The sequence below is a fragment of the Amblyomma mixtum genome, chromosome 8 (genome assembly GCF_055824585.1).
Source record: "Amblyomma mixtum isolate Tamu chromosome 8, ASM5582458v1, whole genome shotgun sequence".
Taxonomy (NCBI): Eukaryota; Metazoa; Arthropoda; class Arachnida; order Ixodida; family Ixodidae; genus Amblyomma; species Amblyomma mixtum.
In genome coordinates, this window is record NC_143019.1 from 118,483,468 (window position 1) to 118,555,556 (window position 72,089).

The following is a 72,089-nucleotide window of genomic DNA, read 5'->3' on the forward strand; positions in this document are numbered from 1 at the left end:
TGCGCCCATTTAAAAGGATGTTCTGTTTTTCTTTAAACAATGTTGTCTGCTGCATGGTTGGTCTCTGCCTATCAGATATAAACTTTCCTTTTCTATGAACCTTTTAAAATTAGAAAGTAGCAACAGAAAAGCCCAGAGGCTCTGAAAAAAACGCAATGATTTTCTTGCTTTGTACATCGATGACTTGTACACCGTCGATGCCAAAGAAAAGACAGTTATTTCGACGCAATCTGTTTTCACCATCGCCACATCTTGAGTAAATGGAAGGAAGCTGGGAAGAAATGTCTTGCCGTTCTCAGCTACAAAAGAATCAGGCCTATCAAGTGATAATGTTGTTTACAGGGCAGCCGCACTCAACGCCAGTTTTTATCTCATTACTAGCTGTAGCTTGACCAGCTTGAAATCTATAGCTAGCCCCCTTCAGGTTCATTCAAAGGCTAAAAATTTCTTTCATTGTCACGCGACAGTGATAGTAAAATGGCATAATAAAATAAGTGAATTTGAGATTGCAAAGAGAGTACACACTTCCGTGCCTCAAAACAATATTCAGGACACGACATCGTAAATAGGCAATAATCGCTGCAGTTCATCCATTTAGAGTATACTAAATAACTAACCTGCAAAATCCGCAGCACTTTCAATTCCGAGACAGTCACAATGCCGTGTCCCGCAATGTTTCTAGCCGTCGGGAGTTACCAAGCAGCTCGCTTATTCCTTTTACCCGAGAAAAGTTTTGTCTTAAAGGGATGCTGAAAGGTTTCCCAGAAAAATTGAGTGGAGAGATGCAGTGTACAGTTTCCCACCCTCGGAATTCGAATTTCTTGTCGAAATTAAGCAAAGGAAAGCGCGAACCTATTTTATTTTGGCGAGAAGTGCAGAAGCAGCCTCGGGCGAGCTCGCGCGCCTCGTTGCCGTCTGTGATTGGTTGGGCGCCTCGTGACGTCAACAATGGCGCTGGCTCGGTCGGCTCGGCCGCCGCCGCTGCACATGAACCGCGGCGCTCGGCGGTTCGAGGTTGTTATTCTGCTTATACGACGATGGAACACATCAATGATTACCCGGAGTATCTTGGCGTCATCCCCTACATGTTCGAACTGATTGCAAAGAGCAAACCTCTCCAAGAAAGAAACGATGCTGGCGCAAGCCGTGATTTTGACTCGAACGAAAGCGAAGTGTCAGCATCTCCACGTGTTGGAAATAACTTTGGTAAGCATACTTTTCTTGCCAGACTACATTCAGAAATACAATGGATGAATTTTGAGGCGAGCAAATGCAGTATAGCACTGCCCGACGTAATTTTCCTAATACAATGCAAGCGGGATGCGATCGTCGGCATTTTTGTCTTGCCGCTTGTCAGTGCTGCCGCAAATCTGCTTGTAATCCACAAAGATCATTGGCATGAGCAAGAAGTTATCACGCTCTTTTTGCACGCAAATTTTATGCTTGCACCACTTCATAGTAGCTGCATGCCGGCTCGATTCATAACATACAAGTTCGCAGCGCTTTGCGACAAAACTCGTCTAGGTGACAAACGTGCGCCTTCCGTTTTGCGTGCCAAGATGTGAGCTAGCAGTAAATTAAAACCCTTGTTTAGGCGAGTTGGTTCATGCTACAAGTCTTTATAAGAATACTTTCATCCGTTTGCGCCGCCTTTATCGTGCTTGTTCTCAGATCTTGCGGCAAGGGATTTTTTCAATAACTACATGGACTCGTGCTGCAACCGAGCAGGACGAATCGCAAGGCTGGCTGTAGCACACTTGGCGCACAATTATATAATATTATTATTAATGTATGAAGCCATGCGGCAGTCGGCAATTCTTTACGACTACATGCGTTATTAGAAATGTATTCCTGGCAGTTGAGTGATGTCATTGTAAACACTCTACTTCCAAAACAGGTGTTCCTCCGTCCGCTGCATTCCAGAGAGGAATGAAGAAGAGTGCTGGTGCTGCCAAGAAATTAATGAAATTATCAGAAAACAGACGGTATTGCACCGGGTTTCAGTCGAGCTGACTGTTGACAGGCCCAGTGAATGCATTGTCGACAGGCTCTGGTTATAGTTCTAATCACGAAAATGGCCAGAGCAGGCACTGTTGCCTTTGACGGCTTGAAATCCCTTCGCTTCACAGCAGCGACTCACTTCGCGGAGAGCTTCTTTTTTTGAGGGAAATAATGAAAGACCACATCGTCGCGGCCGCGGATGTTCGTGCAGCCGAGGGCTGCGCACAACGCCGGCATGATGGGTCCACCGCTTCATTCGATGCTGCACACCTTTCTGTACCTCACCACAAACATAAAAACGCACAAATAAAGAAACACACGACAACTCGAAGCAGCTTACGCACGGAGAAACAAGCACGGCCGCGCAGGCTGTGGAGCGACGGATCGCCAGTGTTTACGTCACCACTCCGCGGTTTCCGGTTTTGGCTCGCATCGTCAGGGTCATCAGCAGCGCTCGGCGGACCGCGGGGGGCGGAGCTACCGCCTAATTTTAAACGGCGATTACGTCGCTCCTAAGTTATGAATCTGAGAAAAAATTTCACCCGCATGATTTATAAAGTTCCCACATCCACACGTGAGCATTTTAATGAATTCGAAAAACTCTTCAGCTTCCCTTTAACAACGGAAGATAAGCGCTCCATATATAAAAGTTGACTCATGCAACAGCCTTGACACAACTGTGCTCTGAAAACCCTGGTGTTGTTATCTTGCGCTGCAGTGGCCATCAGCGCTTGCGCTTTTTCAAGCGTGGCTTTAGAGGCCAGAACCCTTGAAATTTGGGCGCGACTTGGTTCCACCGGTCGGTGCGGCTTCATTTCGTTTCGTTTGTTTTCCCAGACTGCCAAGCGCCACTGAGAACGTCTGCTGCAGCCGAGTGGATTCTTAGCAATTTGTCCGGACGGCGATTGAAGCCGTGGTGGGGCTCCACCGTTGTGGAATCCAGATCAGCGAGTAACAATGCTGTGGACTTCACTACTCACTCTTGCTGCCGCCGTCGATCTGGTAAGTCGAAAATTATTTCGAGGACGTGCGACGCAATGGTGACGCATGTTTGTTCCGCACACGGGTGGAAGTCTTAGAGCAAACTTCCTTCTCCATTCAGTAGGCCGTCCGAGAGCCGCTCTGTCGAGAGTGAATTTCATAGTGGCATTGCAAAACGATCGTACTTCCAACGCGTATCGTCATAGCCAACACGCTGCGCATCAAGCAGAATATTTTAGCGAGGTATTGGTGGTTTGTGCGATATCGCAGATCGCAAACTCAAAATTGAAATCGCAGACTAGTCCGAAAACAATCGAGGCACGTGAAACCATATTCTTTGCTGCTTTGCCTGACTGCTTCGCCAGCACATTCCGACGTGGTTCCCACAGTTTTGATGCGGAAATGTTTTCTTGGAACACGTTCTACACGGTTGCTACACGTGCTTTGCGGTTTAACGAGACAGAAAGGTCGCGGAGCCTCACTGTGTGAATTTTCTGGTGCCAGCAATGCAGAAAAAGCGTAGGAAAAAGGATTTTTTTTTCCAAACTGCAATGGAACGCTTCAAAGGCCATGGCTGCGCAGTTCATTTAAGGCACTGAGCGCATTCTTCAAAAAAAAAGGCGATTTACCACATGGCTAAAGGTAAAATTTCAAGCGCAAAGAGCTTCATGCATAACTTGGTAATTGCATGCCCTTTTTTGCAGCATGAGCGCATGGCGATACAGTGCTCTATTATCCACGCAGAGAAAAGGCAGCGGGATGCTAGGGAAGAGAGGGGGGGGGAGGGGGCGTAGGCGACACAACGATTTCTTTCGGTCTCATTCGATTGTGATTTTTTTCTCGTTTACCCATGCGATCGCTATTTCTAGATCATGTCAGATTGGCAGCCGGATGGCAGGGATCAAGTACGATCTGAAGAAAAGAATTCTATATTCGCGGCTTTATATTCATTGCCGGCTTTCCATCCCCTGGTTTAGCTAATGGGGCTTCAACGTCCCAAAGCGACTCAGTCTATGAGTGCCGCCGTAGTGAAGCTTCGTTGGGGCACGCTGTGTTTAGTATCTCATGTGCCGCCGCGGTTGCTCAGTGGTTGCGGTGCTCGGCTGATGACCCGAAAGACGCGGGTACGATCCCGGCCTCGGCTGTCGAATTTTGATTGAGGTGAAATTCTAAAGGTCCGTCTACTGTGCGATGTCAGTGCGATTTTAAGAACCCCAGGTGGTCGAAATTTCCGGAGCGCTTCACTACGGCCTGTCTCATAGCCTGGGTCGCTTTGGGACATTAAACCCCACAAACCAACCAATTTCTAATGTATTGGAGTGCAGCCATCTACAACAACGTACTGAAAGCGAGCGTTGAAAAAATAGAGTAAGCATAAATGCGCACTGAAGAGGAATCTGAACCAGTACTTTTACCGCTCTAACTCGAGCGTTCATGGAAACCTCGAATTATTCCCCTATGCGGATGACTTTCTTAATTTAAATCGGATTAACGACGGGTTCCCGCCTTTTTTTTTAATTCAGGCTCCCCGGAGAGGTTTTCTTAAACAGGTTCACTTAATTTTGCTGTTATCAAACATAAACGCGCAAAAGCACCTGCCAGACGCGAGCGCGGCGCTAGCCAAGGAAACCACTGCAAGCTTTTTTTTTCCCTGGCAAAATGGCCACAACCGGATTCACCCGTTCGCTATGGCGTTCATGTAGAATTGGTACTTTAGTTGGCCGTCATCCACATGCGTGCGTTGCCCTACGTCCTGGCGTAAAATGCCCTGGCCTTGCCTCCCTCTTCGTCTTCTGGTGAGAAGAGCTGCGGTAGGCGAATTCGCGGACTACGCGGCACCGGTAGCCTTTGTAATGCATTGTTGCACGGAAGCGCTGCTCAGATTTTTCCTACTGTCATGGTAGTGTGAGCGCAGGTAACCCCTTAACGGAGGCGCCACGTGCACTAATGCACAAAGACCACGTTATTCCAATATGTGGGCCGCTCATATCAAGTCCGTTTGCTGCTGACCTAATAATGCCACCAACAGTGCCTAACAGGACGCTTCATCGCCGGCAAGCTACACGAACTTACGAACTATCTGAAATGTCCACTAAGTTGCCTTTTACCGGACCGGTATTAAGAAAGATATTCGACATTAAATCACCCCTCTCCTATGTGAGGACTCTCAGCAGTCCCGGTGGGCTGTTTAGCCTCCGGTCCCAGCAAGCACGTTATTGAAGTCACCTTATCGATGTGTTTGGTATGTATTTCCCGTATCCTGCGCTGGTCACGTGTATTATGTCTTACAGACAGCAAATGGTAGAGTTCAGCCCTGTGTGAAACGAGACAGTATACGCGAAGCAGGTCAAGCAGATTGCTTGCCCTGAGGCCGATACACAAAAGAAAAACAAGAAAACACAGAACGCCGTTGTCGCCTCTTGCCTCTAAATAGCCGTTTCAGACGCACTAACCTGAAAGCTAAAATTATTTGTGCAATAATTGGTTATTGAGGTCCTTAAGACATAGATGTAGCATGGAAAATGATGAAGTAAGTTCTTAAGTGCTAGACTCCGTCTACAAAAAAATTTGAGCCGGGCTTTTATTGTTGAATGTTCCACTAAGAAGAGATCGAAGAAACATCTAAATAGAGGAGACTTTGAAACGAAAAAATGTAGGCCAGTTTGATACGCGCTGTCAGATAGAAGCTGTCACACTTATTGCAACGAACAAAGTATTCGGACGCCATCCGGTAATACGTCAAGTGTTTGTCCACACCTGACCTCATTTTGATGTCTTGCCGAACCAGCGGAGCATAATTTTCTCACAAACATATAGCCTGCTCTGGAACACATGTTTTTTTTTTATTTCGCTCCAAAGCATTTTTATCTGAACGATGTCTGTGGGCAGAGTAGGAGATGGTTGCGCTGTCATATACTACTGTCTGAGAGAAGAAACAGACATTAAAATAAAAAGAAGCTCAACCTGGCTTTCGCTGCTCTTCCAGGCACATGCCGCGGACGACTACCGTCGGCCCGTGTACGTGTTCGGACACATGGCCAACAGCCTTGAGGAGTTCGACGACTTCTTGGCGCAGGGAGCGAATGCCATAGAAGCGGACGTGACTTTCGCCCCCAACGGCACGGCACTCAAGTTCTACCATGGCCCTGGCTGCGACTACGGCCGAGACTGTCAGCGCCAGACGAGCATAGATGAGTACCTCTCCTATGTGAAGGAGGCAGTCAGCGCAGGTACGGGAGACACTTCACCCTCTTTTACTCTATTTGCAGACATCGCCCAAGGCACTGGACATCTGTATCATAGGCAACTTCTAGAACAAACGCAAATAGTGTACGAACTCTCGGAGAAATAGGACATGTACAATGCTAACAACCTTTTTATTGAACCTACATCGCACGAAAGGCGTCCTTAGTCAACACGAATTAGTCAACACGGTGCACTGAAAATACTGCGGCTGTTCCCGCTTCTCAGCGGTACAGTTCTTTTAGACCCCAGAAAAGACCAGCTTGAAAGAGAAATTTTTGAAGCAGAACTCGTTCTTCGTGCGGGGACAAACACACGAGTTAACAATCCATCTGTGACGCTGCTCAAGAAAGAATTAGAATTCCGATCAAAATGATTAGATTTGGTGCAAGGCGATGTTCACTTGTGTCACACGTGCCTTGTTTGCTAATCATTTTGTGCCCAGTGCTCTCTTCACTGTATTTTATCTTTTCTGTCGTTGCTAAGCGCAAAGCATATCTTCATTGACGCAGGTTTCAATATTTTCAGTTGTTAGTTGGTGCTCTGTGGTGTGTTTTCTACGTCTTGTCCTTGTCTGCCGCGCCGAAGCATTTCTTGAAGTGCGAAATCATGTCTCTACAACAGGTTTACGACGACTACTTATTTTCTGAACATATATATTTTAGCTAATATATTTAAAGAGCTCTTGTTGGGGCTCTTAGGCATAACGAAACAAACCTGGAAGTCTCACCGCCATGGTTGATCTAGATCCAGATCTTTTTTTCACCGACTTCTTTCCTTTATCGTCTTTCTCCTCCATCTACAGAAAAAGCTGCGCATATCCCGATTTATGCTGTAATTTCACGTCAAAAATTTCAAGAATTCTCTTGCGCAAAAGACCGCCGCGGAGGCTCTGTGGTTATGGCACTCGGCTGCTGGCCCGAAAGGCGCGGGTTCGATCCCTGCCGCAGCGGTCGAATTTCGATGCAGGCGAAATTCCAGAGGCCCGTGTACTATGCGACATCAGTGCACGTTAAAGAGCACCAGCTTGTCGAAATTTCTGGAGTCCTTCACTACGGCGTCCCTCATAGCCAGAGTTGCTTTGGGACGTTAAACCCCATAACCCAAACCTCTTGCAATGGTGCTTTGGAAAAATGAGATGGAATTCGCTCACCTTAGGTGTGCTTGTTTATAGAACTGTAATTAAAGTTCAGTCAAGTAAGCATTTTGTGAGACATTATTAGATTCTGCCGGGCATGTGTGATGACCTCAGGAGATATTTTGTGACAATGTTTGATATTGTCACCGACAAACGGGTGAAGAAATAGCCCAGGTTCTAATTAGACGAGGTGGGCGTGCCAGCCAGCAGGCAGCTCGAGCGAGGAAGACGACGATCTTCGATCACCTCCAATGCCCAAGGCTTGACAAGTCCCTGCTTAAACAGTTCGGCCGCGGTAGGGCGCCACTGATTGGTCGGACGGTGGCATTGCTCCCCCTCTCTGAAGGGCACCGACTCGGTGCCGCAGCAATGGGCAGCACGAAGAGAAGGGACGCTGCATGTGTCCGGCGGCAGGTGTAGACATGCCTGTAGCGCTAGCGGGCGTGGTATGGCTTCATCCGTGCGACATGGACAACTTCGGAGGTCGGCCGTCTGGAGGAGCGAACTGTTCCTTGGGGAAGGACCTCATAGTTCACCTCACTTACTTGGCGGAGTACTTCGTAGGGGCCGAAATATCGGCGCAGAAGCTTTTCGGAGCGTCCACGCATGCGGATTGGGCTCCAAACCCAGACTTGTTCGCCGGGCTGGTAACTAACAGCTCTGTGGCGGAGGTTATAGCGGCGAGCGTCGTGGGCTTGCTGGTGCCGGATGCGCTGTCGAACGAGTTGGCGGGCGGCCTCGGCGTGACGAACGAAGTGGTCAGCACCCACAACAGTTGAGGCAGTACTAGTTGGAAGCAACATTGCATCCAGCATGGTGGTGGCTTCGCGACCATGCAGTAAACGAAACGGGGTGAAACGTGTCGTTTCCTGTAGTGCAGTGTTATAGGCGAAAGTGACGTAAGGGAGTATGGCATCCCAGTTCCGGTGGTCTGCGTCAACATACATGGAGATCATGTCGGCGATCGTCTTGTTGAGCCGTTCGGTGAGTCCGTTCGTTTGAGGGTGGTAAGCGGTTGTTTTTCGGTGACTCGTGCCGCTAAGGCGCATAACCTCCTGTGTGAGGGCCGAGGTGAACGCCGTTCCCCTGTCAGTTATAACGACGAGGGGGGCACCATGACGAAGCACAATGTTTTGAACGAAAAAGTTCGCAATTTCGTCAGCGGTACCACGGGGAAGAGCTTTAGTTTCACAGTACCGGCTGAGGTAGTCGGTGGCCACGACAATGTAGCGGTTACCCAGCGAGGACTGCGGAAAGGGGCCGAGTAAGTCCATGCCGACTTGGTGGAAGGGGACTTGTGGCGGATCAATGGGCTGTAGTAGTCCGGCAGGCTTAGTCGGTGGCGTCTTGCGACGTTGGCACTCGCGGCAAGTTCGGACGTAACGCTGTACAACTGCCGCAACCCTGGGCCAGTAGTACTTTTGGCGTATCCGCGCCAAAGTGCGAGAAAAACCCAGGTGACCAGAAGATGGGTCATCATGGCACGCCTGCAGGACTTCTTCGCGCAAAGCCGCAGGTACGACGAGCAGATAGACAGCTTCCGTCGGGCGGTAGTTTTTCTTATACAGAACGCCATCGCGCAAGCAGAATGACGACAGACCACGTGAGAAGAGTCGCGGGGGCGACTCTGCGCTTCCTTCAAGATACTCAATGAGAGGCCGGAGTTCACTGTCGTCTCTTTGGTGTTGAGTGAGGAGGGACGTGGAGATGGCGCCGAGAAACACAGAATCGTCTTCGGGATCAGCTCGGTTGTCCTCGACAGGGGCACGAGACAGACAGTCGGCATCACTGTGCTTCCTACCGGACTTATAAACAATGGTGACATCGAACTCTTGAAGACGAAGGCTCCAGCGTGCAAGCCGCCCCGAGGGATCTTTCAGGTTCGCTAGCCAACACAGCGAATGGTGATCACTGACAACTCGAAACGGGCGGCCGTATAAATATGGACGAAATTTGGTCACTGCCCACACAATTGCCAGGCATTCTTTTTCAGTAGTGGAATAGTTCGCCTCCGAGCGTGACAAGGTGCGGCTTGCGTATGCGATTACGCGTTCGAGACCATCCTGCCACTGCACAAGGACCGCACCGAGGCCGATGTTGCTGGCGTCTGTGTGCAGTTCAGTGTCGGCTGACTCGTCGAAGTGGCCAAGGATGGGCGTACTTTGCAGACGACTGCGGAGGTCTTCGAAGGCCTGTTGTTGCTCCTGGCCCCAGAAGAACGGTTCGGCATCTTTTGTGAGGCGGATGAGGGGCTCAGCAATCTGGGAGAAGTTCCGCACAAAACGCCGATAATAGGCGCAGAGGCCCAGAAAGCGGCGCACACTTCGCTTATCGGTTGGCATGGGAAAAGCAGCGACGGTGGCTGTCTTATCGGGATCAGGGCTTACTCCCTTAGCGCTCACGATGTGGCCCAGAAACTTCAACTCCTGGAAAGCGAAGTGACACTTTTCGGGCTTGAGGGAAAGACCGGCTGAACGAATGGCGGCGAACACGGTGCGCAGGCGCCTCAGGTGCTCTTCGAACGTAGCGGAGAAGATGACAACGTCATCCAGGTAGACGAGGCAGGACTGCCATTTTAGGTCGGCAAGCACGGTGTCCATCATTCTCTGGAAGGTGGCAGGAGCCGAGCACAGTCCGAAAGGGAGCACCCGGAATTCGTACAGACCATCCGGTGTAATAAAGGCGGTCTTTTCCCGGTCGCGCTCGTCCACCTCGATCTGCCAATAGCCACTACGTAAATCTAGTGACGAGAAATACGTGGCGTGGCGTAGCCTGTCCAGGGAGTCATCAATCCGCGGCAGAGGATAAACGTCCTTTTTGGTGACTTTGTTGAGACGCCTGTAATCAACACAGAACCGTAGGGTGCCATCCTTTTTCGCCACAAGAACAACAGGCGATGCCCACGGGCTCGTCGACGGCTGTATCACGTCGTTCTGTAGCATTTCTTGAACTTGTCGGCGAATAGCGCCACGTTCCTTCGAAGAGACCCGATAAGGCGGCTGGTATAACGGTCGCTGGTTTGCGTCAACAATAATGCGATGCTTTGTGAGCGGAGTCTGCCTAACTTTTGAGGTCGAGGCAAAACAGTCGCGGAAAGAGTCGATAATGCTTTCCAGGCAGCGTTTCTGATGAGACGGGAGGTTCGGGTTGACGTCGGTCTTTATGGGAGTGGTCGGTGCCTCCACTGATGCCGGGATTTCGGACAACGCGTGCTGTCCAGCGAATTCACAAAGTTCTTCGAAATACGCAATAGCTGTTCTGCCAGGCAAACACTGAGGTTCAGAACCAAAATTGGTCACCAGAAGTTCGGTTCGCCCACTGTTCAATTCAATAATTCCGCGAGCAACACAGACTTGCCGACCAAGGAGCAGCGAGATGTTGGTTTCAGCGATGCCACGAGTGCTGGGGCTGTTATCGCACTCTACGGTAACAAACATGCTGGCTCTTGACGGGATTACTACCTGGTCGGCACAGACGCATAGCTTAGCCCTGCGTGGCTCGGTATCGTCGTCGACAAGGGCCTTGGGTGGAAAACGACACGATGAGCTCCTGTAGATTGATAACGGCACCGTACTCTTGAAGAAAATCCAAACCGAGTATGAGGTCCTTGGAGCAATCGGGTAACACAGCAAAGCAACCAGGGAAAGTAACTCCGCGGATCTGGATTCGCGAAGTGCAGACACCGATCGGAGTTACGACGTGGCCACCAGCTGTCCGGATCTGCGGCCCAGACCAAGGGGTCAGTACCTTCCTCAGGGCCGTGGCTAACCGACTGCTCATCACAGAAAAATCGGCGCCGGTATCCACCAGTGCAGTAACGTCGTGGTTGTCAGCGGATACCGGAATTTCGGCAGAAACCAGTCGGTCGCAGCGCGTCGTTGAGGTTGTCGGGTCAGGTCGTCGTCGGTCGGAGCGTCGCGGCGAATCTTCGAATGGAGGCTCTTGACACGGTCCAGTAGCGGCGGCCCTACCCCCGGAGGACGCCGTCTTCAGTTTTCCCGACGAGGGGACGCACCTCTGAACTGGCCAGAGGTCGATGGGCGGCCGGGCGAAGAGAACCGCCTTGGAGATGGCGATCTGGACTGAAGCCGCTGCGGGGTGGAGGACTGCACGTTATCAGCCAGGTACAGCTCGATATCCCGTGGCCTTTCACCGTAGCGCGGTCGAGGTGCGCCAGGTGAAAACCCTCTTAAACCCATTCTGCGGTAGGGGCAGTGGCGGAGGATGTGCCCGGGCTCCCCGCAGTGGTAACAGAGTGGCCGATTGTTTGGCGTACGCCACACGTGCGCTTTGCTCATGCGGGGCCTGTACTCCTGCGGCACAGATGGTACTGCTGCGCTCGGGTACTGCAGTGATGGCACTGGCATGGGAACGACGGGGGAAAAGGCTTGCATCGCTGGCCCAGGACTTCGTAGTGCCTCGCTGTACGTCATAACAGAGGGCGCCGGGTGTGGAGCTGGGGGCGGCTGCACAGCTCGTCGGATTTCGTCACGGACTACGTCCGTTACGGCAGCGACACTGGCCTGTGGAGCTTCCAAGCGAAGTTTCGCCAATTCCTCGCGCACAACGCTTCTTACAAGCTCCCGAAGCTCCTCGGCGGGCAGCGACGTGTACTGGGAAGCGGCTGCTACAGTAGCCTCACGTCCGTAGTGCGCGCCCCGTTCCTGCAGAGAGCGCTCAATACTCGTTGCCTCCCTTGTGAAGTCGGCCACTGTTCTTGGCGGGTCACGGACAAGTCCGGCAAATAGCTGTTCTTTTACACCGCGCATTAAGTGGCGCACCTTCTTCGCCTCTGGCATAGCAGGGTCGGCCCGATTGAATAGACGCGTCATGTCCTCGACGAACATCGCGACGCTCTCGTTGGACTGCTGGGACCTCGAGTGCAGAGCGCGTTCAGCCTTTTCTTTTCGTTCGCTGGTGGTAAACGTCGCTAGGAGTTCTCGACGAAATACTTCCCAGGTGGCAAAGGAGGCTTCGTGATTTTCATACCATGTTTTGGCTGAGTCCTGCAGCGCAAAGTAGACATTGCGCAATTTGCGCTCGCCGTCCCATTCGTTGAAGCCCGCCACTCGGTCAAAGCTGGCCAACCAGTCTTCTACGTCCTCGAACCTGTCCCCGTGGAACGGCGGCGGCGTCCGAGGTGCGTGAAGGACGAATGGCGGCGCATTCCCGGAATGCTGAGTCGTCTGGCTAGCCACGGTTGAGGTCATTGCTCTTACCGCCCTTACCGGTGCGGTCAGTTGGCTGAACTCCGGTTGTAGGCCTCGCAGACGGCGGCTCGCTTTGTGGACGGGTGTTGTGTCCACGCGTAGAGAACAGGTGTCGAGAGTGTCCTCGCAATCCGAGTACATGGGACGTTACCCAGCACCTCCACCAAATATGTCACCGACAAACGGGTGAAGAAATAGCCCAGGTTCTAATTAGACGAGGTGGGCGTGCCAGCCAGCAGGCAGCTCGAGCGAGGAAGACGACGATCTTCGATCACCTCCAATGCCCAAGGCTTGACAAGTCCCTGCTTAAACAGTTCGGCCGCGGTACGGCGCCACTGATTGGTCGGACGGTGGCAATATATATTTCGAAAGTCGTGACATGGTTGTAGTTCAGGTGTTAATCCAGTGCTGATAAGTTTATGCCGTTGTGCCCATTTTAAGTTTTTATACTATCGTGAAGAATCTTTGTCTACTTATTTCCGGCAATGCCTGCCACCTGTCAGTGGCCTCATTTCTTTCCAGGTCGCCTACTAAGTGGGACACCAACACTTGCGTCGCACCAAATTAGCAGGCCTCTACGCAGACGTATGCGGAAACGAACTTCTGTTAAAGAATCATGTCTACAAATTTCACTGTCGCCTCTCCGTACCAGCACACTAACTCGCACATTTAGCTTTTGTCGGATAGCCCCGAATTCCCATGCACTGCGTTTTATCGTGATTGAGAATCTTGTTGGAACCCCGGTTGTGTGTTAGGGAATAGTCTTGAATCTCTTAGTATGCCCAATGCGTGTACGTGGTTTTTAGGGGAAAAAAATAAATTACCGGCTGTACAAAGGTACACGAAAAAAACCTGGTTCTTGCGCTAGAACAAGTGATGGCTATAAACAGAATAAAAAAATTAGCTTAAAAAAAACCAAAACTCTAGCGACACATCCATGTTGGAAATTACTAGTAACAAGTAAAAGTCGCGAAACCTCAATACGCTGGGCCTACTCAAACGTGGAACCATGGTGCTGACCCTTCATTTTGCCCCCGATTACCGTACCCAGGCGACATTCCAACCTAATTGGTTCGCCGCCATGATTATGAAACATGAACGGCTGCGTGAGCGATTCCGGCAATCGCTAGCTCCAAGATCACCGTGTCAGGTCCTCTGTGTCAATTGGACACAGGACTTGTTCCCTGAATGCTACAGGGCGAGCTGATGTACGAGGCTAGCAGGCCGAACGCTGGGTTTTAGTCGTACTTTATTCCACACGGAGCCTGACGCCAAAAGCCAGTGCCGCCAAGGGCGATTTGGCAGCGCTGCAGCCCCCCCCCCCCCCCCCCCCACACACACACACGCAGTGGCATGAAATAAAAAGAGTGAGAACAAAGCTATGCAGTAATGCTGTCCGGGTGACGTTGCGCACGATAAGCGGAAATGTGTCCCTGGGGAATTCAGGTGGTGTCCAGGCAGGCAAGGAGCCTGACGTTTAGCCTGACGTTCAGACTACCAAGCTTTACACTCAAGGAAGCTTCGTCGCTCAGGGCCGAGTGCGCATCCCAGGTTGTATTAAGGTGACACTGAAGGTATCACGAGAAAGCCCGGTGATGCCAGTGGTGAGACTTTTTGGCGGCAATGAGCCAACGAATTTTGCGAAAACGCGAAGCACGGTGCGTAGTTCCCACATTAAAAATTGCCGCCGCGCTGCTATGGAGCAGATGGGCTGTGCAGCGTAGCATACGCCCGCACACTCAGAGCAGCCGCTGCTTACAACGCGGAAGGCAGTAGTGGCGATGAAGAAGCGTCATGCATAGGAGATGGCAACTGAAAAGCCTACGTTGCGAATGTAGAGCAGATGGCCGAATACGCACATGACGGTGCACGAAGGAACGTCGAATACTATGGGCGTGAGTGTCTTGAGTAGCCGGGGAGTTCTTGGAGGAAAATGATGGGTGATGCACTTTGGAAGCGGCAAAACAGCAGAAAGGGGGGCATATGCACGGCAGGGATCATTTCAATTTTCTCTTTCTGCTTTGGCGCCTCACTGCCTTTTCGCCATTCTCCCAGACATTTGTACCTGTCTAAATAAACTTCTTATCTCTCTCTCTTAAAAAACGACGTGTTCTATAAGCTGCATCGAGTGCCCACCTCCTGTGCCGCAATCGGTATCTCGTATCTCGCATTCACGATGTGAGCAGTTCACTCTCCCGAGACATCTGTGGCAGAGATGGCAGAGGCAGCGCTCAGTGGCCAGGAGGTGGCGGGGTGTATTGTGGAAGTGAAACTTGCAGTCAATACTTCAGCTGATGCACCTGTATTAGTGGGGCTTCTGTCAGGTGGTGAAAAAAGTCGGCAGACACTAAAGAATGCTTACATGTGAGAAGGCGTAAGCCTGCCCACTCACTATCTGAACGCAGTCGCCGCGCGCTCCCGCGTGATATAACCCGATACCACACAGCTGGCAATTCTGCTTCTGCATGGCTCTACTTATGATCTGCGCGCTAACTCTGTGAATGCAGTCACCGACGTACCGCAGCCCGCGTTCGGCATTAAGGAATGTGACGCGATCGCCAATGGGTAAATGCCCGTATGTGGAGAATTTGTCTTTCTCTACTTAATACTCGTAGATAACTGGGCATCCTCATACCGCTACTAGCGCAGTGGTAAGTGGTTAAGTGTTTCGCCACTGCCCTGCAATTGCAGGTGCTCCCATCGGTAGAATTTGGGCGTCCAGGTTGGAATTCCTAAGCAAACTCTCTTGAAAACTCGTTAATTTAACCACCACCTGCTAGGTTGCATGAGGGCGCCGTATTTTATGGGTGCCGTCGAATGTACACGCACACACGCACACGCACGCGCGCACACACGCACAGCTTTTCGCTCCATGGGGCTATTAAAGGTGCACTGAAGGGGTATCTAAACTCCTCCTTTTTGCCGCGGGAACTCTATCTATCTACACGTTCCCAGCATTCTTAAAAACTTCAATTTATGGCCCTGTGTTGCTGATTTTCCCAATTAAATCAGATTAAAGTCCAGCTTCCGCCCTTTTTTTTTAATACCCCTCATGTATGGTAGGAGGGGTCAACCAAATCATGGAGTGCCCTTCAGTCAGTAGCGTGGCGACTTTGCTTTTGCTTTTATATTGTTTCTCTTAGGTTTCCGTAAATAAATAGGTCTAGTCAGAGACTACATACCTGCAAATTAAGCCCACGGAAACAAAAGTACGCATGGACTGTTCGCTTTCGTCGATCTCTACGTAACACTCCTCCGATGGCAGAGCCGTAAGCCCCACGGGACTGGCTGTGGCTGAAATGTTGGTCGACTCCTCCCACCGTTTGCGGGGAATTTAGAAAAAAAAAGGCGGGACCCTGATGCTAATCTGATTTAAGTTAGGGAAATCGAATTTGATGTTTCCAAGAACGCTGATAACGTGTAGATCGAGTTCCAGCGGTAAAAATACTACTTCAGATTCCTCTTCAGTGCACCTTTAAGGCTTACGGCATAAAATAAATCTGGGAATCTAGAGAATGTCAGTACCTCCTTCACATGCTCTGCAAGCGCGTAGAGGGTGAAATCTAAAACTTTTATCAAGATGAAAATGGCACACAAACAAGTTTGTTCTTCCAGCATGAACAAGTCGTATAACGCGGTCAGACAAGCACTGGTTTGGGCGAGCCCAAATGCTGCAGTAAAAACTGCCGTGTGCTTTGGGGGATTGCATGTGCATCTCACCTTGACAAATAAGGCTTCGGAATTGTTCAGGTAGAGTACTAGTAGTGGCGATAAAGGCAGTATACTGACAGAACGGTTTCTGAAGGGGTCTTCGCACAGCCCTCATCACTATAGGAGTTGAGTGAAGAAACACTACTAATTCAGCGGCGGGAGTGAGCGCAAGCGTGTGCTCACAATAGCGGTTCTTATTGGAAAGGAGCATCGCAGCGTGCAGGTGATATTGTATACCATTCATAAGAAACGTGTGCTGTCTCCTATGCATGCACTGCTTTCCAACTAGATTTTACACCTTCATTCCACCGTTTTTTCTTACGTCCTGTTCTTTTATTTAGTCTTTTTTTCCTTCTGCTCAGCAAAATATCAGGACTGAGTTATGCCACCTCGTCTCATTTTCATTTTTTCTAACGGTTAGAGGTAATAGCGTTCTCACTTACTTTTACTGTGCCAGTCAGCTACCGTTCACAAAAAGTAATCTTTTCCAGTCGATCCACACGTTCATTCTTCTTTCTTGTGTTTATTTTTTCTACAGAAGGAGGAAAGCACAGCGGCAAAATGCTCATCTTTTACGTTGACATCAAAACAGAAAACCTCCGCGGAGGAAAAGCGAAATACGATGCCGGCAGGAGTCTCGCTGCAAAGCTCATGCAGCACTTGTGGAGTCAAGGCAAGTCAACCTCACTCAGTCTCAGGTGGTCGCAAAGCCCTCCCGCTACCTGTTTGACACACTTGATGCTCCTTTAAGAAACCTTCCTCACCCTCTGAGATGGTCCCGAGGGTATCGCCACTTGATAATCAGCTATATAATGAAAACAATCTCTACACTGCGTAACGGTCTCCATCCTGATAGGCTGACGAACTCCTTGTACTTAGAAATTGATGGCAGTGTGGGCTGAAACCACCTCGATTCTAGGGCGGTCCGTTTTCGGGTAAAACCCGGCTCTCCCAATTCATGCATCACGATCTAAATTTTGAGTGTAGTGTAGTTTTCTGTGTACAAAGGTGAACGTTTCATAAAGAAACTAGTGCACCTCGTGTACATATTTGTATAATGGCCATTTCAGTTAGCTGATGTTGAATTTATCCGGCCACTGTAGCTTTTTCTCCACGCATAGTTTAATACGCGGAACACTTTAAAATCTTGAAGGAAGAAGCAAGAACACAGGCAAAAAACGAAAGACTAGTGCAATAATTGGGGGACACATTCGCAATGGCTCGTATATGGCTTGTTTGTTTCCATCCCTACGTGCCTTTTCTGGCATTATTGCATCAGTCAAATACCCACGTAACGCTATCCTGTTCGAAAGGTATTGGTTGTTGTAAATGGCTGCCGCGATTAAGAATGTGCGCCCTCTCCTAGGTACCGAGGCAGGAATGTCAAATAGAAGCATGCAAGTGCTACGCAAAGATTGTAATGTACGCGAAGAAACAGTCACAGTGACCAAACAAGAAATCACAGTGAAAAAAAACAGCGCAAACTAAGACAGAAAACACAGAAAAGAGGGGAGACACTACAAGCGCTGACTCGCAACTAAGGTTTATTAGAAAGAACAGAACACAATATATACAAAAACCACCCACGACTGCGTACGTCATAACAGATTACGTGCAAGCGTGCAAGATAATCTAAACAGAAGCATCGCGCGTGTGCAACCGGTTATTTAAGTACCTAAATTCCAATTCTGACAAGGCCACTGAAGGATCACTCACGCACCGTTTGCCGGTTTTTCGGATAAAGAACACTTCCATCAGCTTCCGGGTCACCTTATCTTGGTGGAAAAAAAGCACGTCAGTTCTCGGGAAAAGGGGTGTGCATTTGCAAACCCGGCAGTGTGCGGGAAGGTTGTCTCGCGAGTCACTGTCGAGTAGGTTGCGGTGCTCAAAGAGCCTTACATTTACACAGCGCTCCGTTTGCCCGATGTACTCTTTACCGCACGACAGCGGCAACCGATATACAACACCCTTTTTGCAAGGAATGAAAGGCGCCACATGTTTTGTTGTACAGGCCTTGCGATTCATGTGGACACCAGCCGCCAGTTTTTTGTCCACTTGTGGGCAAATTGGAGCGAGCTTCTTAGGAGCCGAGAACACCACCCTAACATCTCTGTTTTTTTCCACTATGAATTCACACCAACTAGCCCAAATGTCTGCTTTGCAAACAAGAAATACCTTACGTCGAGCACCACGCTACATAGACCTTATTTATTTATTAGGAAAAATGACCTTATTTGAAAATAACAGATCAATGAGATTTAGAGAGAAGCCTGAGTGTGCAGGCCAAAGTTTCCACGAGAGGAGTTATCAGTGAATCGACAAGTGCGGTATAGGCCCTTCACTGCGAGGATGAGGAACCAGGTTGGAGGAGGAGCTTTCGTCCGCGCATGTTCGCTGCGACTCCTGGTATCGAGGACAGGAAGCAGGGTTGAACTAAAAAACGTGGAGTACAAAAGCAGCAACAGCAGCAACGGATGCGACCCAAGCTTTAAAAGCCATAGCGCAAGAAAGTGCAACGGGACAGAAAAACGTGCTTCATGAGGTAAAGCCATAAGATTGCGGGAAATGGAGTGGAAAACATCAAAGAGAAACCAGAAAATAATAGCAGCTCAGAAAAAGGCGCCATATATTTGTTTAATTAACTAAGCAGCAATGGGCCTTAGGCGAAGTCAGGGACCGCCGCTGCGAGCGGGTAAAGAAGGGAAGCAAAGGAGGGAGTGCTCTTGCGAAATGGCGCGCACCATGGTTCATGCAACCGCCGCAGAGTGCGTTCAGCGATGGACGAATGTAGTCGCCGCTCCCTTTAACTAACGAGCGGGGACCGAAGGGTGCGTACACCCATTGTTCCAGGATCACGGCTGTGACGGCATCGAAGATTCCGCCTTTCATTTTAACAGCTTTCCACTGCAGACTCTAATGTAGTAAATTTGTGTATTGAAGTGTATTTTCTACCTGTTCGAGATTTGAAGTCCCATTCGATAATGATTACATAATCATAGTTATGATCGGCTTAACTAAAATGTTCGAAATTTGCGTTTCAGAGATGTTTAATTGTGTCAAAGCGCTGACCACTTGCTTTCTTGATGATGGATTATCTGTGTCACCAATGTATTAACTCCGGAAAAGAACGTTTTGTAATAGGTAGCAGACATTCTGTAATAGGTAGCTGACTTGCAATTAAAGCTAGTGTTTACATTGAAATTAAATTTAGTTGCCGATCTTCTACGTTTTGCATTATCAGACGACTTCAAGCGATCTTGGTTTCCTTTTGCAGTTCCCCCAAGTCGAATGGTAAACGTGTTATTGTCGCTCTTGAACGTGGATAACAAGGACGTCTTCAGAGGGGCACTCGATGCGCTGTGGACGCACGATAGCCACTCTCACTTTCTCGACCACGTGGGTAAGATTAGTCATTTCTACCTCACTGCATAACTAATCTTTCCCCATCTTCATAATGAGAAGACTGAGACTTGGAAGGAAGGAAGGGAAAACTTTATTTACACTAATGGTTTTTTCTGCGGTTTGGGGGCATCTTCAGAGACGTCTTGGTTCTACCCCCAGGAGCCTTCTCTGTCGAAGTCGTCCGCCTCTAATCAGTGGTCGGTTGCCCTCAGTCCAGGGCTCCGCTGGCCACTGCTGCCCGTTGAGCTCGCTGTACCAGACCTTGTTGGTCTTCGCAGCGGTCGCTGGACAGCAGAGTCTCCCACTGCTCCGCACTCGGGTTTTGTATTTTGGGGACCACGTCTATGTTTTGGCAGGCCCATGTGATGTGGTATAGTGTAGGTTTTTCGTCGCACCAGGGACATTTGTTCGTGTAGACTTGGAGAAAGATACCGAGACAAGGAAGTTATCGCGTGTTGCTATGTTCACCAGGTGTTCACACTGTAAATTAAAAAAAATACTTCAGTGCGGGGGTACCACTGAGCAAAAGTCGATCAGCGTTTCGTAGGAGGAACAACGGATCGGGCAGATTTTAGGCGTTAGATGGACCGGGATGTAAGAAACTGTGTTGTACGGCAGAAGGCGTTTACTGTTCCTAACAAAAGGGGCACGTGATTGAGACAGCAATGAAGCATCTAACACTCCTTCGGCTGTATCTGCGATTTTTCTGCTATGCTCGATGCATTTAGGAAGTGACGGTGCCGTGTGTGCGTTTATTCTCTCAGCAAGCTCTTCCACTTCCACAAAAAAAAGCTCTTCCACAAACAAAACAAACAAGCTCTTCCACTTACATTTTACTGAGAAAGGTGTGATAACTTGTTCTGGTGAGATGTTTTTTCATATGCTTGACCTTGCTGCCAATCAACGGCCGTAGATATTCTGTGCAGTACAGATCAACATTAGCACCGGGGTATTTCCTTGAAACTGAAATTTTCTCTTCCCTGAATAACAACGGGAACTGTAGATTGTTGCTAGTATATATGGTTTTGAGACATGCAGGCCTTGGTCGCATGACGGCATGACATAGAGATAGCTTTCCTGCAATGGCAAAGAAATTTCTTTTGTGGATACAAGGAACAAAAAATACTTGAGTCCTGAATAGCAATGACTAAACCATGAGCCGACATTCGCCTTCCGTGACTATGGTTTGTAGTTTTGCTACTTGGTGCGAAGTCACATTGAGATAACACTGCGGAGATGGGAAAGACGGAAAGGCTTACATTATGCTCAACTTGCATATCTCTTTTTTACTTTCTGCGTCAGCACCCTTCTCCTCTTCAGCTCACTCAATAAGCAGCTTAAGGTGTACGCAACCCAGGAACCTCGGCAAAAACAGGCATACGCCAGACTTGAGAAATGGTATACTACAAGCGAAGTTAATGTGAAGCGTTCCTCCATAGTACGCAGTCAATAGTAATAGCGAGGACATAATCCCGGTTCTAAGTCAATGAATTCAAGCAAAAAGTTCACGAAACAATTGATCGTCTTGGTTCCCCCGGTCTCCCTCCCAGAACTTTTATTGAGACAGAGCATCAGAAGCGTTAAAGCGACGAATATATTTATCTATAATGCATCAAAGTTGATGACAGAACAAGAGAGCTGGCAGCCACTACTAATCCAAGCACAGGTGATATTAGTGGCATGCACAACACTACACCTTATTTTCCGCATATCGCCTGACGATAGATCTCGGACCATAATCCGGAGATAGGAAACTCATGGCCAGTACGGACGGAGGGCCGTTTTTACCGTATTTTGCATGCACTTAACGGGAATACTTAGCGAGTTAAAAAGAAAACACGGATTGCATCATGCTCTGCGCCTAATAACGCAACCTAGCCTATTAACCGCCACGCGCTCACCTTTTTACTTGTTGCTGCTTCGACTTAAGCCAAGTTAAGTGCTCTCTGAAAAGGGCACTACTGGAGGAAATGCGCGCACATTTTAAAGCACGCATCACTCCTTCGCCTCACACAGCCTACTCAATAATAAGGCGAATGCCTTTAATGTCTCATACTGTCGTGACCAACTCGTGTTAGCAAATGTGTACGCGTTTCGGATGCATGGCTTATATGAGCATATTCCAATCAATAGCCAATCGATACTTAATCGGGTGCAATCGAAAGACATCAGAACATGACGTGAACTGATTTTGTGACTATATCATTATATGATTATATTATATCCCTAGCCATACATTAACTAGTATCACTAAATGTGCAAGTCATGCTCAAATATCATTAGCCATCATTAATAGACGTTTCATAGACATTGTGTCGAACATTCTAGAGAGTAGCATTACTTGACAGGTGAGCGACAGGACACGATGGATGGCATCAGAACAGGGGTACAGACCAATTAGACTAATTAAACTTTCTAGTCCGACCACATTATTAAATAAAACCGAGTACGAAATTGGTCGAGTTGGGGAATCGAACCAGGGCCTCCGGAGTGCGAGACAAGCACGCTAACCACTCCGCCATGCCAACTCGATGGTTTGGAATGAACAAAGGTGCGTCTAGCTAATACGGCGTCTTCGTTCACTCCCATCTTCCTCCCTTCCCTTATTGCGAGGTTCAGGCGTTTACCGAGATATGCGAGGGAGATACATTTCCTTTCCTCAAATAAAATTTTCCCGCCGCGGTTGCTCAGTGGTTACGGCGCTCGGCTGCTGACGCGAAAGTCGCGGGTTAGATCCTGGCCGCGGCGGCTAAATTTCGATGAAGGCGAAATTCTAGAGGCCCGTGTACTGTGCGATGTCGGTGCACGTTAAGGAACCCCAGGTGGTCGAAATTTCCGGAGCCCTTCTCTACGGCCTCCCTCATAGTCTTAGTTCCTTTGGGACGTTAAATCCCAATAAACCAAACCTAAACCAATCAAAAAACAATTTACCGTCGAGCAAGGCGTAGAGCCGAACGCGCGATGCCGTTCTCTGGTCTCCCTGGCAGCGTTGCAAGGCGCTGTCGCGTTCCACTCTTAGAGGCGAAGCTTAACCTCTTAACCACACATCAGAGACACAAGCAGCAAAACTGCGCTTAAGGCTTTCGCCTCACCGCACTTTAGGTCAACAAAGTGCCACTCTGAATTTTTTGGTTCGTTCGGATGTTTAGTTTACAAAGAAAGCACTTCAATGTGGTGGGCTTGTTGCATATCCGCTGATGCGCTGAACTTAGTTAACCGAGAAAAAATGGCCCCTTAAAGCAAATATCTTCTCCACAGTCTACGACAGCGCACATTATACTACCACAGGTTTCGACGTCAGCGGAAACAATTTCCTGTCTACCATTGCGAAGACATACGAGGAGCTCGGAGTGACTCGCCACCGCTGGCAAGGGGACGGCACCAACAACCGCTTCATTGACGTCTACCAGACGTTCCGGATGTCCTCCGTCACGGATCGGCGGTCGCGCGACACTTCGGCTTATAATTACGTGGACAAGGCGTACGTCTGGACGGCCGACAACACCTACACGATTCGGAGATTTTTCAGGTTAGAATTCTTGCCTACCATTCGACTTCGCTGTTCGTAAGCGGCTCTAAGGCCGCTACTAGAATATCCTCAGCTCAACACGAGATGAGGGACCCTTACTGAAGGTTGCGTTCGTTTGAAAGCGATGGAAAGAAATAAAAATCAACCTTGTCGCTAGATACTGGCTCATCGCAAGTAAAATTATATGGCGAAATGAATAGCAAACCTTTGCGCCACCTTTCCTTGCGCAACACGAAGAACTAGGGCCTAGAAGATATATTTCATATTGGCAGTGGCCTTTGTTAATCTCTCCGTCTGTACTAGAGCAGTCGCTTAAACATCTACAGCAAATGGCCACTTGTGTCATAGTTCTGAAAGGCATTCTTAGTGCATATTTTCAACAGGGCTCTCTCAAGCGGCAGGTTTAAGAGCAATTCAGTTAACGAATTTAGTTGGCGGCCTAAAGTATTTCCAACTTAATTTATTATTTCTTGCACTGCTTGTTTTACCCGTATTAATAACCGGGGAAAAAGTCCCCCCCCCCAAAAAAAAAAAAAATTTATTCGCAGCTAAAGAAAGCTAAACAAGTGCTAATATGCTAGCGCATCATTTCAAATGCATTCAGCTTAACCAGTTAAATCCGTAGCAGGAAATGCCCACAAACAGCTTTTTCACATATGAAGATTCATAGCAAGTAAATGATTTCGCAAGAACGCATTTTCAAACTGAGCTTGAGATTTACCTAGCCAGTGCGACAAGAAAAGGAATAAACCATTTTTCTGTATTTCGGAGAGGATATATAAGTCGGTATATTTCCCGTGCCGTAAGTTAATTCTAGAACCTTTCGAATTTCATATTGCAGGGATTTTTTGTACCTCATTGGCGAGAAACATTCATGCAACCTATGGACTGGTATAATCTGGTAGTGTAAAAATTGTCGATCGGCCTGGTAATAGTAATCAACAATGTCTATATAAAACACCTTTTTCTCTTTGAAGTACATAGATCTTGCGTACATCAGTTTCTGTTACAGTGCCCCAAACAACAATAAAAAACAGGAGTTCGTCGGTTTCTTTGCTCAGCCGTATAAGACATTTTTTTTTTAAATGGTAGGCCACCAAAACAAAACACTTTCTCATCTCTCAATTCAGTCTAGCGATGAAATAGTGGAATGTACCTGAAATTCACCGGCTTGCAGAAAGCACGATGTTGCCGAGCCACTCAGCTTGCGAACCCAAAAAAGAAACACGCCTTGATATCTTCACAATTTCATTCTGAAAGCCGTCACTTCGAGCCATACCACGACTTTGAGTTTTCCTTTTTATTTAGGGTACAAACCGTCACTTCGAGCCATACCACGACTTTGAGTTTTCCTCTTTATTTAGGGTACAAACCCTACACTGTAAAAAAAAATGCTCCTCAGTACAGAGAAACCCGCTGGTAATGCGTTGCCGGAGGGTTTACCGCAACATGAATACAGCGACTCCGTCCGACGGTTGTCACATTCTTGGTAACGGAAAGTTACGCTATGCTATGAATGACAATGAAATCGTTTCTTTGCAACGAATGCTTCTGTTGTGTTCTTATTAAAGGTCCCGTAATGTGTATGCATACTTCCTCCGTTCACTTGGAAGTCATCTGATCTAGAACGGAAATAATCTGCATTGTAATTATGTACTATCGAGAGCAAAAATAATAGACCCCTGCCAGCGCGTGCCGATCCGCGCCAAACTGCATGCGAGCACCGCTTGACAAAGCGCTCCTAGTGCCGAGACCAGCGCAGTGGCGTGCGCCCATCTCGAGGGGCGCTACGCATTGCGTGCCACTGCGCTCGTCTCAGCATCTGGAGGGCTTCGTCAAGCGGCGCTTGCATGCAGTTTGGCACAGATCGGCACGCGCTGGCAGGGGTCTGTTATTTTTGCTCTCGATAATACTTTCAGTAGTACATGCACATGCATCTGTGTATAGCTTCAGCCCAGAACGTTCACTCAAGATATAGCAGTCCAGAGGCCGAGGAAATAAGTATTATGTACAACACTTTCATGCATTTTATGTATTGCACACGTACAAAGAATGCAACTTAGAATGAAAGAGTGGCAAGTGTTTGGTTGAGTACAAGTACATACGTTTTATTTTCATGACAAATTGCACACATTGTATCTCTAAACATTGCTGTCAGATCCACCTGAAAAGATAAAAAAATCCTCATTTAGTAGCCACACAACACCTATTATAAATTTCACAAATACATTTGAATCATCCGCTATTGAACAATCGGCTTTCGTAGAAGCTTGTAAAAGCCATTTACTGAGAACCAAACCAATATGATTCATTGCCTAAAATTCATTTCTTATAACAGTAAACAGCAAAAACCACAGGGCCAGGAAGAAGCAGACAAAATGTGCTTACTCGGACACCACTGTGTGCATGAAAGTCTTTACGGTTGTCTACAATTTTGTGCAAATAGAAAGTAGCTAAGGATGGGTGCCAAATACAATTCAATGCAGATGCCTTTCATTACATAGTACTCAATGCACAACTTAGTGAGCAAGGAACATTGGTAACATCTGAAAAAGGCCAGACACTTGTCCACAAGCATGATGATGATTGTGATTTTTGATGGCGCGAGGGAATCTGAGGACAAAGAGCACCATGGCACAAGGTATTTTCTTCATCTCAAGGTGGGGCAATGAACCATTTGGCAGGCATTTCACCCTAAAGAAGACGAGCACCAGGTGAGGAGAAAGCTTGTACCCATTGGATTGGTGGTTACACAGCACTTGCCCACAAGCAATCAGGAAGCATACTTCCCCGAAACGTTATGCTTTCAGTCATAGTTTCCATTATCTCAGCATCTGCACGAAAATGTACTAATCTATGATGTCAGTGAAAATGCAGCCACAGGTGCTGGTTGCAGCTCACTAAGGTATTCAAATATCTCTGCAGTGCGCCTCACGAGGAACAGATGCTTAAGTTTCCACAAAGGGCTCCTTGCAGAAATTTAACCGAAGGCCGCTGCCATGTTAACCTTTTCAAAATGATGGCCCAGAAAGACAAAGTGTAGTCATGTGTCTGATGTAGAAAAAGGATGAAGGCATGAATCTTTCAGCTTCTTCAACAGCTCTGATGTGTTTGTAACTGGTATCGCTTGGTTTGGTTATTAGGGTTTAACGTCCCAAAGCAACTCAGCCTATGAGGGACGCCGTGTTGAAGGGCTCCGGAAATTTCGACCACCTGGGGTTTTTTAACGTGCACTGACATCGCACAGCCCACGGGCCCCTAGAATTTTTCCTCCATCGAAACTTGGCCGCCGCGGCCGGGATCGAACCCGCGCCTTTCGGGTCAGCAGCCGAGCGCCATAACCACTGAGCCACCACGGCAGGGCTGTTGCTGGTATTGCTTCGCACAGCTTCAGTCTTCACTTTGACATTTCTTGAAATCATTCCATATCTGTGAAAGATCTCGCTCGCAAACATTTTGGTTCTAATGAAGGAGCAAAAACGACCCATGTCCTAGGCCTTTTTTTGTGACACTAAAGGAAGGCTCGCTTTTAGGGTCATTATTACGAAGAGGTCCATGTGGCAACAAACTTTGAAACAATTCCTGCAAGGGCTGAGTGCTCTGAAGCCTAAGAATTTCTCATGAGGCGCCCTGTAGATTGAGTGCTCTGAAGCCTAAGAATTTCTCATAAGGTGCCCTGTAGATGCATCAGAACACCTAAGTAAGCTGTTACTGAGTCCTGTAAGTGCTATGTCATTTGACATTAAGGGTATGTACTTTTCCTCGACACATGCAGTGATGATGTATATGTCGAGCGAAAGCATAAAAGACTTTGAAGAGTTGCGCTTCCAGATTGCTTGCGGAGGAAAGCACAAGAGTCTGGCCATGCTCAGCTGTTACCTTTGCTTCTTTTTTGTTGAGTTCTGCAGTGAGTACTACGTAATGACAGAAGGTATCTGCACCGACTCATGTTTAACATCTGTCTGTGCGACCTCCATCTTGCACAACACGACAGGCAACTCCATAATGCCCTTCATGCACCGAGTGTCAGTGTGTTCTATCAGCTTCCTGGTCCTGTGTTTTCTATTCTTAAAGTTATTACTGCCTTCATTCTCCACTCCATGAAGCCTGAATGTGCTACACTGGGTTGCTCCACGCGTCATGCAGTAACCTGGCCATTTTTGTTCATACATCAGAGGCACTCAGGTCGCAAGCCATGCTTACTATATTCAGCAGACAAGCGTACATCTGAGACATATCATTTATAACCAATTTTAACAGTGGTATTTCGTGCAAGAATATCTAAATGCTACTCAATTTTTGCTCAAATTTTCAGATACACACTCTTATTCAGATTAAAGACATAATTTGGCTACTGTGCTCTCGTGATGCCACCTCTTGAGTTTGCATCAGTAGCTTAGAATAGTGCCTCTGTTGCCTCTGGCGATGAAATCGAAAATGTTCAGCAGAAGATTGTATGCATCCTTTGTGATAGATATATTGAGCGCTGTCGTTTCTAAGACTACGACTTTCTTCTAGCAGACATTGGTATGTCTACCCTTTATGACATGGATTTTCTCCATAAAGTTGTGCTCGGCTCTATTGACTGTGAGCCGTTATTGATGTCACTGCGATTTCGTGTGCCTCAGAGAAAAACCACCAAATGCTATGATAGATTTTATCCTGACATGCATGCCATTTCACCAATGACTCATTTGCAAATAATACAATTCAACTTTTTATGACACAGAAATATTTGCCTAATTTGCTGTTTTCATTGTTTACTCATTATGCTTGTTTTTCTTTACTATTATTATCATCGTATTTGTGACAATTTTTCTGTATTATGTCTGCTCACGTCATGGTGTTTGTATTGACTTAGTGTGCACTCGTTTAGGCCAATTGGCTGTTCAGGCACATTTAAAATCAAATATTTACGTATCTAAGCAGAAGCACAGCACCAAGGTACTCACCAACTGTTTGAAGCACTGTGCGCAAGTTCTCGTGCCGACATGAATACAGGTACTTTGGAATGCACACTGTCCAAGTCTTCATCATGCCATGCCGCTCCGACTCCCTGGTAGCAAAATTTTCCACTGAAAAAATAGCAATTTTGTTTATGTTAGACTAGTAATATTAAATTTTACTATATACTAGGTACTTCTCATCATTCTACCCCAGACTAAACCATACACCGGTGATCATGTTTTAATTTTGCTGTATATGATCACAAAATGTGGTGTAATTAACATGTTAGAAATTCTGGTCAAAATAAATCTGACAAAGTATTGTTTAAAAAAATCTGGGCACAAGGAAGAAGGAAGCTAGCCAGATAGCCTGGGCGAATGTTTTCAGTTTCATGCAAGCATCAGTACCCTTGCACACAAAATGTACAATTTAGTGGGTTTACCCTTCCAGAATGGAATTTCATGCTGCAACCATCTAGCTACGTGAAAAAAAATTTTAACTTCTATTCCAGACAAAGGAAAGAAAATTCCTCTGGTTTTTCTTCACAAGCCTCTGCAAGTATACAATTCAGTGAATCTACTCTGCAAGTAAGTGAACATACCAGCACGAGACAATGACAAGAAAGGAGACAAAGCAGGCGCTGACTCGCAACTGAAGTTTATTGAAGTAAACAGGGAGTACATAGAAAAGCCAAATAACACCACAAACCACACAGTTACAGATATGCTATACCACAACATGAGTAAAAGATCGCTCTTAACTTTCCTCTCATCTAGATAGTCCAACTCGTTGCATATTAACACGATGGACAGCACACTCACAGATTTGTCACCGAGTCATGTGTCTAGCCTCGATAATTTTCCGGTTAATCTGCTCCGAATGTATCGCCAAAATGAGTGTTGCCAAAAGGAATGGCTAGCAGCCTTCACATTCCTTGCGATGTACAGATAAGTTAGAACCCCTACCAATATCCAAATATCTCTTGTGCTCCCGTAGTCTTACATTCACACACTTTCGAGTTTGACCAACATAAACCCAACCCCAAGACAACAGTATCCGATGCACCACATACATTTTACAAGGCACATATGCCTTTCCAGGACCAAATTCACAAAATTATTCTTAACAATTTTACAGTTTGTAGAGAACTTATTAGGGGCCAAGAGCACCATTTCTGCGTCATACCTTCTGACCACATTTTTCAAATTGTGCGACAATCTACGTATGTACAGTAACACAGTCGATCTTTTGGTATCTCGATGGCTGGCCCCGGCCGTATCCTGCCAATCCCTGTGAAGGGGTTTTAGCTTTAACATGCTAAAGGGAAGAATGGCGCAGCATCAAGTAATAAGGACAGCAGGACAACAAGCACACGCACAAGTGCCAACCTTGGAGTGTGTACAGAATCCAAGAGCACGAGCTTGACAATCAGCACTGACAGTCAAGGAAATGAGAAAACACTGATTTGAACATTCAAGATTGAATGAGCCCGATCCTTGACTGCCAACGCTGAATGTCAAGCACACGCTCTTGGATTCTGTATCTGCTCCAAGGTTGGCACTAATGCGTGTGTGCTCTCCTGCTGTCCTCGTTACGTGATGCTATGCCATTCTTACCTTTAGCATGTCTGACCAACTTGATCAATCTTATATGCTCAGCTTTAACAATTTATCACACACTCCTGCATGGTTGGGGAATAATGCTTTCATAAGCCTTAAAATCTGCTCATGGAGACCACTTGTCATGCTGTGAAAGCATCACTTCATCAATACCGAGCCTAGCCTAGATGACGCAATGCTATATTTCACTAGCTTAGAATGATTCGGCCAATAGTCAAGTAGCTGCTTGACCCTCCTGGGTGAATATCGGCAGCATGCATGGCATGTGCAGAACATCAAGGTGAAGCCCAGAAACCGCAGCTCTTTTTGATGGGACATTTCCTCTAAGGAAATGCTAAGTGAAAGAAAGGCCTTGCTCCTTAAGCAACTTGGCAATATGCACCGGTCCCACACTATCGCAACCTTTTGTAAAAGACCAGAAAATCAGACGCAGTGAAAGATTTTCCCCCAGCCCATGCAAGTTCTTGGCAATCACTCCATCCACCCTGCTTAAGAGAATATTACTTAGCACAGAGGCATTCAATCGATACATATACTAGACTTTTGAACATATGCCGCACAGCCATACTCCAGAAACATGCTCTTCAAATAAAAGGAGGTAAGTCCAAAAAAAAGACTATTACGCACCTGTTCCTAAACACACGCTCATCATTGTGCTCCGATATACACATTCACAAGCTTTTCATAAGGTCCTCACACGGGATGGAATAAAATAGTTCTACATCGACACTAAGAATCATCATTACGGACTCCCGAAAAGCATGTGATCATTACTTGGCAGGGGAGATCTCCCCCTTAGCTGCTTGCATTCTAAGACGGACTGCCACTGATCCAACACCCAAAGAATCATTTGGGCTCCTGGTCACCAGGGCTTGCGAGGTAATGAGGCCACTGACGCGGCTGCCCGAGCGCTTACTCACCGGGCTCCTCATCCCAGCTCTTCTGGCTCGGAGACTAACCAGCCGCTGCTGCGATTCAAGGAAATTATAACGCATTATAGCGACATCCACCGCCTTTTCCCGGCCCCTGCAAAGGGGCTGAGTAAGACGGAGGAGCGAACTTTAAGGCGCCTGCAGACAGGTACTCTACTCTGTCCTGCAATCTTAAAGCATTACGATCCTAACACGGATGGGCGATGCCCACACTGTGGGGAGACCTGTGATATCTTCCACATGGTGTGGGCATGTACTCAAAATCCCCACCTCCCCCCTTCCCCTACCCCTTCCAGAGAGGCATGGGAGACTGCCCTTCTCAACTGCTCCTCGCTTGAGTCCCAAAGGGCTCTGGTGAAACGGGCTAGAGACGGGGCATTGTCATGCGGTGTCCCGGACTAGGGACGCCGACCATGTAGCGTGGCCACTCTGTGGCTCCCAAACTCTATTTCAGAAATTAAAAGTTTTCACCACCACCACCAGACAATCTGCTGGATTGCCATTCTTCAGATACTCAACCACGCTGCGAATTGAGTACAAGAAACGGATCTTCAAGATGCGAAGTAGACAAATGCTTTTGCAAATAACCAGACAAAATTTTGCACGAACCCTTTTCTGAAATTCATCTGAAGAACATGCTAGTGAATAGCATTTATTTTAAGAGCATGGCTGTAGAGTACTGTAGTGTGGTATGTGTTCAAAAATCTGGTATATGTAGTGGTTCGAAGATGGGCCTTGTGCTAAGAGATATTTTAAGTAGGGTGTATAGAATGATTGTCAAGGACTTGCATGGACTGGGGGAAAAAATCTTTTGCTATGTTGATGATTTTCTGGTCTTTTACAAAGGTTCTGATAGTTTGGCATGTGAACATATTCTTAGGTTTACCTTGGAGCAAATGTCGCCACAAAAAGAGCTGCGGTTTCTGGACCTTACCTTGATGATCTGCACTCACCATGTGCGCTAGTGATATTCACCCAGGAGCGTTAAGCTGCTACTTGGATACAGGTTGGCTATTACAAGCTAGTGAAAGATAGCATTGGACTGTCAAGCCTGGGCTCAGAATTGATGAAGTCATGCTTTCTTAGCATGACGACTAGTTTCCAAGAGCACATTTTAGGATTTCCTAACCATGTTATTGCAAAGCATACAATAAATTGTTAAAGAAGCCGAAAGCTTTTCACGGCGACCGGCGCAATCAGGCCGGGGCCAGCCAGCGAGATGCCAAAAGACCGGTTGTGTTACCGTACGCACATAGATTGTCGTACAAATTGAAAAATGCGGTCAGAAGGTATGATGGAAAAGCGATTTTCTTGGCCCCTAATAAGTTGTTTAAAATATGTAAAATTGTTAAGAATAATTCTGTGAATGTGGCTAGAGAAAAGTACACATGTGGTGTGAAATGTATATGTACCTTGTAAAATGAACATGGTATCAGACACTCTATCTTGTGGTCGGGTCTATATAGGTCAAACTGGAAGGTGTATCAATGTAAGATTACAGGAGCACAAGAGGGTAGGGGTTCTAACTTTTCTGTATATTGCAAGGAATGTGAAGGCTGCTACCCTTTCCTTTTGGCAGCACACATTTTGGCAGTAAATTCAGAGAAGATTAAATGGTAGATTATTGAGGCTAGACACACCTTACGACTCGGTGACTAATGTGCAAGTGTGTTGTCTATCGCACTAACACGCAATGAGCTGGACTATCTCGATCAGGGGAATGTTCAGGGCCATTGACTCATGTTGTCATGTATGCTTATCTGTAATTGTGTGGTTTGTGGTGTTGCTTGGCTTCTTCATGTATTCCCTATTCACTTCAATAAACTATGGCCGCGACTCAGCGACTGTCTTGTCTCTTGTCTAGTCTTTCGCACTGGTAGATTCACCATGATGTCTCACCTCTGCAGAAATCCAACACGACATTTTCCTCTTCACACTTGAGGTTCAGTGCATAATAAAGCCAACACCAGTCATCCGCAAGAAAAGTTCATAGCTCCATTAACACCGCCTCCTGCTTACAAGACACAGCGCGGCATTCATTGTAGATTCTACCTGCAACACAGAAAGCAAAGTTTTAGTTTGAGTGGACTAGACTAGGAAAGCAGCACAAAATATCTACAGCCAAACTGCCGAGCTGAAAGAAATAGAGGGTAGCATAATAGTGAATATACTGATATAGTTTTGTGTAACATCTTCTATTCATATAAAATGTACACTTTTTTCTTTCTTATGCTGACGCCTGGGCACACTATTTTGTGCACTTATTGCATGGGCCCGAACTAGCAGCTTGCTAAGGGCCCAGATGCTTTTATCACCCTGTTTAAATAACCTTCATCCAAAGTGAATAAACTGATACTGATATTGCATGCAAGATATCTGCATGATATATTGTGATATTCAACACTGCTACCATTGGCTTAGCCAACTATTTATGCATAACAAAAAATGCAGTATCACATAAATACTGATACAGTACTATTAGTGTTAATATTAGCAGTGCAGGTTCAATGAAAAAAAAAGGGGCCTAGTGTTAGCTGCCATTCCCACAGCAGGCTTGTGACCAATCGCCAGTTTAAAGGAAAAAGGAATGACTGAAAAGGGAGAGAGCCAGTAGGAAGGAAGACAGGCATAAAAAAACATAAAAGGACATAGGATACAATAGGCAGGCAAAGTTATTTAGACAGCAACCACGAAAGAAACATTAACACCCAAGTAATGATGTACAAGACCAACCAGACCATTGTGCACAGTGGATAACTTGTTAACCTCATTTAGCCCAAAATATATTTTCATATATACTTGTGCTATAAAGTGATTACATTCATTAATAGCATAACTGACCGACTGAAACCAAAACAGGGATGAAGGACGGTGAATGAGCCCTAGGCGTGATGCTTTTGCCTTCCTAGTGCGACACAAAAGGATCATTCAGTCGAACATCGGGTCTCTGAGATTAATATGTAGTTTAATATTAGCGGAAAAATAGAAGTAGTAACAACAAAGCAAGCAATGTAGCTGAACATTGTTCTATGCACATGAGAAAAAAAAGCATTATGAATAACCAAGTATGCAATGTTTGTAGCTGCACATTTCTTCATACACGTGTCTAAAACATATGCGCATGATTTGCCACAAGATAGTTTCCGTTTAGATAGGGTACCTGCTATGGCAGTAGTGCACAATCACGCTGGAATGAAATGCAAACAGCGCCTATGAACAAGACAAAATATTTCACCTGTGTGATTTCAGCTTGAGTATGCAGCTAGCCTGATTCCTGTTTCTGGTTAAGAGATCTACCTAATACACATATATGAACCCTTTCTAAATGTATACCTCGCTGCAAAGTAGAAAAGGCTGTCACTTCCAACACCAAGCAGATATGTGAAACCTGTAAGAACTCCTTGAAGGCAAGAGTCTGGAGACAAGCTTCTAGACCCACTCTGAAGGATGTAGATTTGGTGTTTAGTGTGGCATATAATTACTTCTGCATTAATAGCGAGCATGTAAGGCCAATACAAGGTGCTTCTGAATTTGGTCGCCTAAAATTTGCTTGGGAGAACGCAAAATAATGCTAAAGAGCAATCTATAGACACAATATTGCATGCTGAATAAACAACAAAAAAAAAAGAAGGCAATGCTCTGAAAGCACCTTCAGTCATTCAAGACAAAAATGATGAGGCATGCTGATGCTGCTGCTTGAACAATAGAAAAAAGCGACTACTGCTTACTTACAATAAACGCTTTCTCTGAGCAAGCAATGAAAGAGAGCTGTAACTCATGAAACCTCACGTCATTCTTTTTACAAAAAAGGAATTTAAAAGGTTGCAATGCAAGAATCCCTGCCATAATAGTATTCTCCTCACACTTGGGTTACACAAGCCAAGGCTTTTAACTGCATGGGTTTTTGCACGTGTTCATTCTGAAGCATTACCCAGTTGAAGCGACACAAAATATTTACTTCCCCATGAACCTGTGCGTGTAGCATAATCACAGAAAATATTTTTTACACTGGACAGAAATACAACAGCAAAGCGGCGTAGCTGTCACACAACAGGCTTCGGGGACAGTGCAAGACAATGATCTGAAATCCTACACAACAGACCTGCGACATTACAATGGCTAAATCCTTGATAGTAGTATTTAACAGCCATCTAAATGCTCGTGCGCAACAGGTGGGAGCACTATACTGCGAAGCAACAGTAAACCTTTGCACTAGTCTAAACAAAAGTGCGCCTCATGGCGACTTCCACTAAACTTTTTTACTCCCAGTGCAACAAAGCAAGTACACAGGGGGCTCGAATGGCAACGATACGATGTGTTAGGCTATCATGTCATCATCTTAACATAAACAATGCATGTGTTCTTTGTTCCGGACTGCCAATCAGCCTCGAGAAGACAAAGATGCTTATAAAAAAAGAACAAAGCAACAAGCTCTCAAACCTCACAGTGAACATAGAAGTAGTAGAACCATGTAACCTAGCCAATAGTTCGAAGCTAAGCAGCAGAAGAAAATATGTTAAGGCCAGGACTGAGCAAACAGAAAATCATGGAGGGAACCTAAAAGCAGCAATAAGCAATGAGAGTGGAGTTGCCTTGATGTTCATTGTCAATACCTACTGCTCAAAGTAAAGGAAACCAGGGTATAAGAAATACAGCATTTCATATTATGCTTTGAGCAAATGCAGTGAGAATGAAACAGACTAGAGACTTGTCTTAGAACATTTTCACTCTTTACTTTGCACCAGAGGAAAATAAATTTGTGTGCAGTTCACCTACTGCTTGGCACTGTCCTGGAAGGAATGAATCCAGGTCTCGGAAAGTCTACAGAGAGAATACTGATGCTGCATGTGCATTTTTCTCTAGACTCCCTCGTTTATTCCTTCCCTTAGGTTCAGGAGCCCACCGAGACACAGTTACTGCCCCATTTCCTTTCCTCAAAAACCAATTCTAATTTCATTTCTCTCAACTGTCCTGAAATGTGTATGTTACCAATTTTTTTACTGCCTAATTACATACTGTAATTTTTGCAAGGAATATGAGATTGATGGGCACGAAAAAAAAGTCTGGAATGGTACCTTAGGTAACTTTGCACCTGGACAAACAGCTGACCCACTGGGCGTCCCCAAGGGCTCTGCTGCGAGGCGCCCCTAGCAACAGTAGCCGGTTGTCCAGATCCAAAGGAACCACGCGAATGATTACCGAAAAGTTTAAGGACAGCAGATGCATGAACACAAAACAGCTTTTCAGCACTGTTGCAGTGGGATGAACGGTTCCAAATCTCGACTATACCTGGTAATAAATAAATTATCAGAAGACCATCTCGAGTGCAGAATGATCTCAAAGCACATTCGACACGCACTACCAACATGGACAGCCTGTGCTTAATTGAATCCAAAAGTTTACGCTGATCGACCAATGTTACTTCAAATAGAGACAGAAAGCGAATGCACGTTGTGCTGATGTTACCGTGAACATAACATGCGACGAGACACAGGATTACTATAGAAACAAAAAACCGCTTTCAAAATCTGAGAACAAATTGCTCACCTTCTCACAAGTTCACCAACCGGAGACGATGCCGTGTGGCTGCCGCCAGTCACTCGCGATGCACAGAAACAATAAAAATGCAATTCCGCTGACTTTCCTTGAGCAATTTTCAGTCGATTAAACTTCAAACTGTTCGTACCGACCACCGTTCACCTCACCAAGCATGTGTGCACGGAGGAAGCAAAATTTACGCGGGCAAGTCAGCCGCGCAAAACGCCGAGCACGATGCCATTTGCAGAGCTATGGCATAGGCTATGGTGGCTAGCAGAGTTGCACGGGAAATTCATAGCGTCATTCGCGTATTCGCATCCATGCTTACATCGCTGACGCCGCAAAAGCGCACCACCTTGAAAACATATCAGATGTATTTAATTTTACCGTAGCTTTTTTAGCTGACAATTCGAATGGTTTTGCATATTAAAATTTTCTTTTCGTTTCATGAGCGTTGTTACCACAAGAGCGCAGTGCATGCAGCTTGGCCGTGACGAGTCGAAGCGCTAGCCAAGCCCGCAGTCGGAACCATGTGCGGATTGTGTGTGGTGTTGAGTGAACAGGTGCTTTAGAACGGTTTTTGTTCTTCCGTGTTCGCTGCGTGCGTCCTGCGCGCTGTATTGTCGTTACGGTGTGTGTATGTGTGCGGCCCGTACGCCGCATTCGAGTGTACAACCGCTTGCTGTCCCATGCGGCATCGATGCATAGTAAAACGACCGTGCAGAATGTGCGTTACAATGCCAGTGGCCCTGCACGAAAGATGAGACTTGAAGCCGGCGGAAAAGCTGCTCACCCTCGTGGGACTGCAAGAATCTGGCGAGGAACAGTCGACACACGTTTCGGTGGATGATTGCGTTTATCAAGCTAAAAAATTCAGGACTGGCCAATAGCACTGATGAGCTGCTGCTGCATCATGATAAACACCTATCTAAAGTTTATTACAAGCTTGTTGGATGTGAACGTGGCCTTGAGTGGTATTCGTCGAGCAGCGGCCCTCAGTAGGTGTAACCAGTCGATACCTGAAGACGATTACTGTTTGCCCGCGCCCTGGCGCTTCGCTTCCAACCGCATGCGTTGGCGTTATTTATATCTGAATTTCACACGTAGTTGAACTTTCGCAAATATTACAGCCGCATCTTTCAAACGTGCCGTGTGAAGAGGACCCTTTTTCATATTTTTTTGTGGGAGGGGGTGGGGGAATGAGCGGCTGCTCAAATGTCATTCTTTATAATTTTGAGCTTATTTTCGATATATGTGCCAGGTTGGCCCATTCTTGCCTCTTGGTTGCATGTAAGCAATGCATTTATTGGGCATAAATTTCTTTGCTGTTGTATTGGCACAGGGTTAATGATTCTCATTGTATTGTGGTGACACATCATTGTATGCACTCCTTGCAGAATGTCTAAGGGGGTAATAAATTACTGAGCAGAGAGTATACCTTGTGATAAATGCGAGGAACATTACTGATTTACTTCACACTTGGCATGTTCCGTTGTCGTTAGTGGTTGCAAATGCCTTGCCTGCTGCTTTCCAGTGTAGGGGCGAGAGGCATGTCAAGCTCTACTTTGCAGCTTTTTTCTGTCCACTCTTTACTGGTCAACATGGTAAAATAAACTGAACATAATGCATGCTTGCTGAGACTTAGCTTAGACTACAATTCATTTATTTACTCTCAGGGCCTATCAGCGCCAGATAGAGGAGTGGGTGGCTAACAAAAATACATGTGTAATAGGCAGATTAGTTAAGGTGATTATACACAGCATACTGTACTTGAAGGCGTCGGATGCAGTGATGGACATGACGAAGGCAGAGAAGATGTGACAGTTGGAAACGTAGAAAAGTAGAGATCTGCGTGAGCTTACACATGACTTAAGGTGAACACTAGCAAAAAATTAAGAAGGTGCAGAAGACTGAGGTCAGAGTTAAAGCTAGTTTAACAAAGAAAAGAACCTCTCAGCAAGCCAAAATGAGCACATGCAAGCAGTTACGTAAACATGGAACATAAAACTTTTTGGATGGAAGAAAAGCCAAGGCACATTGCTCATTGTGACTTTGCTTAAAAAGTGGGTGTCTAGTTATTCACCTTCATATCCGGTCCTTCCACACCTAGCAACTGAAATGCCATCAATGAGGAGCATCTCCAATCACTCTAATTGCATGGGAGGTACACATCTCCAGATGTCAGAGGCTTGGTGTCTCATTTTAGTCTAGATAGTTTGGTAGATATAAACATTATAACATCTAACAGGCATGTGGTAGCCTTGCAGGGGGTGTATTTTGTAAGTCTTACAGCATGTTGTGCAATGCTGGCATGTTTCATTATTTACATGGCAGTAATATGTTAGCATAGGCGAGAAAGTTTGTAACTGAGCAGAAAAAAACAATATTCATGCCATGTCTTAGCAGCATTCTTAGTACCATATAAAACATAGTGCGTATAAGGAACTCCTCATTTTTTTATGATTTTTCTTTCTGAGCACTGGTTTTTTGCAAGTTAGCAGGGTTCTACAGTCTTCTGTGGCTGTCGACTGGCCCGCATGTTTGTCAAAGCTGCAGAGTTCATGATGGGTCGTGTCAGTGCAAGCTAAATAAAGGTGGATAGGAAATTCATGCTTCCAGAGTACATTCCAGAAAAAACAGCTATTATTTCCTACTCAGGATGAGGGAGCAGCACCGACGGTGCACATCCTCATTGTCACTACAGAAATTATGGCTGCTCACTGCTTTTTTGCAGCGTTTCATTTATCCGCAGGAAGACCAGGCATGAATGGCCGGCTATAGGTACCTAATAAATTGAACATTGCAATTAGCAATATTTTGTTGTGACTGTGCTTTTGTTATCCGTGAAGGAGTTAGCGTTTTTGATTGATGGTTGTGTAGCAAAGATGTGACTGCTACATTGCACTTCATTCACAAATTTGTTTGCCCATGCTTTTGGCTTTCTCAGTGGTTCGTTTCCTTGTCAAACAGCAGACGGAAATTCGGCTTTCACCTTGTTTGTAATGTTTGTAATGTATTTTCAGCTGGTGTTCAGTTTCAATTTAGAGAAGTTGTCTAACCATTGTCTGTGTCTAAATTTTTTTTTATCTCTTGACCTCATTAAGCTGCATTTCTAAATTATTTATTAAATGCATTTATTAATTGTTACCCTGTCATGTGGTTAGCAACATCGTGAAAATATTTTTTTATGAAGTCAACGTTCTTCTTTTAAAGTTATAGCAAAGTAAGTCCTTTGCTATTTAATGTTGCTCACAATTTGTAGCAATCCCTCAACGTTGAAGCAACATTATGCGTCACTTGGGTCTAATTTGATTATCACCCCCCCCTCGGATCTTCACCTTTGCACATGGGGTTAATCTCATTTTCGCCATGCTAGTTTGTGGACATTGTTGAACAAGAGTAAACCACACAGATCGGAAATGGGACGTCATGTGGTTCCTAGTCCGGGGGCCAACAGTTACGGCGAGTAATACGTTTCAGAAAATGCATAATACGGCCAGCCACCTTCACGAATGTGTTACGGATGGACCCTCCATTTCAGATGCAACAGAGCAAGCGTTTGTTCTGTTATGGAGAGTTTGTACGTAACATTCACGGAATTTTTTTGCAGTGTACGACTTTAGTGAAAGTAGTCTTTCTGAATAGAACATGATAACTTATAAAAAGAGGGGAGCTTCAAGACGCTGTCGTGCTATTCTTACGGCTATTTTCCGCAGCTGTTTTTCCAATGCACTTGACTGTAAAGCTAGCACCGTCCAAGAGAGCACTGCGTCAAACAGTGTAGCCGCAGTAAAACCCGTGCGCGTATTCCGGCACCTAGCCGCATGCTTTACCTGTCCGGCGGTCAGCTTCCTGTGCTCTTAAAGCGATTCACCATTCACGCCTTCTTCTCTTACTTCCCTATCGGGGCGCCTCAACTAAGCTCCGTTATTATCTAATCATTAGTTACAGCGTGTTCGTTCCTCGAGCATTAGTTCCGTCATAAAAAGGCTCACCACAGCTCTCTGTATCGACTGCACACCACAACTCACTCAAAGAACCTCGTCAATTGTCGTAATTGATGCGTTAAGCTTTTTTTCGGTCGTGCTTCATTGAACCAAGTTATTTGTAATGTTGCACCGTTTCTTGAAGCACAGTGCTATCGTCCCTAAGTTCTAAGTTTCCGTAGGCTGGGCTTCGTGGGTTAACCTGTCGGTTAAGTTGTTATTATTTCTTAACTTCGCAGCAAAAGAAAACATTTCACTGCAAACATATTTGTCAGTGAAGCTGCAGACTGCAAAGACAAAACCTGCCTGTATACACTCTGTTGAGGGCAGCATAACTGTGCCGTCAACGTTGTCGTTGTGAGTACCTGTGAGCACACAATGCATTCCAGCAAAGGCGGGGCACATAAAATAGGGCATATAGATTTGAAAACATCGTGCTTTGGGCGAGATCCTTTAGCTATCTCACGAGTCCGCGGCTTAGCCCGCTTCTGTTCTTCAAATTCTGCAGTGTACATGGCCTTCATGTCTGCTATCGCGCCACGAGGAACCGCCGGCACCAACTACTTCAGTTCGGTCTAGACAATGCACTACTGCTACCGTTCCTTAGCGCTTTTCGAGGTTTATGGTGCGGCGCGCACAGGCAGTTACTTCCCAAGTAGCACAGGCGCAATGCTGGATATGTACTGGCAAGTGCATGCCCTGCAAAAGACCAGAGTAAATCCATCCAACTGCAATATTGGGCCGATTGCCTCTGCTGCTTGGGTTATTCATGTTTGGCAGCGCGTTCAGCGTTCTTCGCGGCTTTCTGAAATTACCGCAACGTATCATTCACACACTTTTCTTCTGCGTCAGGGACGCATTCAGCCGTAAATATTTTGGCATGCAGCTACGCATAAAGCTGCAATTAACGACACAGCCGAGCCTTCATGAGCAAGCCCAGCCTCCGGAAGCTTTGAACTCAGGGACAAACAATCACGACGCCGACAGTTTAATCTGTTGAAAATGGTGCACCCGCTGCAACTTGTAGCGGAGGATACTGCGGCCATCACTTAATGGCTCGCCATGCCAGAGACAGAAGCTGCTCTGTTTTCACTGATATTCTGGCATTTTTTTGCGCTAAAGCGGTTCTCAAAAGGGCTCTGCAAAAAGTAGCTATGTTCCTGGGATATTAAAGGAAGCCGGTTCACGTATGACCCCCAACCATCGATTTTTTTAATGGTTTTTGTAGAATCTGAGTTATCTGCATTCAAAATCTGAATTACAGCGTCCTAGCGCCTTTGCCTCTCGCATCGTCAGTTTTTCACGCTCAAAGGTCGGCGCTTGCGGGTATTCCCCGAGGGGTGGAGCTTCCTGACCCGCCGTAGTGACTCTCCTGAGTGGTCGAGTCAATGGCAGCTGCATGACACCTGAAAGAATTTTACCAGTCGCATTCTCTGAATAGAATTACGAAGCAACGTGCGACGGAGCAGGACGTGAGCATGAAAATGACGCTGGAATGGACTCCCCAACCTTCGGGTGCGATTGTGCATTCTCTGCTGCGTGTAGAAGTCTATTACTTGGCTCATGTGTTCACAACTAGGAAATGCACTGATTCAGCCAGTCTAAGTCCTTTCCTCGAAAGATGTTTCAAAGCCCATTTTACTTCCGACGTTTTTTTCACCTCTGTTTAAGGTCAATGTTTCCCTGAGTTTGCTGACATTGAGAGCTGAAATCATTTTATGCTTAAAATGTTCCACCATTCTGCGCAGGCATCTCCTGTAACCTGCACTTATCTTTCTCCCCAAAAACATTCTGGCAACCATAACAGTCCACTTTAAATAGCCGCTGCATGCACACATCCACTAAGGCAACAGGAAACGGTGACGTGGAGCGTACGCATTCTTTCTACAAGTATGAAGTATTGAAAGGCATTTGGAAAGGAATGAAAGGAACAAAAGGAATTTAATGCTATCGCAGAGTGCTATTAAGGACAGGCCATGCGTCATCACATATTTCTTGCTTTCTTTTTGCAGAGAAGGCATCGATGGTATTGTGACGAATTTTCCTGGCAACGCTTTGCAAGTTCTCAAGGAAGAGGAATTTTCCGGAAGCCTTAGACTCGCCGATAGCCGAGATGACCCCTGGAGACGTATTGTTTGAGAAACGACCTCACAAGCACGCTTGGGGAAAAACTTTATTCGTGATTCTTTTCATGCTTCTAGACGCTGTCGCGATCAATTCAGCAAAGCACACAAACATTTTCCCGTTTTGAAGGGAACGTCAGAAAAAAGGCGGCATTCCGCCGCGATGAAAACCAGACCAATCTCTGTATTCAGTATTATTCATTTTATTTCATCAGTAAGTAACTAAATCCTGGACTAAGACCCGCTCAATCAGTCTGACATCGATTCAGAACACGGCTCTATGGCAGAAAGAGTTAACAGCAGCATATACTTGCACGAAATAATGCAGGAAGAGAAAATTTGATTCACTCGTATTAAAAGGTGGTTGATGTTGTAATAACTTAATTTATTCAAAACTGCACAAGACAGTTGTATCATGCTGCTCCAAAAATATTGAATAAAAGAAGACCTGTAACAATGGCACAAAAATTATTAGGGTAATCTACATCATGCAGTGCGAGATCTTAGTGCCCCGAAGCCATTGAAGTGCTACAACGTCGAAGAAGTTCAATGGCCACAGCTACTGAAAGGTGATTTGTTTCCTGAGGCCTGTGTTCAAAAGCGCTGCTTCTGTCATCAGACAGAGACATGACGGCGTGTATTTTGTCCAAGCGCCAAAATCAAGGAAGTGTCTACAGCTAGCTATGGAGATTACGCCTAGCAAAACAACAAATGCTTTAAGAGTCATTTCTTTTGTTTTACTGACATATAGTCTGCACTAAATATTGTAAGTAGTGAACTCTTACCCGCTGACATCAAGTTATGCCACACCTCATACTCATCAATCGCGGAAGATATTTTTTCTGACTACATGCATTGTCAAAGTACTGTTTGTTTTTTTTTATTTACTTTTTACGGATTACGTTCACTTTCGGATTGCGCCTCCACTGGGGCTCAATGGTTTCAGTGCTCGGCTACTAACCCGAAATACCTGTGAAAGACGTAGCGTACGCTCGTGTCGCTTCGTGCAGTTTTAGCTACACGTACGGGACGCAAACTGTGGATCTGCCATGGAACCTAAAAAATGCGCTAGCATGTTGTACCGCGCCGTCTAGTACAGACAAAGAAAACTAATTTCGTTTATTCGAGCTGCTTAGAGTGGAGCCATGCCAAGCCACAGTGCGGGCGGGAAATACTTTGCCCTTTCTTCTGACAAACGTTCAGTGATTTCTTTCCACCGAACTTTTCAGAGGGATCGCATTCCTTTACGTCCCGCGGCATATTTAAATCATTGATTTTCGAGAAGCAAAGGCGCGCTGGTGTCCCACTCATGTTGACGACGTGTGCGTATGGAAGATGGGATGCGCACATGCCCCACAACGCATCCTGCTGTACGTATGGAGTCAAAACGTGCACCGTTTTGCTTTTCTCGCTGACTGTGCCTAGTGTCTCGCGATATCCCGCGAGGTTTCGAGCATCGCGTGGTCTCGCGAGATTGTCGGCACACTCGTTGCTATGACGACCACAAACGCTTCTCCGTCAGGCTTAGGAGCTGCTGAAACGGATTTCTATTTGGACAACAAAAGCTAGTTCTCGCCTAAAACATCATGCGAGAGCAAGAATGGACCAATTGAAGGCAAATAGAGCAGTTTACAGTACGATACCACGTCGAGGGATTAGCGACGAAGCTGTTATCGTTGTGAAGCGGGCGAGCAGGGCGCCGCCATCTTGCCAACGCCGCGTACGCAAGCAAGCAACGTGAAGACCGCCACGCAAAGATCCGAATCTCACGTACGTCCGAGCGAACCACGCAGACACTTCACTTTCTGCGCATGCGCACTGGTGACCCGTAAGCGCTCTACTTACGTGAAGGTTCTACGTACAGCCGGCCAAATCTTTAGCTGGTGTACGCGATGGCCGCGTTTTCCGTGCTCCTGACCGTTGTGACGGAGCAAACTTGCGAAAATATCAACTCTAAGCACAGGCTCACTAAGCCCGTGCTTAATAAGGAGCTTTCCGAAAGTTTGCTTCGTCGTAAAGAGCAGGAGCGCAGAAAAAGTGGCCGTCGCGCACACCAGCTAAAGATTTGGCCGGCTGTACGCGAAACTAAACCGTCTATTGTATGGACGGAACTGTAGCTGCAATAAATATTCCGTCTGGACGGAACTGCAGCAGCAGCAAATGTTCCGTCTGGACGGAACACTAGACACTGCATTAAAGAAAACTGTGTCGAGGCTGGGAATCGAACCAGGGCCTTTGGCATTTGAAACGCAGACGCTACCAATCCGCCACGAAGGCTTAGGGTTTTGAGCATGAATAAAGGCTCATCTAGTGAATGCATGGGTCTCATAAATAGAATGAGAGAAATAAAAAATAAAAATAAGGAAATAAAAGGTGAAGAAGTTACAAAAACTAATACAAACAAAAATAAAAAATGCAATGAGAACAAAGTAAAATATGAAGAACAAAAAACTGCGCACCAGGAAGCACTTTCGCCTTATATCGATGGCATTCGAATGATATCTGTTAAGCAATTAGCCTAATTTCAAGTCAGACCACATAAATAAAAAATAACGCCGAGTAAGAAATTCGTCGATTTAGGGAATCCAACCAGAGTCTCCGGAGTGCGTGAAAAGCACTCCTCCACGCCAGCTCTTTTCTTTATTGCCTGGCTTTGACACAACATTCAACAAAACAAACAATGAACAAAACTCACTAAACGCTATGTACAGGTGACGTCAAAAGTAAATTGAATGCAATATTAATGAAAAAATTTAATCATTGCCCTCTCAATTCATGCATCCTTGAATACATATGTGCAGACTAATTGTGATTGTGTGAATTGCACTGTGCACCAACAAGAATGGACCATTATGCTTTAGATTTAAATAAATACCATTTTTTGACAAAGTCGCCTTCCAATTACGTTTGATGCCGTCTGTAGATACACATGCCACAGTCGTGGTCAGCCAGCATGAATATGGCCTCGTCAGATTAAAATTCACGCAAGTTGCACAGCGGCTCTACTCTCGAGAGCCACTCCGGAGGTTCCGTAGCGGCTCCCTGGATGGCCAGAAACCAGTCCATGCTTTCCCGGAAGTAAGTTCGGGCAGGAGGTGATTCTACTTCCTGACGCGACACAGTACGGTTGCAAGATCATGGGTTCCCACGGAGCGGCGATCGCGGCCGTCGCGGCCGCGGAATCAGGTTTACAAGCGACGAAGATAAGGAATACGAGATCGTTCGGCCTACGCTGCCAACTGGTCGTGTCGTTTTAAACACGGTGTTTCTGCACGGTCACGTGCGTGTGAGGCCCTGCAGAGTCGTGGACTTCCGAGAAGCCCTCGCCAACGTTGGTGCGCTCGCCGATGTTGTGGCGTTGGGGGCATACCAGGTAAACCACGTGTCGGCTGTTACGTTCAGTAGCGCGGATGCCGCAAAGAGACTGGCCGCCTTGAAGCAGCTCGAAGAGAAGGGACGCCGCTGCATCGTCTTCGACCCGGAAGAGCACCAGGTAAAGTTGCGCCTGCACTGGATGCTACATGCCGTCGCCGACGAGGACATCCGTACGGCATTCGCGGCGTTCGGCAACGTTACCGAGGTCACCCGAGAGCCTTGGCGCGTCGCCGGTATAAAGGAGAAGGGGTCCAACACGAGGACCGTGCTCCTAAAGATGAAGCCAGGCATGAGGTGGACGACCTGCCCCACCAGGTTCGAGTCGCTGGTGAGTTGCCTCTCGTGGTGGTACCCGGGCGGCCGATGCAGTGTCTGCGTTGCGGCGGCACGGGGCACGTTTGCCGCGATTGCAAGGTGCCCAGGTGCTCGAAGTGCCGACGCTATGGGCACTCGAAGGCTGACTGCGTTCGCACTTACGCGTCGGCTACCGGGTGCGTAGCGGCGAGCGACTGCGCAGAACTCATGGACGTCGTCGAAGCGGAGGAGGCAGCGAGCAGTGCTGACGACGCGGAAAAATCGAGCTCGATAGTTTGGAATGAACATAGGCGCGTCTAGTGAATACGGTGTCTTCGTTCACTCCCGTCTTCCTCCCTTCCCGTTACGTTGAGGTTCAGGTGTCCACCTAGATATGCAAGACCGGTACATTTCCTTTCCTTAAAAACCAATTTACTAACGAGCAAGGCCTACAGCCGAACGGGCGATGGCGTTCTCTGGATTCCCTGGCAGCATGGCGGAATGGTCGCGTGACCAAATATGGCGCCGCCTATGCTCCCGTGCTGTAAAGCGTCTATAAATTCGCGCCTGCCTTGGCGTGAATGCTTTGCTATGCAGTCCTCTAAGGGGAAGTGGCAGCGACAGGAAGAAGCGAGAAAGCGACAACGTGCACAAGAGATGCAAGAACAGCGTGAAGAACGTCTTGCAAAGCGTCGTGCTAAGGATGCAGCTCGGTGACAACGCTCTACCTCGCAGAGTGGTTCCACGTCATCGGTCACCGATAAATCTCAACACCTGACTGCTCAGGAATGCAGCAGTGCTACCAGGCGAAGGCAAGCCGCAGAAGAATCACCAGAAGAACGCGCGCACCATTGATAACGAAATTTATCCGGGTTAACCAGAGCTAAATTACTGCCAATTTTTTTATTGCACCCCTCGTCAACAGCTCTCCTACACCGTTCCGTCTGGCAGTACTTAAACTTGGAAAAGTCAGCAGTCCTTTCGAACGAGACGTTCGTCGCGAGTTTGTGTCGCATCTAATGTCCGTCAAGACGAGAGGGGCGATCGGCGTGTAGCGGCTCTCACCACTCCCTGGATCGGCCCCAAATTGCGATGGACTGTCGCGCAGCCCGGTGGCTTCGCGCGCGCGCATCGTTCGAAGAAAGATGAGAATTCGCTTCGAGAGTACTGTTGTGCATTTTCCCACATTCGGGTGGCCTCTCTGGAAACCAGCGCCGCACGCCTTCCGTCGCGCAAAGCAAGAACACACACTCATCGAACATGTCGCGACTTGCAGCGTGAATCATCCCGCCTCGCCGGCGCGGACCCTTCCGCCTCTTCCTCCTCCTCACCGTCGGTTCGAACTCCTACGAAGCTTCGCAAGCCGCCCTTCCAGTCCGCATGCCTTCAACGGCCGAGCCCCCACTCGACCATTCGTCTAATTTGAATGGTGGCCTGTGTCGTGATCTTACTGGAGGGTTTGAACGGCTCGCTGCCGCAAAGAACACCGGCGGCTATAAAAACAGCCACGCTGAGCCCGAGCAGCAGACGGGCAGCAGAAGAGCCATCACGCCGGACCTACGCTTGCCCGGGGCCGCCCTTCTTCTTTGTGCTAGCCCGTGGTGCTCTTGGCCCGTGTGTCATGTAAAAGTCCTTGTACATATTGTACATAAACGTCCTTTGAATCGCCGTCGCCTCGACCATTTCTTGGCTCGGAGGCCCAGTCCCAACAGTGGTGGCAGCGGTGGGATGTCAAAGACCCAACAGCAACCCGCCGCTCCCTCCCACCGGGGGGGAGGGGTGGGGGGGTGGGGTGTCTTATAAAGACGGCCAGGGCGGCGTGCTGCGAAAGAATTACCGGTACTAATGACCCCGCGTGCACCACAGATACCTTACAGGGTGAAATCACAGATTGCATGAAAATCGTGCCATAGAGGCAGTGGATCTTGTCTTTGAGCAAAGCAGGGTAATGCGTCTAGTACGCCGGGATTTTCGCACATCTCTTCAAAACGCAAGAGCAGTGGCCTGATAACTAGCAGTTAGTTGTTAAACAATGCTCTTGATGGGCACTTTGTGACTATTTGATGACAGATGTTTTTAGGTAGTGAACGGGCATTTAAACCGTATGGACACGTGAGCATCTTTCTTCTGTCTGTTAGTGATGGTTCGTTAGTTTCTACATAACGACTCTTGATGGGCGAACTCCTGTATGCACTAGTGGAAAGACGCAAACCTAAATTATGTAGTGGGTCTAGTCATTTCAGGTACGACGTTCTCGGTGACCCATATACTATACATACAAAATCCAGTGGTGATGGCAGTACAGAGCGGTAAATTTGTTAAAGGCATGTGCTTTCGGAACGCCAGTGTTTTCGGGAGAGTACATTAAATATTTTACGGGATTATGGGCTGGGGGAGTGGAAGCGGCCTTGAATACCTGAAATGTAGTTTGGAAAAAACAGTGAAGTTGAACGTAAGCCGCATTGAAGGACTCTTCTTGTAGGTTCGGAGTGAACACCCCTTAAGATGCTGTGGCCTACCCAAGAAGTATAGCAGAAGCTAATGGACTGAATAGCGCCTGAAGACAGATTCATTTCTTCACACACCCCAATCTACAAGGCATGCCAGCGCACTTCCGCAATCAAGACTTCTAGTTCGCAGCCCCTACGCTGAGTCTCCTCCAGTTGCACAAACGGGGCTCTGAATTGCGGGCTCTCGTGGGCCCGACACGGGCAGCCCATGGGGACCCGATTTGGGATATGTGCGGGATTTGCAACTCGGCATCGCGCGGTACCCACAGGGGCAGCCAAGTGGGATTTCTACATAGGACTAGCAGGGGACCCTTATGGTCTGCATGCATAAAAATGATGAAGAGATCTTTCCTCGGTCCTTTGTGGGACCCATAGGGGCAGTAATGGGCTTCTCAGAGGGGACCTCCAGGGGGGCTTAGGCGGCAGTGCAGCGGGGACCCACATGGGCTAACCCATGCTCGGCCCACACGAGCTAGCCCAAGTCCGGCCCACGTGGCCTAGCCCAACTTCGACCAACAGGCAAACACGCATAGACCAAGAAAGAGACAGCACACACCAGCGCTGAATTCAGCGCTGGTGCGTGTGTCCTCTCTCTATCTTGGTCTTGCTGTGTTTGCGCTGTTGAACCACCATTATGAATCTACACTAATTAGCCCAATCTGCACTTCTTCCACAGGCAAAACAGTCCACTTTCGCTTCTCAACCGGTTTTCCTTGGTACCTTCGCTCCGTCGCCCCATGTCTTCTCCTTGTTAGAGACATCTCGGCGCGCGCTATCTTTTGCCCATCTAACCAGAAACACGAGCTGCGATGCATTCCGGGAAAGGTCTATTGGACAGTCGCAGGTATTAAGCGACAGTGTAAGGAGCTCGTTCAGGTGAAATCCCGGCTCCGCCCGTCATCAATCGGAAAAAAACCCAATTTCTGTAAATAGAAAAAGAAAATAGCCCACTGCGCAAGGTGGGGAAGTAACGCGTATGCCACGAAGGTTTTTTGTTTGTTCTTTATTGCCCGTAGGCCACGAATGGTAGTTGTTTCAGGCGTGCTTGAGGGACACCCATTGAACGCGTGGTCGGGTGTATGACATAGTAACCATTGTTTGGGGGGTTTTCTGGTCTGACAGTAATGAAAAAAACAAACATTTGTGTGGTGTATGGGGGCTTAACGTCCCAAAGCGATTCAGGCTATGAGGGACGATGTAGTGAAGGGCTCCAGAAATTTATACCACCTAGGGTTCTTTAACGTGCACTAACATCGCACAGTAATACACGGGCCTCAAGAATTTCGCCTTCATCAAAATTAGGCCACCGCGGTCGGGATCGAACCCGCGTCTTTCGGGTCAGCAGCCGAGCACCCTAACCACTGAGCCACCACGGTGGGGCCAAACAAATATTAATATGCTAATTACGCGTCAGAAATTGGACGGAATGAAAAGGGGTGTTATGGTGCTTCTGTACTGAAATAAAGGTGTGTAAGTGGCGTAGTATGCCGCGCTCTGTAAGCTAGATAGGGATTGATGATATATGTGTAGAAGTGGCGTAGTATCCCGTGCTACGTAAGCTAGATAAGGATTGATGATAGGTAATTGATAATTGGGATCGTAATCGACGATCGTTATCGGTAAAGTGATTGTGGATTGGTAATCGCTGAGAAATAAACTGAAAAAAGAGGAAATGGAGCTACCAAGAATCTCACGCAGCGAAAGTTGTACCTCACATTACTTAAAAAGAGATAATGCGCGCAAAAGAAGACAGGAAAAAAGACAAAGCACGGACAAGCCAGGCATCACATGACGCCTGGCCCTGAGAATTGGCAATGCTCAGTATCGTGAATGCACCTCACGCCTTTCGTATTTAAATCAACATTGCTTTGCAAATGTGTGTCGTAACATTGTTGGTGTGGACACAGGTTGCTCGGACGATTGCAATGCTTGCTTGGTCATGCTCCTTTATTTACGGCACATTCCGCAGCATTGATGCGATGCGCGATGTTTGTTCAGGGCCTTGAGCCGCTCCCCTCAGGACGCTGGTCGCTGATTGCGCTCGCACGTATGCACCATATGCCTGTGTAAAGAAAGAATACACACCACAAAACTAATTTTAGTCTTGTTACCATGAAGGACAAGAAATTTCGGTATGTAACAGAGAGAATATTTTGCGGTATTTTGTCCCTCAACGCTGTGCAATCTACAAATGGCTGGTTCAAAAAAGACACTAAACCACTAGAAAGGTTCTGTTGACGCCGAGCATATAACCGAGACGGCGGCAGTACTTAGAGAACTGAGTGATTTCAAATGCGTACTTACGTCCTAGCAGCACGACGTCGCCTTCATAAAATCCGCCTTCACCGCCGTCGCCTCCACCACTCAAATGTCAGTAAACGTTGCTGTTCACCACTCACGTCTTTCGGAGCGAAGTTATTCAAAACTGAGACAAGGACGACAGGGTTGCACCGTACTTGCACTGGACGTACGCATGAAAGGCGATGCCACCTTCGATCGTGGATTGACCAAGCAACACGAGGAAAGGCACAAAAAACTGCATAACACAAATTCAACGAGGACTAGCGAGTGCCAGCGTGTTTTCGCAGCTACCTTCATCGCTTCACACTCAACCCATCCGCAGGAGAGGAGAAAAACCTGTTTCAAACAAACGCAGGAAAGGCGGGGGAGCACTTCTGCATAACGTCACTGCGCAGCGACCCGACACAGTGAACGAGTAGAATCGGAGCCCCCTCTCCACTTCGTGGAAGCGTCGCAGGGAGTGTGGTCGGGAGGGCGGTTGTAGAGTGAGCGCCTCCGCGCCATTTCGGGGAAAGGGCCTGGGAGGGACAGGACAGACATAGAGGAGTCCTCGGGGAAGGAACAAAGGCAGACAGAAAACCAGGGTTGAGCAGGTTTTTTCTTGCGAGCCTACCCAGGAAACGCAGGGAAGGCGAGGGTGAGAGGAATGAAAAAACTTGAAAAAAAAATTGCGCAAAGACAGGTTACTCGTGTGACGTTTCTGCAGGAGTTTCTGTTTTTATTTTCGTCTCTGAAGCACTGTACCTTTTCGCTAGCCCGAATTGTCGCCCTCTGGGGAACACCCCAAGCTGCCGGCTCCGTTGAGTTAACCTTTAAATGTCCGTCGAAAGAAATGTTCTGGGCGATTTGTGATTAGTATCTGCTCCTGATAGGGTGAAGGGTGGGGCCGCTTGCGATGGCGCTTGGCCAAGCTGCGTTATCAATGTACGATCACTTGACGAATAAGAAGCGCAAATAATGCCTGCACGAAAAGCAAGAATTTTGTGTGTTGATCGATGCGTCGCTACAGAATGCTGCTAGCGGACATTAAGAAAGCTGCTGCAATGAACGCGACAGTAACAAACCTCTTGCAGCCTCTGGCGCAGTCGCCGGAGGCTGGCTATGTTCATCAACCAGTCGTGAATTCCATGCGCCACATGTTGCAGGGAGACGACGAAAGCGCCTGCAGTGCTGGCGTAATTCAAGTGCATTGAAACACGCAAGAAACCTTATGCTGGCAGCTTTCTCCGCGGCGACGGTAGCACACCAGCAAAAAATGCAATGCGATAAACGCAACAGAAGCACCAACAAATCTCAGAAGCGGGTTCATTTGTTATTACGACGCTCAAAGAGCAGCACTTCGTCAGAGTGAAACGTGCAAGGTCTTGCTATTTGGGCACGCTTAACCCTTTCACCTCTGATGTAGGATATACAGGCAGACTAAATGAGAGAATGTGAACTCTTCCCGTGTACAACTAATGTACGTGGGACTGTCAATAGTTGTTGCCCGGCAACTCGCTAATGGCGTATGATGTTTCTGCACTCTGAAGCCCAAAGTAATCTGCGCAAGATTTACGAAGGCTGCTGGCGGATATATACTAGCCGTTTGCCCGCACAGACTGCATGTTTTGCTACTGCGCAGCTCACGCGTAGGCCTTTTCTACCAGATATGTACGATACAGGCAGGGAAGATGTAATCGCGACTGTGTCCATGCCGAGCCCATATATTTTCGATGCATGGTCCATGTAGGCTACAAGCGGGAATACTGGTGTTACCCCACAGACAGCCCAATTGGATTGGTTGTGCCCGCACTTCAGCGTCATGTAGCCCCATTTTTTATGCAGACAAACTGCACGCAGCGGATGCTTACCCCTTTCATACTCGATTTAGAACACAGGCGATGAAGAAGTCGGAATGGCAAATGTGCCCATGCCCAGCCCACGTGGGACCGTCGCCGGTGTTGCTCAGACAGCCCAAACTGCATGCCTGAAACGCTTCGCCACTGTGAAGCCCATAGTTTAGCCCCTGTATTTACTACGCGGGACCCATGTAGGCTGAAGGCGGGAATACTAGCTCTTTGCCCACACAAAAACACTGCGGCTCCCTCACGGCGGTCTACGGGCAGCCCCAAAAGGGGCTGACTTCACCATGATAGAGCCCGCATATTAGCCCGCATGTATCTGCGGTGGGATCTAGGTGGGCTGCCCAGTCTATTTAAGCCCATGCTTAGCCAACAAAGGTCCCATTCAGGCACGAAGTGGGCAGCCCCAGCGTTTTCTGCCAGCACTGCACCCACGGGGGACCCCTGTGGGTTTATTGCGGGCAGCCACCAGCCCTCATTGCCCATGTCGGACCCGCATGGACCCGCCACCTTGTGCTACTAGGGTCAGTGCCCAAGCAACGCCATTAACCTTGCCTTCATCAAACCCTTCTGTTTCATCACAACTGTTCAATACATTTTCCACTCTTTCCAGTAGGCTACAATAACTTAGAGAGTAATAGCGCACTTTGACTTGATCGATAACTCGCGAACAGAAGTGCTTATTTGGCTTTATGACTTCCTTGAGTGCCACTCTTTTACATATGGCTGGGTGCGTGTTCCCTCTCTGTCGTACTATAAAAGGGCCCTTGTGACTACTCTTTCACTGAATCTATGATTTCTAAAGCGTAATCAATGAAGCAATCGGTGATGGCGTTGTCGCCACGCTTCTCAGCAGAGAAACCGCACTTCTGACATTGTAGGAAAAGACCCTTAAAGCGATAGCTGCAAATATATCGATTGGTACGCATGATATTTAGGCCATTCAATGTCCACCAAATGTGCTTTTACTGGATATTGTTTTGTTGGTTGCCTACAAAGCGCATCACGCGATGAATAGGCGGCAGGAGTCACGCATTACATAGACACTCGAACACTGCCCCTTCTTCTGTGTGCAGTTATTCCAACTTTCTCCGTAGCGGCTCCCAGGAATTACTACGCAACGACACCGATTGGTAAAAACGAGCGCAACGCCAGCGTTTGGTGTTGAATCTGCAGGTTTATTTCCATGGAAGCACAGTCCACATGTACGAAAATTGAGAAAGGCCACACCTGGGCCGCTTGAAGTGAACATCATTAATAGTCAGCTTTATATCATACTCTCCGCTTGGCCTCTCCGCAAAAACAGATTTCGCATGGCAACAAGGGATCGGCGTCATTGGTTTGTAAACCATTCATATATGCCACAGAACCATATAGTAATCGCACATGCTTTCCAGCAGGGCACCTTTCGGTGAACAGTGCACTTTTTGCGGCATCTCTCGCGACCTCCATCGCCGATGCGCTCATAAATATTTGTTAGTCATGTAGTTCCAAGTCACACAACGGTGTTCAAGGTCCCGATCAGATAGTCGTGCGCGCCTATGAGATTGCATAATGATCGAAATCACTTCTCTGCTTGTTGTTCTTGCCTGAGTGCAATGGCAAAATGCTCTCCATTTATCATGCGGCGCACTTTCTCTTTGTCCACTGCAATTTTCGCTGTCCTCTACACAGTGATAGCTGACCAACATATTCCAGTGTCCTCGGATGTTGGTCACCTACATCCTGATATGATGGCAGCACTCCAAGCCTCCTCGCGATTCAAAGCACACCGCATCATAATCCATTCGCCAATGATGGCAACGCAACTTCGCATGCTATCAAACCATTTACCTGTTCCTGCCAGATACCTAAGTGCGACCCCGCTACAAATGCTCAGGGAGTTTGTGCGTGCACCTGACTCCAGTCCACGCGATTGGTACGAACAGTTTTCTACGGACCGGCTCCTGTTTGTCCCATGGTACTAGAATCTCATTGAAGTCACAAGAAAAACTCTACAAAGGCAAGCCCACGACTATTTTACGCTGCGCCTGTTCGTCTTTGGCGACTCACACTAGCAAACGCTAAGTGAATTCTACAATGAAGACCTCTGTCGCGTAACCAGCGTGACTCCGCAAGGTTTCAGCGTTCCCACTAATGACTTCATGAGGTGCTACATTAGGAAGTACTAAGCATCAGCTTCGGAGCTCTTCGGGGCAATAGTTCTTGATAGATACTTTCCCTCCGGAAATAACTAGGTGGGGACTATCGGAATGACCGGAGCTCAATTCAGTGACCACCCGGAAAGTATGGCCGTATTGGACGCATACAGGGCACTAAATAACACAGTTGATATTGTAACTGGTGGTAACAATTCTCTTATCCTGCACGATAAGCAAGCAGACTTTGAACTTTCTCCCCTGCCGGCAAGGAATTCTGAACTTTGGCGTTTTGCAATAGACGCCTACTACTCTCCTGCGGAGATGTGCATTTTCAGTCGACGCGAAGTGACCGTTCTCATATCGTTCATAGATTCCTGGATGCGGCGCTTTGGTTTGGAGTCAACCTCATATTGCTAAGCACCTCCATTATTTCCGCCCTCTGGCTTCGCAGTCTGTTCTTGTTCCCCCGTCTGCACTTCTCGCACGCTCGTCTCCTGCTCTTCCTAGTAGTCTGCTCACTGCTTGGGCGATGCCCTCCTAACACCGTTGGAAACGCTGCGCCCTATCGATGCGCCTTCCTGGCTGTCTGGACTCTGGCGATGTTTTTCCTCGGCAACTATGTGCAGACTACCGTCATTGCAATAGAAGAGTTCCTGCCCTATACAGCGGCCCGACAAGCATGGAAAAGCCCAAGGTTAACGTGGCGACGGGTTCAGTCAAACCTTTCCTCACGATATACTGGTGGGGAGAGTGGGAGCTTTACTTTCGTAACCGACAACGGACCAGCGACGACTTCCTTATGGATTTCATGGCCCGCTGCCGCGGTGGTTGCCTGAGTCTCATGTCGGTGTCTTGGTGCTACGAAAGGGCCCGGGACGGTAGACACGTGGCATTGTCTATCTACAGCGAGGAGGAAACCCTGGCAGCCTCCAGAGACAGCCTGCTGCCAGGAGACCATTGCGGGTTGCTTCATCGGCCTTCCTACGTACTAAAGTGTCACCCGCTGCACTAGGCAAACATCTTCAAATTCGTTAACTGATTCTTAAAAGAAACTGCAAGTAAGAACAACCGCGTTAGAAAACATGCGCTGACATTTTGCAAGGGCACTCATTATTGCTATAATACTGCTGCACTTCGTAATGCCGTAAGAGCCGCTGTACACAGCGCATCAGATATTACGACAAACTGACGCTTTGTGCGCTGTGCGAGCAAGGGCCCTGTCAGTTTCGTTGGTTTTTACAGCACTAGCTGTTAACGCGAAGTTTCGAGTCAGAGGGACGCTTGTCGCCGCCCTCGCCAAAATGCGTCTGTGCAGCCGAGCGCGAAAGGGACGACGGAGGGATGGATGGGCCACAGACCGTTCTTTGCTGGTCTTTCTTTGCATAATCATTACCAGGTACGCCTATTAACACGAGCGCCCCAATGCAATAGAGTAAGTCCTCTGTGAGGGCGTGCTTTGGGTGATGAGTACTACAGCAAAAAGTTGCTGCAGAGCACTCTTTCCTGATTCGTTACGCACGCAGGTGGGCATAAAGTAGATATTCATGAAACAGATTAGGACCGAGATAGAAATAGAACAACTTTAAAAAGTTAAACAATATTTATCATTAGATGCAGTGTTATTGATGGAAACAAGCAAAAATGTAGTATATGAAGTAACCACTAAAGCGTACAGGAATACTGAATTCAAGTAAAATAAATATGACAGCTGCACAAACCAGATGTAAGCTATGTAAAGCAGCGCTGCAATCTTGTTTCCCATTTCCATCAAGCAGCTAGTTCAGAGTGATCACGGAACTATCGGTAACAAAAGTGGTTGCATCAAAACATATATCCTGCCTGTAAGTAAAAGGAAGTGATTACACGCCCGGAATATGATGGCAGCCGATCTAAAAATACTCATGTAATTGTACAAATGTTGGAGGGGTATTTATTCTGAATTTGGGGAACGAACGTACATGACGATATACGAGGTCTGTTAGAAAAGTAACCGACTTTATTTTTTTTTTGCGAACACCTGGTGGATATGCAACAAGCGCGCTTGCACCAGCCGACCTGGAGCCTTCGTGCGGATGTACGAATATTTTCCGGGCTACCGATAGCGTCAGTCGCTGGGATGCAGCGTTTGAGTGAGGTAGTGCGCAGTGCTCTCGTCGGTTTTTTATTACAAGGAAAATGGCGGAGCGACAGGAGCAGCGCTACTGCATCAAATGTTTCCAGAAACGGGATGACAACCAAGTGGAAACTGTTCGGAATATTCAGTGCGGCTTTCGGTGAAGATTCTATAAGCAGTACACAAATTAAGCAGGGTTACAATTGGCTTCAAGATGGCCGCACATCGGCGGAGACCGAGCCACGCTCCGGTCGGCCATCATCATGCCGAAATGACCAGGTCATTGCCGAAGTGAACGCTGTGGTGATGCGGGACCGTCGTGTGGCTATCCGAGAAATTGTGGAAGAGGTGGACATCAGCAATGTTTTTGCACATTCCATTATCTCCGAAGATTTGACCATGGAGAGAGTTGCGGCGAAATTCGTGCCGAAGCTGTTCACGGCGAAGCAAAAGCAGCGAGCAGGCTTATCGGACGCCCCGGAGTTACGGCTACTCACGTGCGAGGGAGGCTACGCAGAGACCCTACAACTTTATAGGGGAACTAGATTGAGGTATCCACCACCACACAGAGCACTGACTAGGGAAGAGGCTGTAGGATGGCGTAGGCTACAGACGAACACTTTTCCTAACCTGTACATATACAGCAAAATGTCACCAACGCAATTCAGATCAGACTGTCCCTGGTGCGGCGGTACACCTACACTCTATCACATTACCTGGGAGTGCGAAAGAAACATAGCATTCCACAATTATCAAACACCGAGTGAGGAGCAATGGGAGAGCTGTCTCTCCAGCAGCGAGCTCGAGGTCCAGAGGGCCTTGGTACAGCACGCTGTTGAAGCGGCACGACTCAGTGGAGCCCTGGACTGAGGGCCCACCCTTGCTCGAAGACTCAAGTCGCCAGCGCCCAAGCAGGACGACCAAGAAGTCTTCATCTCCGCGAATCTCTTGAAAGAGCAATAAAAGTTTTCTCTCTCTCTCTCTCGTGTTGAAGTATCGCAGTTCATGCTAGATTCTACAAACAGTGACCCCGAATTCATAAACACCATAATCACTGGTGACGACACTTGGGTGTACGGGTACGACCCGGAAACCAAATCCCAGTCGTCACAGTGGAAACATTACATGTCACCGAGACCAAAGAAGGCCTGCCATGTGCGCAGCAATGTCAAAGTGATGCTGACAGCATTCTTTGACTCCCTATGTGTGGCACACCACGAGCACGCACTCTACAGGGTCAAGTAATGACCAAAGAGTACTATAGGGACGTCTTCCGCCGCCTACGTGGTGCTGTGCGGCGCAAGAGACCGGAGATGAGGTCAAGAGGAAATTGCCGCATCCATAACGACAATGCTCCTGCACATTCATCGCACTTGATTCAGACTTTTTTGGCAAAAAACCAGACTCCTGTAATTCAAAAGACTCCTTACTCTATTTATATGGCCCCCTGCGGCTTCTGGCTGTTTCCCAAGGTCAAGAGGACATTGAAAGGAGCGCGCTTTCAGACAAGAGAGGACATTATGGCTGCAACGACAGCTGAGCTAACCTCCATACCGAAAGAGGTCTTTTCGGAATACTTCCAACAATGGCAGCACCGCTGGGAGAAGTGTGTGGAGTCCCAAGGAGACTACTTTGAAGGTGATTAGGTTTCCAACGCTCCAGTTAAGCCACTTTTTTTTCTTCGGCCAAAGGTCGGATACTTTTCTAACAGACCTCGTATACACAACTCGCGCTTACATATCCTAAGACATTATACCACAATACTTTCGTTGAGAAAATTTCCGCGTTCCCAGTGCGGCACTCTCATCGTTGACGCGGTGCAGTAACTGCATAATCGACTGCAGTATTTGCTGCTTGTAACAGAATCAGATTGGTGCCTCAAAAATTATTCTAATAACTCCTTTAGTTGGCAGTTTTCAGATATCTTGTGGAGCTGTCAATTCACCACGCTGCTTCTTTACTCAACCTTCGCTGTTTGGATGGAAATTTAACTCTCTAATTATCTTTTATTGCTCTGGATTCCAACAAAGGTGAGAATACATGCTTTCGGAGCCGCGAGTTTAGCTTATGCAGTTCAGAACTTGTCAAGAATTCATTGTTTTCTTCCTAAAAGCCAACGGGGTTCCTCACTCGTTACAGGCTTCAGCATCGCCGAATATTGCGCACCGTAGCTGAAGCCCGGCTCGCAGTACGCCACCGGAAACCTTCATCTCCTACAAGCCATGACGTCAGCCAGGGTGTGAGCACAATTCCAGTGTTCTTCGCTGTCTATAGTGTTGGCTGCGCCCTGGCACTTATTTCGCTTTTCTTCGAAATTCTGTGGAAGCAATGTTTAAGAAAACCACTAAGGAGGCTTAGATATCCTATTAAGCGGGGGAAAAGCCGGTCCAGAAACTTAAACAATGGCATCCGTTTATGGCATTCACACTACTCGTTAATATCAATATATGGCCACTTTTCACCTTGTATCTTGTTATTTCTGCGATGATACGAAAATGTATACATGTACTGCCTTCATTGTTTCAACTTGACTCCAGCTTGGCTTGAAGCATATGCATATATAGCTTGCATTACTGTTGTTTCACTTTCGTACTGTGATTAAGTTATCGTTAGTGTTTAGGGTAATCGTATATCTTTCATTGCTTATGATAGTTTTTCAGTGTTACCGCTTGTTAACTCGTTGGTAAAAAAGTGTGCCGGCGCCGAACGCACAGCCCACCGCCGCGCGCGCAGCATCTCGGGGCAACCTACCAGGAGCCAGCGCCATAACCTTCCAGTTCCACTCGAATCCGAGGAAGATGGTGCTCTGCTGGCGCGCCCGTGTGGCCGGAGCATTTACGCTAATATATTAACTCTGTGTCTACCTCTCCGCGATCACTGGATGGAAAACTTTTAAGATGACCTCTGATGCGCAGAACGCTCGCGATTCATGTTGCGATCGTCGATTCGTGTGGAAAACGGCGCATAACGCCAAGTGTAGCCCTCGAACATGCTTCGGCAGCGGCCCTCATCATCACGGATCCGATGTGCACCATGGTTCTCTGCGACTCGCGTCAGATGGTCAGAAACTTCGCCAAAGGATGGATCTCACAGAGCGACCAGAGCCGTCAGTAGTCGACAAGTCCAGCAGGAGGTAGCATTTCAAACCAGAATTCAGCGGATCCAGGCGCACATGGTAGAAGTATCGAAGACGCATCGCAACCGAAACGATACGGCACACGCCAAGGCACGCGAGCTTGCGAACCGCGCCGGCGACCGTCCTCCATGGAATAGCACCAAATACTGCTTGACCGGCTACAACGAAATTACCAAGGCCCTCGGCCTGGCCCGCCGAACCTTTCCTCCGCCCAGCGACAAGCTGGACAGGGCGCACCCGGTGGCCCTCAGACAACTGGATACGATCACGTACCTCGACCCGGAACTATACCACAGGCTCTACCCCGCTACATACCCCACAAATATATGCAAGGTCTTCCATGCCAATATAGCCACTTTAACTCACATGCTGTGGGGCTGTAAAAAAAACCTGCACGGTGCTAATTCCGAAACCCTTCCGCCGCGGTTGGCCCTTGCCTTGCGCAGCCCCAGCCTCGAGGACCAACTCTGGGCCGTCCAGCAGGCCCCGAGGCAGACTTAAGGCCCCGTCGGCGAAAGCTCTGCAGGACTATAAATAAAGTTGTTACCAACCAACCAACCTCTGATGATTGAAGACAATCAACATGAGGTCCGGTGCTTGTCGATGAAATGTCATGGCCACACGGGAATGCCCGGCAGTGTGCCATCTGCATACTGCGCGGGTGAAAATGCACCTTCCGCACACAAGCCCGGAATCTACAACAAAAACAGTACTTTCGGGCACCATCCGCTAATTAGAAGCAAAAGCAATGGAGGGTTGAATTGTCTGGACAGGTATAGGCTAAGTGGAAGGGAAAGGAATTAGGGCATCGAATTTGAACAACGAAATTGGGAATCAGTCACCAACCAATAAGGCAACGATCGATGATTAATCAATTCGTTGATGATATTCAATTATGTGATAATAATTAATTCAGGTGTAAATAATCAACTGGCGAATACCTAATTATTTTAACGTTAATTAATCAACTGATTGGTAATTAATTGGGTGATAAACAATCATTTCTTCTATATTTAATCAATAAAGAGAGGCAAAGAGATTCGAGGAGGCTTCATTTCTTTCGCATTCTCCCAGTGTGGGTGACCGCCATGTTGTCTAATGTTTTCGCTTTGCTTGCTACGCAAAACTTACTCAACAAGTTTATAGCACCATCCGTGATTCACAAGGGTGGCTAATCGGCCTAGTTTGAGCACGTACGTCATTTAGGAAGAAGTACAGATTTGACACGGACAGAGGAAGAGATAGATACAAGAACGAGCGTTATTTCTCATTTTTTCAGTGAAACCGACTCGTGTTTCACGCGCGTCCCCATGTTTACAATGAGAGCATCAGAATGAAAGCAAGTGATAGACTCCCAGGCCATATCAAGGTGCGCAAACTGAGTTTTTTGGGGGGATAACGAGAATGACGGTGAACAGATGCACTTTATCAAAAGTTATGATTCCTTTTAATTCGACGATTGCGTTGTCTATGGCTTCCCGCTGGCTTCCAGCAAGAAGTACGTGGGATAGACTTTCCTAATGGCATTGTCCTCTGTGTTTATGAATGCATACATCTAATTATAGCTCATGCCTGCTCTGCGCTTCACAGCTTTTAGGCTATCTCCGCTACACGCACATTCATTTTAAGGTCGAGTAACTTAAAGTAATTGGGTGCTCTAAATGAATGAAGCTCAACTGATGATCAGGCGTCGACTATTGGAGCAAACGTCTTACCATCACACTTAGTGTTAAGATAGAAATGAAAAATGGCTTTTAGAGATATCACAATGCTTACTGCACAGAAAAACTAAATATTTAAAATACAGAATGCCGGTCGATTTGTGTAGTTTGGCGAAACGAGAATTATGTGCGCTACAACTGCTTGGCCATTGTTTTGCATTGTTTCTTTTATTTGCATTGTTGATCGTCGTATTGCTTTGTTATTCACGATATTGCTGGGTAAATAAAGTGGTATGACAAGTGTATTGTGTGTTTTTTGAATTACACGGCTTAAGCACAGTACAATCATGACAGCATTTTAGTGCAGTCGTTCTACGCATGCATATCAGGCATGGGTCACGTTCTGCAGAAAATGTGACGTCGTCAGCAATGTCGTCGACGCCTTCGGCGGCGTTGTGAGCGGAAAAGCAGGCGGCCCAACTACTCCTTGCGTCACGTGGACTTGTGATGTCATCACAATTTGCCCACTCTGGTAGGTGGCCAACTTTGTCGAATCGTGCGCTGGGGTGTATCCACATGCAAATTCCCAATGGCAGCACACACACACACTCACACGCGCACATTTGCCTGCTAGCTTTGTAGCCAAACTTTGTGTGGCCAAGGCGCCCAGGATAAACGCATTAACGAAATTCTCTAAACTTATATGGATATTATTTGCGGTGGGCAGCACGCCTCTCTTTAATTAAGGAGCCTAGAGTACTAGTTAAAAAGTTAACTATTCCGTATTAGTTATACAGCCTGCTTGTAAGCATGTCTTAGCATTAATCTGTTGTACTACATCGCTGCGAATGCTTTGCCGACAAAAGAGCTCTTCTAACTAAAAAATCTCAGCTATAAAAATTCTAGAAAATCTTAGGTGAAACAACCTCTAGATAACAGTTGCGAAGAAAGAACTATGAACCAGAACTTATATGCTTATAAATTATACTGACGCAAGCTTCAAAACGGAACTGCGGTTTCCTGACGTTCCGACTGCTCACCTGTCCTCATCAGCGCTTTCATCTGAAGTCTGGTCCCCAGTCGAAACATCCGTAAATCCTTATTATGTTTTTAAGCGTGTGTCAGTCTAACTTGAACCGGGGATTGAAATGTGGGATGTACCGCAGGTGGTTAAAACCAACGCCACATTGTTTGCCGTCATGTGTTAGTGCTTTAAATATATTTTTAATTCCGCTTAATTATTTACCTATCTGAGATTGATAATACAAAATTTATAATATTCACTTTAGGGTTGCGTGGGTTTCGTTAAGTTGTACAGGGCGCTAAGATATAACGGAATCCGAGTTTTGTACTAACGTACTTCCTATGTGGTCTATTCTTTTTTTGGGTATTTTTGGGTAAAAAAAACATGGTACTGCTGTCACGCGTTACCATATTCCAGCGATCCCAACCCAAAAATAAAAGTAACAGAGGCTTCCTTGAAATAGCCGACCTCACTTCTTTCCGTTCATCTTTCGTTTTGTCCATAGAATAGCTAAATAAAAGCCTCGAGCGTCTTAATTGGCTGTCGGTAACGTGCCTATCCCTTATCGCAGATTAGGGCGCGCGTTTTCTAAGTTCAGGAACAATGTGCTGGTGCACTTTCAAGGCTATGCCAAGAGCGGCGTCGGCCGCTCAATTCGTTACGGTGAGCGAACACGTTTCGTTCATTGAGAACGCGCTGGGCATGGCTACAATACGATAGCCCAAGAGCGCATTCACATTGTTTTTTTTTTTCTAATTTCGCGGGCTTCCATTAAAAGCTGGAAAAAGAGACCGCGTATAAAATGCGCTGCTAATAAAAACTGGATTGACTGTTTCGTAGCCCTCCTACAACTTAATGAAACGCAAGTGACCATAAAGTGATTAAAAATTGTCATAATTAATGTTAGCTAATTAAATATTTCAGCAAGATTTAAAAATAAATACACAGAGGAGTGCTACAGAAAGGGAAACAATATGTCGTTGATTGCACCCAGCTGCGGTGCGCCACGTTTTTTAAATTCTTGGATAAAGATAAACGAAACACCCGGTGTACAAAAGGTGTTTTACCTAACTCTAGCCTGGCTTTAAAAATCTACCGACACACGCTAGGACAACGCAACCAGATGCTTGTCTCTGGCTATTGTATCAAGCAAGTCACAATAATTTTAGTACTCTGCGTTGTTGCGTAATCAGCAGAGAATTATTGATAACCATCGCAAGTAACTGAAGGAAATATTTCAGTGAGGAAGTTGTACTGTCGGCAAAAACGTCCAACTGGACAATTGGTAACTTTAAATTTCTTATGTGGGATAGTTTTTAGCCTTCACTGCAGATGCTCGTGAAATACAAAAAATACCTCTTGACATTCCCGCTATGGTTCACATATGGGCGCTATATATATATATATATATATATATATATATATATATATATATATATATATATATATATATATATATATATATATATATATATATAAGGGATAACAAACTCCTCAAGGAACCTGATTAAAAATATAATAACTTGAAGAAGTCAGATTGAAAAACTTAACAGATTTATTCAAAGTTACGACCATGGACTGGTATTTTTGAAGACTAGTATATATATATATATATATATATATATATATATATATATATATATATATATATATTCCCAATAATCACCCATCAGTGGCATGAGTTGTTCCTTGGTGTCTGTGGCTGTTGGCTTATATATATATATATATATATATATATATATATATATTGTTTTGACACTTATTTCTGTGCCTCGCGGATACTACAAAAGCTGCTTGTTTCAAATACTGTAATACACTCGAAAAAGGCTGGTCCTCCAGCCGAAACGTCGTGAATTAAATCTTCTTATGTTTTTCAAGTTCTGGTGACTTTATCTTAAATTAATCAATCAGCTGCCAAGAAATAATTTTTGATAAATATATATATATATATATATATATATATATATATATATATATATATATATATATATATATATACACACACTACCCACCCGTGATACAATAGGTACAAGCTTTCCCCTGCCTGGTGCTCGGCTTCTTTAGGGTTAAATGCTTGGGAAATGGCTCCTTGACTCCGCCTTGAGCAAGAATGGAAAAACCTTGTGCCATGGCGCTCTTTGGCCGCAGTTGCCCTTGCGCCATAAAAATCCACCATCATCAGAAGCAAACAGGGGCGAAGAGAGAGGACGACCACCCAGGAGGCGTCACTGCTTTCGAATTCTCCCAGTGCCGGTCGCCGCAGTGATCTCTGATGCTTTGTAGGCAGGAGTGCGGCGCTCATGCTCCAGTTTCAGTGTAAGGTCCGTAAAAAGAGAGGATTGACGAATAGCTCATGACATATTGCACGATGTCAAGTTCTGTAAACGGGATTAGTCTCGTACTAGCAGTCTTGAATATTCCGTCTGCAACATGCCGCATAAAGTAAAAACTAAAAGGATGATTGAGACTTAGTCTTACCATGACCACTGTCTTCTTATCTTGCGTCCGCAAAGCTCAGTGACGACAGCGTCCACGCGACCATCAGCGCCATCTTTATAAAGTTCTGGACACCTAAAATCAGCCTCTGTATATGCCACACATTTTGTAGTGGCTTGCTTTCCACTTCAACGGATGTTTTCAGTGCAGAAGGCCACAGTGCGTGACAGGTGAATGTGTGACACGTGAATGACAGCTACCACGTGGGAGCTGCCGCATCCCAGGAATTCTCAGGACGGGTGATTAGGGCTATGTGAAACCTGTGGACGCTACCGAATACCGCTGTTAATATCACCCAAATGTCTTATAGGCGGCTTCGCCAAAGAGCGAGATGGTAGAAGGTGCTCTCGTGAAGAGAAAGTGCTTAAAAATCTCATTTTGCAAGCAATTCACCCAACAGAAGCCCAGCATCAGGCCAAAGGAAGGCTTGTTGGTATCGAACCTCACATTTTCTTCCTACGAGGCACATGCTCAAACCAGAAAGCCATGAAGCGAACAGGCATTAGGCCTGCTTCATGACGAAAGAGGGCAGCGGTGTGTTTTGTGCGAGTGAATGATAAAGTATGCGCGCTGATGTGCTATCTGACATTGTAGCGAAGGCCCAATAACTTTACTTTTAGCGAACCTAAATACCTGGCATGCAGGAACTTGACAGTGAAAAGAAACAGCAGGACCGCATCGGCATATCGCTACCGGCCTCGGCTGGAGTTAGCCGCGTAGCACACCAGGAATATTTGAAAACATGTCTCTATACGAATTACAGAGCTGGGAACACTTCTACGTACATTCTTCGTTATGTTCTGTGTCGGGCTTGCGACTTTGCAACCAACCACGTACCTTATTTTTCATCCAAGTGACCAGATGCAACACTGTTCGTGGCGTTCGCCCAAGCTGAACATTGGATAGAGAAGCTTCTCAGTATATTAGCCACCTTTTGTGTGAATGATATGATCGTAAAATTTGCCTTAGTTTTATGAGGTTTAACATTTCGAAGCGACTCAACTTATGAGGGACGCCGTAGTGGACGCGTCCGAGTGCTACTGGTAGATAATAAGAATAGCCACAAAGTACTGTTAATTCTTGCGTAAGTATGTGTGCAGTAGCGCGCGCTTTCTTTAAGGTACGTCAACGATCCGCCCCATTTCCGTTTACACCTAGTGACGTCATGAAATAGGCGCTCCTGCAGTGAATGTTGACTTTTTGTCGCTCTAGCCCATCGCACAATGCGGTCATGTGACACAAGAGAAATCAGACGAATCGCGCGACACGTACAGCCTTCGTCAAAAGTTTAGAGCCCAGGGAGTTTGCTTCTAAGCACCATTGTGGGGCTCCTGTAGCACTAATGGAAGTCCTACGCATCGGAGGGAGCAGGACCAAAAATCTTCTTACCTTCAGGAGATTTGGGACGCTGAGGACGAATTACGAGCTAAGCAATGTGGCCCAGAAGCAAACCCCCTGGGCTCTAAAAACTTTTGAGAAAGGCTGTACTTGTCCGGCATCAATCCATTCAAGCAGAAGTGATAACGAACCACGCTGACGCACAAAAATATAACGGAGTAAGAGGTCACGAAGTCAAGCTCCAGACTCGACATGATCCAGCTCTTCGTGCACCCGAAGCAGTTGTCAACAAAGTGGAACCACAGGATCCCACTCTACGCGCAGCCGGAGCGAAGGACCCAAAATGTATAAGTCAGCACCAAGCTCTTCTGAAGCTCCAGCAACGACACGTTGCAAATATCTTACAGGATGATTTCTTCGCCGTCACTACACAGGTAATCGAATGGCATACGAAGCCCTTCTTCGTCCTGAATGCCCCAGCAAGTAACGCACAGGCAGCCTCTCTTTCTTCTGTTTAGCGTAATCGTATACCTGTAGCATAAGCTACAGGTATACGCTCCAGGTATGTGCTACAGGTATGTGCTACAAAAACACCGAAATGCAATATAAGCCTCATTTAAAGGCCACATTTCCACGAGTCGTAGTAAACATGCCTTTTGTGGCGCCGACCTACCGAAGTTCATTAAAGTAGTCAACGCTAATCGATTGGTTTGGTTTGGCTTGGTTTATGGGGTTTTAACGTCCCAAAGCGACTCGCGCTGTAAGGGCGCCGTAGTGAGGGGCTCCGCAAATTTCGACCACCTGGTGTTCTATAATGGCACAGACATCGCACAGTACACAGGCCTCTAGAATTCTGCGCAGTGTAGGCGCTGCATAGCAGCGCCTACACTGCGCAGCAGTGTCTCATCAACACCATTCCGGTGCCCTGCCGTAAAGCCTTCTCTACACAGCCTCCAACTGTGCTCTGCAGACACTCTCTAACCACCAGTCTGCATGTGTTCAGGGTGTTTTTGCGCAGTTTCATTCATTCCATCGATGTGTGCAGTTTCATTTGATGGATTACTGACGAAAAGAAGTATGTGGTCGTTTTGATTGACTGCTTTAAGTGCTTACGGACCACTGCACTCGCTGAAGGTCGCCTTCACGCGTGCCGCTTCGCTATCGCCTTGTTAATGGGCAGTGTGATTGTTGTCTTGTTTTATTTGGTTTAGTGCTGCATGAGCGTCTAATGTTATCATGCGCCAAACACACGGTATTGGAAAATTGATTTCTGCAGGATTTTGTAAAGAAGTGCAAAACAACGATGGAAAAAAATGGCCTAAACATTTATTTGGTGCCACCTAGTGAAGGTAACGAAAAAATTTTTGAAATGGCTAATGGTAAAATCTTTAAGGAAGTTCAGGTAAGCTCAGCAGCCGTGGTTGGCTTGACAAGCAGCTCCAGGTTCTCAACCAAAGATATAATGATCTCAGCCTTCTTTACAGGACTGAGAAAGTGGCTGAGGTATTTCAAAATCAAGGAGATGCTGGCCTATAATTTTCAGTTTATCAAAAAAATAGCTTCTCTCAAAAACCTAAAAACATAAGGTATGTCAACAATTGCATTATCTCCTATGAGGAGCAATAGAAGAAAAGGGATTTGTTCTTTACATAATTTAGTGCAGTGCTTTTTTCTTATTTTTTGAAGTTTTGAGCATAACAGTAAACCTATGCTTAAGTGTGAGCCCGTCTCCACATATTTCACAAAGATGTTTGCCTTGATTCGTGAGTAAGAGGTTTTGTGTCAGGTGTTTGCGTCCTATGCGGAGACGACTTCTCCTATAAAACGCTCATGGTGCGTACAGGTCTTCCATTCCCCAAGGACAGGCTTTACAGAATGCAGCGTATTGCTCATTTTCGTATCCCATGTTGTCTGCAATTCAGCTTTCAAACTTGTGTGTATTAATTTCATGCACATTGAATCGGGCATGCTTACTTCCTCGATTTCATAGCTGCGAGCTTCTGCAGCACAAAGGTTGGCTCTTTCATTTTCGTCTATCCCGATGTGGCTCGGCACCCAGCAGAATTTTGTCACGTGCCTGTGTGTCATGATTTCTTCTATGTTTTGTATTATGCTTCTTAGTAACGGTTTGACTGCGTTTTGCGGGGCCTAATATCATGGGCAGGCTAAGTGAATCGTTTTATATTATGCTGTTTTCAATACCGTTGTTTATTATCCGACTTATAGCTACAGAGACAGCATAATAATGGGACAGTAAAAATTGATACGCAGATTGGAAGCATTACTACTTTTTCCACTTCTATTACTGCGCTTCCGACATAATGTGTCGTCTTTTATCCGTCAGTGTAAGAATTTGTGTAGTTCACCTATTTTTCTTCTAGTGAGAAGTATTCGTGTAATATGTGTACCTGTGGTGTGTGGTGTTAGGATGTTAATGTAATGACACATACAGTGAGAAGGCTGTACCATGGGGCAATTGGTCTTGGCTTGAGGCTACATTAGGAAGTCAGGAAGACTATCCAGTATTTCCTTGTTTCGGCAAATATCTTTGGAGCGGAGAAGCAGAGGTCTGGTTGAGTGGGTTTTGTTGTTGAACGGCGTACTCGAGGCATTCTTTCTAAATATGGGCTGACACACATGTCTCGGCAGTGAACAGATTTTCAAGACATATTTGCATGTGAGCGTAGTTTTTCTCGGTGTAAGAGAGGGTTCATTGATTTCGGCTTAGAGGCTATTTATGGGATGATCTGTACGCGCCAGTTCAGAGATGCAAAACAACGTTATGCACTGGGTCCAGTCGCAGATCCATACTCACCGCATACGTATTCTAGTGTATAGCCTACTGCTGGCCGGTAGTGTTGAAAAAGACATGTTCGATTAGATCCTCAGCTTTTTGTTGACAGTACTTTAACTATACTCAAAGATTGGGAAGCTTTCTTTTTGACGATGTTTATGTGTGGCAGGAATGTGAGTTCTTGACTAATGCTATGCCCCAGAATTCAAATTCTTATTATACTGGAAGTGTAATTTCATTTAAGTGCATGCTAGGAGTGATCTGAAAATTATTTTAAGCTAGAAAAGAACAGCAACTGGTTTTGCGGAGAGTTTAAACCATTTATTGTCCGCCAAAATTTCAAGTCTGTGTAATGTCAGTTGTACCTGCCACTCAGAGCTTGATGGGCAGAAGCACGTGCACGCTATTTGAAGATCATCGACATAGAGAATACATAATGGACTTTTGAATTATCTTAGGTATGGAATTGATAATCACGACAAACTTAAAATACACCCTTGCGGCAACCCATCCTCCTGAACGAATTTTCTGGAAAGGGTGGAAACCTAGGGGTACATAAAAAGACCGTGAGAGGAAATCTTTTAACCAGTTCGGCATTGTTTCCTAGATACCTAGGTCAATAAGGACGGAAAACTGGGCGAGTTGGTGGGGATTCATACTTTCAACTGCGCAAAAAAATACGGACACGACGTAGAAGGCACGACACGAGCGCAGACTATCAACTAAATTTTTATTTATGGAATCAGGTGCTTATAAACGCTCAAAAACCCAGGGTACAGACGCATAGAAACAAACGTAACACAATAACGACCTTTGGCGCGTGCACTGTCAATTACTTCAACAAAACTAACCCCCCTCCAAAAAAAAAACCAAAAAAACCCCAAAAAACAAGGAAAAACGAACAGGTGGCAAGCGGTCAGGCCAACGTTCCGTACTTCCTACTCGTGCAGAGATAATTGCGTAGAAACGGTATTTCCTCATCCAGCAGGCCGACGAAAGGCGAAGCGATGCATGTGTCTCCTTTTTTCTTGAGGAGATATGCTTCCACTATCTCCCTGCATATCTGGTCTCGGTGTCTGAATAAGATTGTGGTCTTATTCAGATGTGGAAAGCATCCCTGGCAATTCCTGCAGTGCAATGCAAGGTTAAACGAGACCGCGCCCTTCAACGACCTATGGTGCTCCGCCATCCGCTCATTAATACATCGGCCCGTCTGGCCGATGTTGACCTACCACACTTTAGGGGACTTCATAAACCACCCCCGTGCCACAATCCGTGAATCTGTTTTCCTTCCTGTCCGCTACCATGCATCCACCTTTTCATCTGTGGCCCTCTGGCTCAAGCTTGTTGCGTACAGCGCTACAGACCCCCGCCAGCTTATTCCTTGCGGTGAAAATGACAGTTGCTCCGTATCTAGCCCCCACTTTTTTTATCCTGTGCGAAATTCCGTGAACGTATGGAATCCCTACAATTCGTCCTTTTCTATTCTCTTTTTGAACACCTACCCTCCCTGTGTCGGCTAAGATCCTTTCAGTGATCTGGCCGAGAACAAGCTCAGGTTAACCGGCTTTCTTCAACCTCCTTATTTGTGCTTGGAAGCTGGCCTGAACCCTATGCTCACAGGATTTTTCCAGGGAAGCTTTCAGACAGGAGGTCACTATGCCAGCCTTAATCAGTTTGGAGCGCCCAGAACCATAGTTCAGGAGTGGTTTTGTGGTCCGAGAGTGGCATTTCCAACATACTCCTTTTTCAAGGCACTCGATACTCAGCTCTAGGAACTGAAGAGTACCCAGGCTTGGTAGTTCAAAGGTGAACTTCAAGCCGTCGCCCCTTTCTCTGAAAATTTTGACGACGTCCGGAACCCCCTTAGGAGAACTCGACAGCGGGAAAACCAAAAAATCATCCATATAACGGAATACCTTTCCTGCAAGATTAACAAGATATTCCGCCAGTTCCTGATCCATTCTACTTAAGAAAACGTCACTCAAAATGGGCGGAACTCTAGAGCCTATGCACACTCCCGACCTCTGGACAAAGACTTTCCCACCCCACCCAACGAAAGTAGAATCTAGGTAAAAAGAAAGCAGCTCAAGGAAACTTCCACCGATATGCCACATTTGGCCACAAAAGCCACCTCGTTGTTGTCCAAGACAATGCAGTCTTTCACTTTCTTCATGAGCTGAGCGTGGGGCAGAGAGTAAAATAAGTCCTCTACGTCTATGCTGAAGGCAAAGTACTTTTTTTCTTCTTCTAGCTCGGAAAGGAACTTGACAACACTTGCAGAATTTCTTTTCGGGGGGGGGGGGGGGGGGGGGTTTGTTTTGTTGAAGTAATTGACAGTGCGCGCGCCAAAGGTCGTGATTGTGTTGCGTTTGTTTCTATGCATCTGTACCCTAGGTTTTTTGAGCCTTTATAAGCACCTGATTCCTGAAATAAAAATTTAGTTGATAGTCTGCGCTCGTGTCGTGCCTTCTACCTTGTGTCCGTGTTTTTTTGCGCAGTTGAAAGTATGAATACCTAGGTCCGCTAGGTCGCGGAGAACGCCAAACTTCCAGGCGCTGTCATAAGCCTTTTCCATGTCAAATAGACTGCTAGACATCTTTGTTTTGGTATAAGTGCTTCTATGACAGTATTTTCAGGGAAGACGAGATTCCGAAATGAACAAGATTTTTTGTACCTAGGTCTGCTAGGTCGCGGAGAATGCC

At 46.7% G+C, this 72,089-nt stretch overlaps 1 protein-coding gene across 1 annotated transcript; it reads left to right on the forward strand.

Moving 5' to 3' along the window:
- Positions 1-2,875: 2,875 nt before the first annotated feature.
- LOC149334086 (dermonecrotic toxin SPH-like) lies at positions 2,876-42,376 on the forward strand. Its single transcript, XM_089555009.1, has 6 exons — positions 2,876-3,003; positions 5,969-6,212; positions 16,823-16,957; positions 19,559-19,684; positions 22,975-23,215; positions 42,250-42,376. Exons 1-6 carry the CDS (start codon positions 2,959-2,961, stop codon positions 42,374-42,376), a joined length of 918 nt encoding a protein of 305 aa, XP_089411135.1. The 5' UTR covers positions 2,876-2,958.
- Positions 42,377-72,089: the final 29,713 nt, after the last annotated feature.

Coding starts and splice junctions, on each gene's coding strand:
- LOC149334086 (XM_089555009.1), top strand. CDS start 2,959: ATGCTGTGGACTTCACTACTCACTCTTGCTGCCGCCGTCGATCTG. Junction 3,004..5,968: donor TTGCTGCCGCCGTCGATCTG/GTAAGTCGAAAA, acceptor CTGCTCTTCCAG/GCACATGCCGCGGACGACTA. Junction 16,958..19,558: donor GCAGCACTTGTGGAGTCAAG/GCAAGTCAACCT, acceptor TTCCTTTTGCAG/TTCCCCCAAGTCGAATGGTA.